Below are 54,155 nucleotides of genomic sequence, written 5' to 3'. Positions count from 1 at the left end.
TGTCAGTCTGCTGTGTGACAGTCCGTCTGTGTGTGTGTCAGTCTGCTGTGTGACAGTCGGTCTGTGTGTGTGTCAGTCTGCTGTGTGACAGTCCGTCTGTGTGTGTGACAGTCGGTCTGTGTGTGTGTCAGTCTGCTGTGTGACAGTCCGTCTGTGTGTGTGTCAGTGTGCTGTGTGTGTCAGTGTGACAGTCCGTCTGTGTGTGTCAGTCTGCTGTGTGACAGTCCATCTGTGTGTGTGTCAGTGTGCTGTGTGTGTCAGTGTGACAGTCCGTCTGTGTGTGTGTCAGTCTGCTTTGTGACAGTCCGTCTGTGTGTGTGTCAGTCTGCTGTGTGTGTCAGTGTGACAGTCCGTCTGTGTGTGTGTCAGTCTGCTGTGTGACAGTCCGTCTGTGTGTGTGTCAGTCTGCTGTGTGACAGTCGGTCTGTGTGTGTGACAGTCGGTCTGTGTGTGTGTCAGTCTGCTGTGTGACAGTCCGTCTGTGTGTGTGTGTCAGTCTGCTGTGTGACAGTCCGTCTGTGTGTGTGTCAGTCTGCTGTGTGACAGTCCGTCTGTGTGTGTGTGTCAGTCTGCTGTGTGACAGTCCGTCTGTGTGTGTGTCAGTCTGCTGTGTGTCAGTGTGACAGTCCGTCTGTGTGTGTGTGTCAGTCTGCTGTGTGACAGTCCGTCTGTGTGTGTGTCAGTCTGCTGTGTGACAGTCGGTCTGTGTGTGTGTCAGTGTGACAGTCCGTCTGTGTGTGTGTCAGTCTGCTGTGTGTGTCAGTGTGACAGTCCGTCTGTGTGTGTGTCAGTCTGCTGTGTGACAGTCCGTCTGTGTGTGTGTCAGTCTGCTGTGTGACAGTCGGTCTGTGTGTGTGTCAGTCTGCTGTGTGTCGGTGGACATGGACAATTACACGAGTAACCTCCACACCGCCCCACCAAACAGCACCAGCTCCCTCCTGGGCACTATTGCCACTGCCCTGGCCTTCGTTAGCGTGTCTTTAACGAGGTGCGGCAGTCCCTGGCAGGGCTGTGGCTGTTCCTGCCTGGGTCTGTGGTTGCTGAGCCGTTCTGTCTAATTATTCCAAACTCCTCATCCCGGGAATGTAAATAGCTGATCAAACAGGGCCTGTGATCCGTGTGGGGGGTGCGCCCCCCTGCCTGCTGTAGGTCCTGGGGAGGGGGAGGTGGTGCTGCTCTGTTTTGAACCCTCTGATTATGGGGCAGGGGGTAGCGGGGGTTGTTGTGTACAGCGCAACACCCCGAGTGTGTCGCTGTGCATTCCTGGGCTCAGCCACAGGCTCCGTGCAGGACCGTGCCACAGCCAGGCTCTTGGCGGCTGGCGCACGACTGCAGCCCAGCCATCGCGCCCCCCGAGCGACAGGCACTGAGCGCGAGAGCAGGGAAGCTGGAACACTTGCTGGCTTTGTCTCTCTGTTCCGCGTTCCAGTTTCAAATTCAATAACGTTTCTAGTTCAGAACATTTTATTGACATGATCCACATGAAAAAGTGTTCCCAAAACTCTCTCTCTACCCCTCTGTCCCCTCTCTCTGTCCCTCTATATCTCTCTGTCCCTCTCTGCCTCCCTGTCTCCTGTCCTGTCTGTCCGTCCCCCGTCCTCTCTCTCTCTGTGTCCTTCTGTCGCTCTCTGTCCACCTCACACACCTTCTCTCCCTCTTGTGTGTCTCTGTCCACACGTCCCCTGTCTGCCCTCTCTTCATGCCCTGGACAGCGGCTCAGGACAGAGGGACGGAGCGTTAGTGATGACACCTCCGTCTTTGACTCATCAGATCAGTGCTTCTGCGCCGCTGCTCTCAGAGCGTCTGAGTCCCTGTCCAGCCTCTGCACCTCTGGGAGCACCTCTGGGAGCGGAGGTGGGAGGGGGGCCTCACAGAGGGAGCAGAGCGAGCAGCGACACCAGGTCCTCCTCCATTTAGGAGCTCCGGCCTGTAGCAGAATGATGCCTTTTATTGTGTCCGTTAAACCATGGCCATATGGGCTCCAAAAGTTTCCTGACATGCAGTCGTTTGTGGTCTTTAATTATAAACAGACAATATTTCCAGGGGAGCCTGGAGAGGGAGGAGCCCGGCGAGGGGGTGGTGACAGTGGCAGTGGCGGCGGTGGTGGCACTGGGGTGGGAGAGATGCTTCCCCTGGTCCGCTCCAGCGCGGCTCCGCCACACCCCCCTGCCCTGTGCCGAGCCCTTCGCTGTGCCCTTCAAGCTCCCCTGTGTCTCTCCAGTCTCTCTGCTCTCCTTCCCCGGCCTGGTTACTTCCCCCTCTCTCTCCGCCAGGTTCCAGCAGGCCCAGTGCGCACCGTGTGACCCTGCGCTGCTGTGCCCGGTGCAGCTCAGCCCAGCTCAGCCCAGCGCCGCTGACTCTCCTAGGCGCTGAGGCTGATGAACTGCAGCTGATCTCCCCTCCCTGAGCCCCCAGGGCAGGAAAGAGTGGCTCTTCGGATTCATTCCACTCCCCAGGAATGCAGTCCCACAAAGACATCCGTCACTGAGCAGATCCTTATCAGGCCAGTATTAAACAAACCGAATCGCTGGGAGGAAAGGGGCTGAAGGAGTGACTGGAGCACCGAGGCACGGCAGAGAAGGTGACAAGCAAGAGGAGAATCAATCAATCAATCAATCCCCCATCCAGAGCTTTATTGATTCAGACTCTAACACAGACAGATCCTACAGCGGCCTTTCCTTCTTCCAGGCCTGGCCACCACACCGCAGCTTGGCGTGCCTTTTGCAATCCTCAGAACAGCGCAGGGAATGAAATGGCCATGAAGCCCTTTATCCCGGGTCCTGAGAAGATAGAAAAAGAGCAGGGGCTGAGCTCTACCGGGGGAAGGTCTGGGATTGGGATGCCAGTCTCCCTCGTGAACCCGATCTCGATCACTCTGCGCTCTAGTCTAGAGCAGAGACACACTGCTCCTCCTGTCTGCATCTCCTCTCCTGGCGGGGGTGCGGGAGCCCTCAGACGGCCGAGAGACAGAAGTCCTGCAGGTGGGCTGGGAGAGAAACGGTGGTCTTCTGAGTGGAGACAGGGAGAACGGACAGAAGGACCTGTGCTTTAAGCCAGATGTCCATCCAGTGCTAATCTTGACTAGTTGATCCAGCCGCTGTAATGTGGCTGAGATCTGGGCTGCTGTGAAAAGCAGAGTACCCAGGTGCCCCACAGGACCAGGCCTGGAAAATCCCACTTTCAGCGGGTCTGCCCAGTTCTGTTCCTCTTTACCCCAGTGTCCTCAGGTTTCAGATCTGGATGAGTGTACTTAGCAACCCCCCAAACCCCCAAACATGACCTATTTGAGTTTTCCTTTCTTAAATAATGTAAAACGTAATGTATAAAGTTTTATACCTAATTTGTTTTGTCAGGAGTATGTGAGGAGCATGTGAGAAGTACTGTATGTGAGTAGTATGCTAGAAGTATGTGAGAAGTACTCTCTGTTACGAGTATGTCAGGAGTAAGTGAGTAGTATGTTAGGAGTATGTGAGGAGCATGTGAGAAGTACTGTATGTCAGGAGTATGTGAATAGTATAGTAGGAGTATGTGAGGAGCATTTGAGAAGTATTATATGTTAGGAGTATGTGAGTAGTATGCTAGAAGTATGTGAGAAGTACTCTCTGTTACGAGTATGTCAGGAGTAAGTGAGTAGTATGTTAGGAGTATGTGAGAAGCATGTGAGAAGTACTGTATGTCAGGAGTATGTGAATAGTATAGTAGGAGTATGTGAGGAGCATTTGAGAAGTATTATATGTTAGGAGTATGTGAGTAGTATGCTAGAAGTATGTGAGAAGTACTCTCTGTTAGGAGTATGTCAGGAGTAAGTGAGTAGCATGTTAGGAGTATGTGAGGAGCATGTGATAAGTACTGTATGTTAGGAGTATGTCAGGAGTAAGTGAGTAGTGTGTGAGGAGCACGTCAGGAGTACTGGGGGTGCAGGTTAAGCTGGCAGTCAGGTACTCATCTTCTAGTCATTCTGCTCTGTCTCGCTCCTCCTGTGGAAAATGAGAGCAGTGCAGCATGGGAAGCTACACAACTAATACGTTTAGGAGCTCTTTGGGTTTTGCACACACAGCATAATATTTACTGTATTTAAAATGTGACCCAGGTTCATAAATAAATCTTCTAGGAAGGATCTGTTTTGCATACACAGCTGAGTTTCTCTCCGCAGTAATATTGCTCAAACCAGCCCAAAGCTATTATAGACAGTAAATGAAATCCTGCAGTGAAGACACCACCAAGGAGTCCCACTTGCAGAACTTTTTTCCCTGTTCAGCGATGACAAGTGTCCGGAACTGTGGTCTGACTTTCGTCCATGTCGGGGGTGTCAAAGGAAGCTCCCACAATGCCTAGCGGCTCTATCTCCTCACTCCCTTAATTGCTTTGATTATGTGACTTATTGGAGAAAGTGATTGATTTCTACAGTAAGTACTACTCCTTACATAAATGATGTGTCAGTATTGTGAACAATACAAGTATGTCAAAATGAAGCAATATCAAATGGCCTCAAAAAATGAGTTTTTTATCAGAAACCATTTGAAACCTTGTGTTGGCATGAATATGTGAACTACAAGAATACAAGCCTGTGGCCTTACAAGCACCTGAATTTTTAAACAGTGGGGGAAATTAAGTTTTCATTTACTTTTCACTGACACAATTATAGCTGTGAAGGACTGAGGTCTTTCTAATAAGCAACGTACGGTATGTGCAATCCATCCATATTTTAAAACATGGGCATTTGTAAAAGTGATTTATAGCCATATATTCTGAATCTATATGTTCTGGTCTAATAATAAAGTACTGTATGCACTGTAAATACCTAAAGTAGATTTTCAAAGTTGATAACTTGCAAGAACTTGGCATCTTCCTTAGGTTGCATGACACCTTTCCTGTTTTTGTCTGATATTTGAAATTTAAGGTAAGCTTTTAGACTCTTTAAGTTGAAATGTGCAACGTTCAGTTGCTTTTAAAAACGTCTTTTAAAAGCAGATCTAGACTCATTCAATTAGATTGGTAATATGTTGAGAGATTAGATGGACTATAATCCTACAAATTACTGGATTTAATGAACCAATGTTAAACCCTGATCCAGCGAGGAGAAGCTATTACAGCAAGATGTCCCATACAGTCCAGAAGAGAGAGCAGTGCTGAGAGAGATGATTTTCTACCCAAAATGAAAAATGACAGAAAAAGACAAAATACTGTTGGTCAACGTCTGCTTTTATTATTGAATGCATTTCAGTTTAAACAACAACAACAATGAATGCATTTCAGTTTAAACAACAATGAAAAAAAAAACAATCTAAGAGCCTAACAATGCACATAAGTTAAAAATTAATTATCACTTAGTGATAACAAAGATGAGATTGATTTACATGGAGAAAGAAAGGACCATTCCAAACATATTAAATCCCCATTCACATTGTTGATAATTGATGATGATGATGTTCATTACAATTAAAAAAGATGCAATTTAATTGTCATCTCACGAAAGGAGGAGGAATATTGTGCTTTGTTGAGAGGCACTACAAGGAAATCAAAATTCTGCCCCTGGCCCTGCTCCTGCCCCAAAAACCAACTCCAACTTCTTAGATCTGCTGTGTGGACTGCATTGACCCAGCCTATTCAAAACAGGCCAGTCATGTTGTTGGAACTGGAAAAAACTATATTTTAACATTACAAATCAACACACAAGACACCCGAGTGGCAATCCTGATCAAAACTGTCACGAACCTTAAAAGGGCTCAGCTCAGTATTCATATACTGTATGTGATTGTCTGTGGTTCAGAGACATCAGGATTTTTCAGGTCCAGTGGTCAGATGGTCTCAATTTCCTCAAGTCCCCCATCAGCCATATCACCCTGCAACTCACAACAGCAGGTGTGAGCCTGGTCAGTACCTGGATGGGAGACCTCTTGGGAAAAACTAAGGTTGCTGCTGGAAGAGGTGTTAGGGGGGCCAGCAGGGGGCGCTCACCCTGCTGTCCATGTGGGTCCTAATGCCCCAGTGTAGTGATGGGGACACTATACTGTAAACAGGTGCCGTTCTTCGGATGAGACGTAAAACCGAGGTCCTGACTCTCTGTGGTCATTAAAAATCCCAGGGCGTTTCTCGAAAAGAGTAGGGGTGTCACCCCGGTGTCCTGGCCAAATTTCCCATTGGCCCTTACCCATCATGGCCTCCTAATAATCCCCATCTATGAATTGGCTTCATTACTCTGCTCTCCTCCCCACTGATAGCTGATGTGTGAGCGTTTTGGCGCACTATGGCTGCCGTCGCATCATCCAGGTGGATGCTGCACACTGGTGGTGGTGGAGGGGAGTCCCCATTACCTGTAAAGCGCTTTGAGTGGAGTGTCCAGAAAAGCGCTATATAAGTGTAAGCAATTATTATTATTATTATTATTATTATTATTATTATTATTATTATCACTTCCCACACTATTCTGTCCAACACTGCCTCACTCCCCATGTTATGCTGTCCAATCACCTGTGACCCCTCAACATTATTCTGTCCAATCACCTGTCACCCCTCCACATTATTCTGTCCAATCACCTGTCACCCCTCCACATTATTCTGTCCAATCACCTGTCACCCCTCCACATTATTCTGTCCAATCACCTGTCACCGGCCATGCCTTTCTGTCCAATCACCTGTCACCGGCCATGCCTTTCTGTCCAATCTCCTCTCACTAGACACACTATTCAGCCGCTGTTCCACCAAATTAGTGGAATTAACTGCATAATTGTAACATTTCTAACTTGGATCCGCGACGATTTGTAGCTAACTGTACCATTACTAAAGTGAATGTTTTGAGTAATCGACTGTAAAAGAAAAAAGAAAATCCTACATATGGGTAAATGAGGAGATACTTAGGTTAATTGTTTAATTGACTGTTTAGATTGGAACACAAACCAGAAGACACAAGGCCCTCCAGGAACCCTGAAATAAGGTGAAACAAGGACTGCTAAGTAACGTAATATCTGTTGTGCATAAATGCAGTTTTACTTTCTGTCTGTCATGATTATTTCAGTTTTAATAGTCATTGCAGTAGTCCAGACTCAGACAGCTCATCTGCAGGAGAGTCTAACGCAGGTCCTGGAGAGCCCCAGTCCAGTTAGGCTCAAAGGTCACCAGTTTCTAAAGATAGCGAACAACGGTAAACTACCGGTGAATCAAAGGATTCATCTGTTCAATTAAGAGGATTCTGGTTCCTGGTTCCTTGAAGAGTGCTAAGTTATCACTAAATTATTTAATCTAACGAATCAATTAATGATCGCAATGGAATCCTCAGAGGTCAGCTGGTGTTTAACGGTGACCTACAAAAGCCGCTGGACGGTCAAAACCTCCAGGACCGAATAAAGCAACAGGACATGAAGCCACAGGTGACTTGCCGGTCTCTGATTTGTAAATATAAATGCACCAATCAATTAACATTTCCAAGCCATTTGTGTTTTACCACACAGGATATATGATGGGAAATTGCTGCTCTCACACTGGAAGGAATCCAGGCTTAAAGCAAAGGCCCCTGTGAGTCACCGTGAGTAGTAATTAATTTTTCTGCACGGTAGATTAGGCTGACAGTCTGGACAGATCTTTGGGGAACGCGTTCACTCCCTGCGGGACCCTGACTCTGATGGACATATGGGTGATCGGGCTCCTTTTGATTGATGAGGCTGGCCTGTAAATGCATCGCAACCATTAAAAATAAATACAAAAAACCCCCAGCTAGAACCAAATGCAGCTGTGGTGGAGTGATCGCTGGACCGGTGGAGTGGCAGTGGGGTGGGGAGGGAATCCGGGGGCAGGAAAACCTGTGACCCCCGTGGGACAAGAGGGCAGCCCTCCTGGATTCCACACTGCCCTGGACGTCCGCAGCCCCTGGGGACCGAGCGGGGGTCTGGGGGTTTATACTCCCCGATGGCGCTGTGAAGGGGGCCACACCACGGCCACAGCCTCCTCCTGACTCGCCCGGCAACCCGCCACAGACCCCCCGATGACCGGCACAAGCGGAAAACCGGGACCCTACCCATACAGACATAGTGATGACCACAGGAGTGCTGCCCCCCTGTCCTGAGGAACGAGAGCAGCAGGGAGGCAGGACCAGGACCGAGAATAATTCCCTCTGCGCTGGGAATACCCCTATTCCCGTCTCCAACGATCGCTGCACGGACAGCTCCAGCTTCCACCGGAGAAGCTGCGACTGCTGGAGTGCCCTCACAGGCATTTCCCCAGAGCCGGGATTCTAGTTATTGTTGTTATTTATCACAAAACTTTCCTGGCAGAAGAGGAAGCTGCAGCGCAGGTCAGGCGGGGTGGGGAACATGCCCTCAGTGCTGAGCGGATCTCGTTATTGGCTCAGTTGACATGTTTAATATCTTTCCAAGGCGTTCTGGAGCTGATTGGAGAGACGCATGCAGCGTGAGGCATGCAGCTTCTATAACCTTTTCAAGACTGGAAAGAAACTTTGGCTGTTTTAGACAAATCAGGCAAAGGAGAGCTCAGGCAGAATGAAGACTAAGCACGATGCGCCCTTCCGGGAACTGAACTGGACATCCCTGCACTGGACTGACCCCTTAACCTCTGACCCCTCCTCTGGCTCTTTCCATTCACTGGCAAGTTTTCTTAACAACCCACTGACTCTTGTACCACCAGGGCTACAAACTCTGATTACTGTTTATCTAGAGGCCTTCTTTGACCCACATGACTACTGGACTTAAATGGTCAGAATGACCCTATATTCCAAGTATATAGTGACTGATGAATCAGTGAGACCTTAAAATACTGCAGCTGTCCAGGACCAGGACTGCACAACCCTGTTTTCAACATTTCTATCTTGGAAAGAAGGATTAATCACAGCTGTAAATTAATCCAGGTGACTTTGGGGAACTGTGCTGTTTTCCTTGTTTTACTCTGTGCAGTACCGGAGACGAAGCGATCCCTTGCTCAGCCAGTGCCTCAGTTACTGCGTTAACACTGCGCTGTGGAATTGACCCCCTGCTGGAGGACAAAGACATGCCCTGGGAGAGAATAGAAGGCTACATTTATCCTTTCCCACGTGGGAAGAAACTGATTCCTGCATAAACATGAGAAAATGAATTGCTCATCAGCACGGGAGACCGATTATGCCTGACGCGATCCCTGGTCTCCTCAAGATCACGAGGTGGGTTTGGAAAAGTCCAGGATGGGATGCCACACTGGAAGAAGAGGCCCTGAATAATCCCCCTGCTAGTCAGGGTGTCTCCAAAGGCCTCCCGTTTCCCCACAATGCCTCTCTGATTCCCCATTCTTCACAGCGCTTGCTCGTGCCTCGCCGTGCTCCCCCAGAGCTGCAGAAAGCTTCAGAACCGAGCCCCTTAAAGAGGGGGCATCAGCGCTCATCAGAGCAGTTTGTCTGCTGAGTGGTGGGCACCACTGGGGGGGGGTCAGGGGTGACCGCGAAGCTGCAGTTGTAATGAAGGGACTCGCGGGTCTCGCTGATGTGAATTTTGAGTGGCAGGTGTAAGTGCAGTTTGCGGGAGGCCAGCTGTGCAGGTAATGGGAGGTTTGGCTGTCTGAGAACAACAGTGGGGGAGCTTTCGGAGAATGAGAAGACAGGCAGGGCGCTCCTGCTATTCTCTTTGCCAGATGATACCACTTTCCCCTCAATAACTCTCTCTAAGTATTTCCAAACTCCCTTGGGGCTCGTCACAGGTAGGCATTCCACACCTGATAGGAAGAGGCACTGCACCCAGAACCAATGGAGAAATGTAAAAGTCCAATGCATGCATACTGCTCGATCTTGTGAGTTCACAAGACTGGAAACCAGCATGGTCAAATGATGGCAGGATCATGGGCAAAACCACACTCTGTTCCAGTGAGAAGTTAATGTAGATAATGATAATGAAAGCATGGGCTTTCAAACACGAAATGTAGCTTTTCAGAATTTCACGGAGAAAAGTGTCCTGAAGAGACCAGCGGGCTATTTCATTATTACACACCAGAGAGCAGTAGACCTGTCTGGACCAGCCTGTCTCTGGGAATATTCACATTAAACAAGAACACACGTACCACCTGCACACTGGACTCACAAGAGGTCACTCACTGCACCGTGTGACCACAGTATCCTCCAGCCTGCAGTGCCATAGCGCTTGCACAGCTGCACAACTGCACAGCTGCATATACATGGAAAGTCCATTCCAAGCTGAAGCCCTAGGAGCCAGGATATTAGCAGCAGTAGCTCCAGCAATAACATCCTACAGAGCACAGGCCCCCGTTCCTCTTCATCAGAGCTGTGCAGGAGCACCACAGGGATCGGCTCAGAACTAAGGCGCAGGTCCTCATGAGAAATAGACAAAAGTTGTTTCAAACCACATCCAGTGCCCAGGAAACAGGCTCCTTGGTAGGGCAGGATAGTATGAAGTACAAGACCAAAAGATAATTATTGTGCATGAAGCGAGATCTCCTTCATTTTAACATCTTTAAATAAAAAATGGACTGAGCTGTCTGGTGAAATAACCCCAACAGACACGGCTACCGGACCAACACAGAGATCGAGATTGATATCCCTGATGGAGTGACTCCGTCAGGCACAGCTACTGGACCAACACAAAGATCGAGATCGATATCCCTGATGGAGTGACTCCGTCAGGCACAGCTACTGGACTAACACAGGGATCGAGATCGATATCCCTGATGGAGTGACTCCGTCAGGCACAGCTACTGGACCAACACAGAGATCGAGATCGATATCCCTGATGGAGTGACTCCGTCAGGCACAGCTACTGGATCAACACAGGGATCGAGATCGATATCCCTGATGGAGTGACTCCGACAGGCACAGCTACTGGATCAACACAGGGATCGAGATCAATATCCCTGATGGAGTGACTCCGACAGGCACAGCTACTGGATCAACACAGGGATCGAGATCGATATCCCTGATGGAGTGACTCCGACAGGCACAACTACTGGATCAACACAGGGATCGAGATCGATATCCCTGATGGAGTGACTCCGACAGGCACAGCTACTGGACCAACACAGGGATCGAGATCGATATCCCTGATGGAGTGACTCCGACAGGCACAGCTACTGGATCAACACAGGGATCGAGATCGATATCCCTGATGGAGTGACTGACAGGCACAGCTACTGGATCAACACAGAGATCGAGATCGATATCCCTGAAGGAGTGACTCCGACAGGCACAACTACTGGATCAACACAGAGATTGAGATCAATATCCCTGATGGAGTGACTCCGACAGGCACAACTACTGGATCAACACAGAGATCGAGATCAATATCCCTGATGGAGTGACTCCGACAGGCACAACTACTGGATCAACACAGAGATCGAGATCAATATCCCTGATGGAGTGACTCCGACAGGCACAGCTACTGGACCAACACAGAGATCGAGATCGATATCCCTGATGGAGTGACTCCGACAGGCACAACTACAGGACCAACACAGGGATCGAGATCGACATCCCTGATGGAGTGACTCCGACAGGCACAGCTACTGGATCAACACAGGGATCGAGATCAATATCCCTGATGGAGTGACTCCGACAGGCACAGCTACTGGACCAACACAGAGATCGAGATCGATATCCCTGATGGAGTGACTCCGACAGGCACAACTACAGGACCAACACAGGGATCGAGATCGACATCCCTGATGGAGTGACTCCGACAGGCACAGCTACTGGATCAACACAGGGATTGAGATCAATATCCCTGATGGAGTGACTCCGACAGGCACAGCTACTGGACCAACACAGAGATCGAGATCGATATCCCTGATGGAGTGACTCCGACAGGCACAACTACAGGACCAACACAGGGATCGAGATCGACATCCCTGATGGAGTGACTCCGACAGGCACAGCTACTGGATCAACACAGGGATCGAGATCAATATCCCTGATGGAGTGACTCCGACAGGCACAGCTACTGGATGGACACAGGGATCGAGATCGATATCCCTGATGGAGTGACTCCGACAGGCACAGCTACTGGATCAACACAGGGATCGAGATCGATATCCCTGATGGAGTGACTCCGACAGGCACAGCTACTGGATGGACACAGGGATCGAGATTGAGGCTAATAGAGTACCTGTTATGGCCATAGCAACTGGAATGACACAGAGATTGCTACAGTCTCCAGGCCAGTAAACAAACTTCCAGTTATATTTATTTTTATTATTTAGAAAGAGAAAAGAGACCCATCTCTTTTAACAGGCTTGGCAAAGTATTGTCAAGTTCAAGTTGCATTTTTTGGATAAATCTTTCATCTTCTAAATAGCAACCGGTGCATTCTGTTCTCTTTGGAAAGATAGATGAAATTTGTTGGAATGAATATACAGAATATTAGTCTTTTTTTTCAGTAACAATCCTTTTCAGCCTTTCCTTCTGGCAGTGGTGATTGAGTTTTTTCTTAAAATACCTCATTTATGTCCAGCAAAACCACCAGACACCAGACAGGAAGCCACTGGGACACATCGAAATAAAAATAACATCATCAACGACAATAATAATAAAAACGACGACAATAATAATAAAAATAATAATAATAATCGAGGATAAAGACGGAAATAAATAGGGATCAGGAGCGAAGTGCGGACAGTGGGGGGGGGTCAGGGATTCTGCACTGACCTCGCTTCCAGCCTTGCAGGGGAGGCCTGATCCTGGGTGCAGCTGTGGCCTCTGCTCGCTGCCTCTGAGCAGAGCATGCTGTCTCTCCTGCACAACCACACAGGCAGTGCGAAGCAGAGAACTTTTCTGTGTTTACTAAACTGGGTCACGTCAGGAGGAGGAGGAAACCCCACATGTACCCTGACTGGGCTTGTAAGGAAAGCTGCTCTACGTGCCTCACTAAGGAGGCTCACCCCCTCCCAGTCTGCAGAGCCAAACCGCTGGCTTGTACAAGTTCTCCTGTCCTGCGATGCACGGTTACTGTACTGGTCCCCCTTCACTGGCTCCAGTTTTTCATGTGTCTTGTTTCTTTTCCTGGATGTATTTTGTTTAATTTGTTAAGTGGCAGAGAGCAGACAGAGCCAAATGTGGATCACAGTAAGAGAGAGAGAGAAAGAATGCTTTGGCAAAATGCGCACAACCTTGTCATGCCAGTAAAGCTATATTGGACTCTAAAATGGTGAACATGAAAGAGAGGTCTTTGTCTCACTGTGCCCACATTTGGGCTGGAGAAGGGAGGGAGAAAGAGAGGGGGACGGGAGGGTTTTCCGGGGAAGCAGAGCTGTAGCTGTAGGGTGCAGACAGGGAGGCCAGAGGCAAGGAGCGAGGCACGGGGCAGGGAGCAGGATCTGGGGCAGTAAGGGAGGACTGGGGTGGGGCAGAGCATGAGGCCCGGGGCAGGCCCGGGGCAGGGAGCTGGACATGAGGCCAGGAGTGAGGCCTGGGGCCGGGAGTGAGGCCCAGGGCAGGGAGCTGGACATGAGGCCTGGGGCAGGGAGCTGGACATAAGGCCGGGAGTGAGGCCCATGGCAGGGAGCTGGACATGAAGCAGGGAGTGAGTCCTGGGGCCGGGAGTGAGGCCCAGGGCAGGGAGCTGGACATGAAGCTTGGGGCAGGGAGCTGGACATGAGGCCAGGAGTGAGGCCTGGGGCAGTAAGTGAGGCCTGGGGCAGGGAGCTGGACATGAGGCCAGGAGTAAGGCCTGGGGCTGGGAGTGAGGCCCAGGGCAGGGAGCTGGACATGAGGCCCGGGGCAGGGAGCTGGACATGAGGCCGGGAGTGAGGCCCAGGGCAGGGAGCTGGACATGAAGATTGGGGCAGGGAGCTGGACATGAGGCCAGGAGTGAGGCCTGGGGCCGGGAGTGAGGCCCGGGGCAGGGAGCTGGACATGAGGCCTGGGGCAGGGAGCTGGACATGAAGCTGGGAGTGAGGCCTGGGGCCGGGAGTGAGGCCCGGGGCAGGGAGCTGGACATGAGGCCTGGGGCAGTGAGCTGGACATGAAGCTGGGAGTGAGGCCCGGGGCAGGGAGTGAGGCCCGGGGCAGGGAGCTGGACATGAGGCCTGGGGCAGTGAGCTGGACATGAAGCTGGGAGTGAGGCCCGGGGCAGGGAGTGAGGCCCGGGGCAGGGAGCTGGACATGAGGCCTGGGGCAGGGAGCTGGACATGAAGCTGGGAGTGAGGCCTGGGGCCGGGAGTGAGGCCCGGGGCAGGGAGCTGGACATGAAGCTGGGAGTGAGGCCTGGGGCCGGGAGTGAGGCCCGGGGCAGGGAGCTGCCAGGTGAGATGCTGCCTCATGGATGAGAATGGTAGTGAAGTAAGGAAGTAAAGGGGTAGCACATTACTGGGGTACTGTTGCATTGGTGTACTGGTCACAATGACCAGTCGCTATGACTGGAGTCTTCAGAGAGCAATGGAGCAGCAGTAATATCAAAGATATCAAAGTCATATATTTTTTCATTGTTCCTTAGAGTTTTTAAAACAATAATTTTTGGGGGAAGGAAAGTGAAGCTCAGAAACATTGAGGTGCTTCTTCACTGGGAAAACAGCAGCACCCAAAAGAGGGCCGATGTCTTGGAGCAGAAGTAGGAAGCAGCCGCCTCTCAATGTCTTGCACGATCAGTGTTCCTTTAAAACAGGAGAATATCTCTGCCTCGATGAAGTCTTCTTTTGCTAGTATAAGACTGACAGCTATTTCCTCTCACCCCTCTAGCTGTGAAAGGAAAAGAATAGAGGGCTCCTAAATTATGATTGGCTGTGCTGACTTCCTGCCCACACTGAGATCCTGGCTTCTCCTGGACAGTTACGTCCCAGGTGACCCTCAAAAGCTGGGATAGCCAATCAGAGGCTGGTGTGAAATGGGCGGGCCGGACCCTTGGTTTGGCGACAGCTGCCACAGAGATTGACTCCTCCTTGCAGAAAGGGCGGGAGCTGCAGAGGATAGGAGATGCTGATTGGCTCGTGTCATGTCAGACATACCCCCCCAGCCTGCATCATTGTGCATCTCCATCTCCGAATCTGTGGAATGCTTGATTTTTCCCTCAGCCCCTCTCCCTCCTGCCTCTCCGTGTAACTCTGCTATTTCTGTTGCAGCTGCTCTCTCTCTCTCATACACTCTGACTTGTTCCCTGTCGTATTTTCCATGTGGCTCATCCCTATCTTTAAGCGTCTGAGGTATCATGTTGGTGTGGCTGCCCTTTTCTCGGTCAATGCAGGGCAGGATGCTCAGCCTCCGTGTTTACTCTCTGTCTGTGTATGAGCTGCTGTTTGGACTCCCAGCACCCCCTCCCCATCCCTCTCGTTCTCTTAGCTTCTGGGACTGGGGTGCAGTCCCCCCCTCCCCCCTGTGTGTCGAAGGTGTGGGGTATTATCTCTGCTGCTCCGTGGTGTCCCGGGGACTGGGGGAGGTGTTGCAGGGGGGCAGGGAGTTGGGGCGTGCTGGAGGGGGGTGTCCCTTGTCCTTGGCGTCGTCGGGCGCGGTGTCCAGGCTGTACACGTCCTCGGGCCCGTCCTCACTGGACTCGGTGTCCTCGGAGCCGGACAGCAGCTCCTCATCGCGGTACTCCGAGACGTCCACGCCCCCCGCGCCCGCGTGCTCCTTCAGCTTGCCGTGGTGCTTGACGTGGTAGCGCTGGTTCTGAAAGAACTTGATGATCGTGTGCTTGGGCAGGTCCAGCTGGGCCGACAGCGTGTGGATGGCCTCCTGGTCGGGGTACAGGCCCACGTCGTGGATGAAGCTCTGCAGGATGCCCAGCGCTTCCAGCGAGATCTTGGTGCGCGACCGTGGCTTCTTGCTCCCGCTGCCCGCGCCCCCGGCTCCTCCTCCGCCGCCGACCATGCCCCCCTCCTCCCCAGCGCTTGGCAACGCCGCCTGCACGGGGTCCTCGCGCATCGGGGAGGTGTCCTTCATGGGCTGGGAGGGCTGCCTGTGCAGCGCCTGCACAGAAAGACAAGGACACAGAGCCGTCAGCGCGCCTGGCTCGGGCCTTCACAGTGCAGACCGGATCCACACGAACAATGGGGAAGCCTGAGCAGCTGAACCAAAATCACATACATGGGCGATTATTCACGGAGCGTGTCAAGCCAGTTTTTTTTTGGTGAAGGCCGTTAAAAAAAAACCCTCTGGATCCTAATAAATTTAAAAGGCGCGTTTAAACAAGATACATTTGCAGCTCAGATGATTTGGAAAGATTTATGCAGCAGTTTAAAACTGCGGTGCGTGTGTGTGTGTGTGTCAGAGAAATCTTGGTGTAAGGGTAACACATCATGACTCATTTGCTCATTGATCTTTACTGCTAATTCTTCATCAAGAACACAGACCAGCCCAGAAAAGGAAAGATTATCCATCCCAGACCGCCACACATCTCGCACTGGGAGAGCAGTTGGCAAAGGCAAGTTTAAAGTCACACACGTCCCGCTTGAACTCTGCTTGTTTTATTCAATCGCACCAGTTGGCAGGGCCGCGGGGCGCTGGCCTGAGGCGCTAACAGTCTAAAGCACCTCCATGGCAGAGGCCCGTCCAGGAGCGAGGGAAGGAGAGCAGCACCGCTGTCACTGGTCAACTAGGTGCAGAGACTGGGCTCGCCAAGAAAAACCTATAATGAGCGTGAACCGCAATGTTAAAATCCGCCAATTTGAAGAAGGGAGAGGGGGGGTTTCGGAGGGGCCGGAGGAGGACGGAGAGAGGGAGAGGAGGAGTGAGAGTCCTGCTGGAAGGTGCGACATCTCCCAGCCAGCTATCAGGACTGAGTGAGCTGAGCTGGTTTATTACCAGGGTGGAGTGCTCAATGCCTAAGCTCTGGTATGCTAAACTATAAATCTGTGGTACATTAAAATTAAAGGACCCACATAAAGATAATAGTAATTCTTTTTTTCCTTCAATAATAACAGGGTATTTTTCAAATAATATTGAGGTCAGGCCAGACCATGAAATATTTCTAATTTCTCTTCTGGGGGCTGGTAAGGCTAGCACCAGCAGGAAATGTGTAGGCTTGTCTTTTTTCCCTCTCCCTCTCTCCATCTCTGTCTCTGCTTATTATCTTTTTTTATGTCTTTGAGAAACAAACAGCAGTCTGGAGGAACAGGGGCTTGCGTGAGAGAGGGAAGAGGGAGAGAGGGCAAGAGAGGGAAAGAAAGAGAGAGGGAGAGAAGGAAGACAGGGAAGGAAAGAGAGAGGGAGAGAGGTTGGGAGAAGGAGGAATCGGCTCAAGTTCGATGCCTCCTGATCGCGGCCCCCTTCTGTGTCCTTGTGGCCTTTGATGTTTCTCCCGCTGTCCTCTGGGGAACCTGGGGACCTCACACACAGCCCGTGGATCCCCCAAAACGCAATAAAAAAATCAAGTGAAAAGGCTCTGGAGGCTTTCCTCTCCAGAAGGATTTTCTGCAGATCAGGATAGTAGGACAGATCGACTAAATGTGTGCTCTGGGAGCGAAGTGTGCTCTCCTCTTGATTCCAAAGAGAGTTGGAGAAAGGTGGGCAAGAGGAGCAGAACACCACTGGGAGGTTTCGTGCACGTGGTGCGTGACGCGGCTCGTCCCCAGAGCGACACTAGCAAGTCCATCGACCTCGGAGCAACGTGTGGGGCACGCTTTTCCCCTGATGAGGAACAGAGCTTCGGAGTGGGGCTGTCTCCGCGCCGGTCCGGGAGCGGACTGGAGGTGGGGGTCCGGCAGCTTCGTGAGCTTCTGGGGGTCTGGACGGGCCTCGCCAGGTGGCTCCGTCTGTCTCCGAGGGCTGCCAGGCTGCAGCGCAGACGCCACGCCAAGCCCATTGCGCTTGTGGTGTGCTGCAAGCCATGCCTATTAACTTTTCGTAAAATGAGATTTTAGCATAAATTGAGGATGACGTGATTATGAGACATAGCTCCCAACTTCTGCCTCGGTACTGCTGTACTTGTGTGTCCATGTGTTCTTTTTAAATTCATGGCTTGCAGCGCGGGGATGAGGACATCAGTAGTGTGCAGCACTGCGGGCAGAGCCAGCCAGGCTGAGCTGGGTTTCTTAGAGACGCTTCAGAATATTTTCTCTAATGCTGATTTTGATGAATCAAAATTGAGGCTCTTCAGAGAAACCTATATTGTTCCGCAGAGTTTTTCCGTACTGTAAATCCTACATTTTCAGCATTCCGGCTCCAGTGTAAAAAAAAAACGGATGCGGAACAGAAACGTGTCTCGTTGTTCGGTGGCTCCGCTGCTGGAGGGGGAGGTGAGGGTGAGGGAGAGACACCATTAACGCGCTGATAAATACGTAATGATGTGGAATACATTTTTCTGGTTCCGCGTCACTTCATCTCCAATGTAAATCTGAGCCTCTGCAGCGCTCTGCTCTTCGGGCTTCCGAAATGCTGGGGAGCAGAGGGTCCCAGCTTGGTGTCCCTCTGGTCGGGCGCAGAGACGGAGCGCGTTCCTTGTGCAGCTTTTACTGGAAAACTCCCAGGTCTCAATGCACAGAGGAGGGGCCCGGCGCACTGAACACCAGCACTCAACACATCCGATTGAGCAAACAATGACGAAATTATTCATTAGATCTGGGGTGGTTCAGAGGGAAAAATTAGCAAAGAACCGCACTCTTGGAGGCGCAGAACTAAAAAAAAAAAAGACATAAATATAAAAAATAATAATAAATAAGTAAAACATTTTTACAGTGCTAGGTCACTCATGAAGAAATGCAATTTGCTTTCCGCATGTACATCCATATGGCCCATCACTAATTAACACCAGGCATCGGCCCAGCGCTGCTCTGCTCTCCAGGAGCGGCTGTGCTCAGATTGGTATTACCCACGTGTTACCCACTGACCTGAACACTGCTGCACGCACAGCCTGAGTATCGCTACCCACACACAGAGCTGCCACCCTCTGCATCCCGGTACACCCCAGCGCAGAAGATCACACTGTCCCCAGAAACAGAGCTCTGAAGCCGGACTCTCATATTCCGATCCACCACAACTGAGACTGCAAGACCAGCTTTCAGGTCAAAAAGGGGTGAATCCCGCACAGCTTCGATTAGGATCAGCAAGATCAGGCATTAGAAGGTTTCGATGAGTCACGTGATCTCGCTTGGTCACAGAGTGTCCGAAATGAGATAAGCATGCCTTAAGGGCCACTGCTCTCTGTGTCTTAGAGCGAGGAAACAATCAGAGCAGTCTCTGTCCCACAGCTACAATAAAGCAAGGCAGTTCTGACAACCTGAACTACCTTGCCCTTTTAACTCTCAGTCCAGAAAGACTGGCTTCCAATACCTCTCTTTGCAGACATTGCAACTTAGACATTGGACGCCCCACACCTTTTAAGAACAAAGTGATAGATATAGGACAAAAAGGGAACACTTTGGAAGAAGAGTCACCTGTAAGCCAGGTGTTACAGATGAATGACATTCTATCCTTCGATCTGTTTATCCCAAGTCCCTTCATCCTACAGCGGGGCATGGTGAGCCTGAGCCTGACCTGGCAGGCTGTCAGAGTCTGGGGCTGCACCCTGTACGGGCACAAGGAGGAACTGCCCTGAGAGGACAGCCACCCCGTCTCAGGACACACACAAACAGGGACACAGTTCAGAGACAACATTCACCTGGAGGGTGAACAGAAACCGTACCACCCAGAGGAAACCCATGTATACACAAGAGAGACATGCAAACTCCACACAAAAGACACTTCAGCCTGTAACCAAACTCCGGATGCATGAGCTGTGAATGACATATTGCCAATTAACAAGTGACGGACAACAGCAGTGTTCAGTAATAAAGTGTGAACTGGCCAGCACTGTTCAGGAATAAAGTGTGGACTGGTCAGCACTGTTCCAGTAGTGAATTGTGGACTGGCCAGCAGTGTTCAGTAATAAAGTGTGGACCGGTCAGCTGTGTTCCAGTAGTAAAGTGTGAACTGGCCAGCAGTGTTCAGTAATAAAGTGTGGACTGGTCAGCACTGTTCCAGTAGTAAAGTGTGGACTGGCCAGCAGTGTTCAGTAATAAAGTGGTAATAGGTACCTTAAGGGGTTGTCCTATTCTGAAGTGTTACCAATACAAAATATCCACAGTTAATGATAAAACACAAACTGTCTCTGCTGCCTAGATGAGCAGGCACAGGGTTAAGTTCTGATTTTTTCCCACATAAAAATCTTCCTGTGAGCTTTCTAAAAAAATACCACAACCCGAATCCCACAGGATTCCTTTCACACAACAAAATAAAAGTGTTAGGAGTTGTGTAGTACAGTCTAGTGGCAGGAATCTTTTTCGAGTCGAGGAGTCTGTAGGAGTCATGCTCCGTTCTGCCGCATCAGAAGGCCCCTGCCCATCGGAGAGCAGCATGAGCGAGGGCCCCATGCGGGCTGAGGGCCCGCTGGAAGGACCTGAGCATGTATTGCAGTGTGGACGTGTGCGTCTCTGTGACAGTGTACCGCCTCGTGCTGTGTGTGCCGAGGCAGCTGGGAGCCATGTGTGTGCTGTGGTGGCAGGCCGGCTGGAGCCTGGGGGGGGGGGGGTATGAGCAGGGGAGGGGTTCTGATCAATGGGAAGGAAAGAGGGGTATTCCCAGGGAGAAACACAAGTGAGGTGGAAGTGGTGGGGGGGGAGGCAGTGAACCTCCATGTTCGCTTGCTACAGTAGCTGAGCTGAATTACACGGGCCTGTGGCAAGTGACACACATACTGTAGCCACTCAGAGACGGGGTGGGTTTGCCGGCTCAGTGAAGCCGAGTTGCGTGCCTGGCCCCCTAAACCTCCGGCAACAAACAGGTTCAGGGCTCGGCTCAGACGAGGTCAGCAGCTGCCCTGCACTGCTCAGCTTCTCAAATAATAAACCCCTATTCCTCATCTCTCTTTCCATCAGTCCACTCAATTTCTTCCACACTCTTAGCCTAGAGTTAACTTAACTCTTGTTAATTTTCCTTTCCAGACCTTTCGTGCCATTCCCATCTCTCTCCCGTGTCTCGGCGACTAGCTACCCCCATCCTTCCTCCTCCTCCTCCTCCTCTCTGTCCCTGTCTGGGGCTGTGCGTCTCTGAGTGCAGTGGGTGCTGGGACACCCTGAGACTTTATTTTTAGCTCCTTTATGTCCTTCACAGCCCCAGTCTAGGCTCCGTGTCAGAGGAACAGAAGAATGTGTTAATGGGGTGACCGCAGTTTCCTTCCTAAGATGCTTATTTATTAAAAACATAAAAAAGAAAAAAAGAAAGCTTAAGGAAAGAGAGAGAGAGAAACCGGGGCTGGGATGTTTGGCTGATGTCCCAGTAATTATGGCTAGGCTGTGTCGCCTGCTGTACGAGAGGCGTTTTCGCAGTGGCAGTGAAACATGGGATTTGGCTCCATGCTGTAGACAGGGTTGGGGCTCTGTGCACTGCAGCCTATGGGGTCTGGACACCCCACCGAGGGACAGAGAGGAGTGCTGGTGACCCCATAACTATTCTTTTTTCTTTTTTTCAAGTGGTGTATAGCTGTTTGATATGCAGATGCATTTCAGCCGTTGCACTCCCAGGCCGGGACTGGCAGGACAGGGGACCTCTAGGGCCAGTCTGCTACACCTGGCAGCTTGTCACCTGAGACAGAAGGCACTGGCTCGACGACGGCAGGAATAAGGCTACAGCCCTGGCACCTGGCTCCCACCGAAAGGTGCCCCTCACTTAATCTTTTCCAAGTGTGTACAGGAGGGTTTGGAAATGCCCCTGTTACGTGTGTGGGCTCTATTAGAGGAGTAGAGGTCTTCTAGGGTGAACCTCACTGCTGTGCATGCGTGCTTAAAGGGTCTGTTTGCTTCACTAAATTCCTTAATTATTTATATTAAGTTCTTTATTGTCTCTCTAAGTCACACTGTACTAGAAGCCCAGGGTGGCATTGCTAGCCTTGGTAGCTTATTTCATTGTGAGAACCCACCGACATATCTAGTGTCTATATACACATTGGGGTAGAATTGAGGTGCTCACTGAGTCACGGGGCCGATTAATGTCCTAGAAAAGAGAGGTTGTTAAATGTCTTAAGTGCAATGTAAAGCACATCTAGAGGGGGAGCTGTGGTACAGTGTGTACAGCATGAATTCTGCTTGTACAGTGTGGGAGAGGTATGTACATTACAGTATTCAGTGTGTACTGTACCTGAGCAGTATCAGGGAGGTGCAGTACAGTGTGTACTGTACCTGAGCAGTGTCAGGGAGTTGCAGTACAGTGTGCACAGTGTGAGTGTGTACTGTACCTGAGCAGTATCAGGGAGGTGCAGTACAGTGTGCACAGTGTGAGTGTGTACTGTACCTGAGCAGTGTCAGGGAGGTGCAGTACAGTGTGCACAGTGTGAGTGTGTACTGTACCTGAGCAGTATCAGGGAGGTGCAGTACAGTGTGCACAGTGTGAGTGTGTACTGTACCTGAGCAGTGTCAGGGAGGTGCAGTACAGTGTGTACTGTACCTGAGCAGTGTCAGGGAGGTGCAGTACAGTGTGCACAGTGTGAGTGTGTACTGTACCTGAGCAGTGTCAGGGAGGTGCAGTACAGTGTGCACAGTGTGAGTGTGTACTGTACCTGAGCAGTATCAGGGAGGTGCAGTACAGTGTGCACAGTGTGAGTGTGTACTGTACCTGAGCAGTGTCAGGGAGGTGCAGTACAGTGTGCACAGTGTGAGTGTGTACTGTACCTGAGCAGTGTCACAGAGGTGCAGTACAGTGTGCACAGTGTGAGTGTGTACTGTACCTGAGCAGTATCAGGGAGGTGCAGTACAGTGTGCACAGTGTGAGTGTGTACTGTACCTGAGCAGTGTCAGGGAGGTGCAGTACACTGTGCACAGTGTGAGTGTGTACTGTACCTGAGCAGTGTCACAGAGGTGCAGTACAGTGTGCACAGTGTGAGTGTGTACTGTACCTGAGCAGTGTCACAGAGGTGCAGTACAGAATGCACAGTGTGAGTGTGTACTGTACCTGAGCAGTATCAGGGAGGTGCAGTACAGTGTGCACAGTGTGAGTGTGTACTGTACCTGAGCAGTGTCAGGGAGGTGCAGTACAGTGTGCACAGTGTGAGTGTGTACTGTACCTGAGCAGTGTCACAGAGGTGCAGTACAGTGTGCACAGTGTGAGTGTGTACTGTACCTGAGCAGTGTCAGGGAGGTGCAGTACAGTGTGCACAGTGTGAGTGTGTACTGTACCTGAGCAGTATCAGGGAGGTGCAGTACAGTGTGCACAGTGTGAGTGTGTACTGTACCTGAGCAGTATCAGGGAGGTGCAGTACAGTGTGTACTGTACCTGAGCAGTGTCAGGGAGGTGCAGTACAGTGTGCACAGTGTGAGTGTGTACTGTACCTGAGCAGTGTCAGGGAGGTGCAGTACAGTGTGCACAGTGTGAGTGTGTACTGTACCTGAGCAGTATTAGGGAGGTGCAGTACAGTGTGTACAGTGTGAGTGTGTACTGTACCTGAGCAGTGTCAGGGAGGTGCAGTACAGTGTGCACAGTGTGAGTGTGTACTGTACCTGAGCAGTGTCAGGGAGGTGCAGTACAGTGTGCACAGTGTGAGTGTGTACTGTACCTGAGCAGTATCAGGGAGGTGCAGTACAGTGTGTACTGTACCTGAGCAGTGTCAGGGAGGTGCAGTACAGTGTGCACAGTGTGAGTGTGTACTGTACCTGAGCAGTGTCAGGGAGGTGCAGTACAGTGTGTACTGTACCTGAGCAGTGTCAGGGAGGTGCAGTACAGTGTGCACAGTGTGAGTGTGTACTGTACCTGAGCAGTGTCAGGGAGGTGCAGTACAGTGTGCACAGTGTGAGTGTGTACTGTACCTGAGCAGTATTAGGGAGGTGCAGTACAGTGTGTACAGTGTGAGTGTGTACTGTACCTGAGCAGTGTCAGGGAGGCGCAGTACAGTGTGCACAGTGTGAGTGTGTACTGTACCTGAGCAGTGTCAAGGAGGTGCAGTACAGTGTGTACAGTGTGAGTGTGTACTGTACCTGAGCAGTATCAGGGAGGTGCAGTACAGTGTGTACTGTACCTGAGCAGTGTCAGGGAGGTGCAGTACAGTGTGCACAGTGTGAGTGTGTACTGTACCTGAGCAGTGTCAGGGAGGTGCAGTACAGTGTGTACTGTACCTGAGCAGTATCAGGGAGGTGCAGTACAGGGTGTACTGTACCTGAGCAGTGTCAGGGAGGTGCAGTACAGTGTGCACAGTGTGAGTGTGTACTGTACCTGAGCAGTGTCAGGGAGGTGCAGTACAGTGTGCACAGTGTGAGTGTGTACTGTACCTGAGCAGTGTCAGGGAGGTGCAGTACAGTGTGTACTGTACCTGAGCAGTGTCAGGGAGGTGCAGTACAGTGTGTACTGTACCTGAGCAGTGTCAGGGAGGTGCAGTACAGTGTGCACAGTGTGAGTGTGTACTGTACCTGAGCAGTGTCAGGGAGGTGCAGTACAGTGTGTACTGTACCTGAGCAGTGTCAGGGAGGTGCAGTACAGTGTGCACAGTGTGAGTGTGTACTGTACCTGAGCAGTGTCAGGGAGGTGCAGTACAGTGTGTACTGTACCTGAGCAGTGTCAGGGAGGTGCAGTACAGTGTGCACAGTGTGAGTGTGTGCTGTACCTGAGCAGTGTCAGGGAGGTGCAGTACAGTGTGTACTGTACCTGAGCAGTGTCAGGGAGGTGCAGTACAGTGTGCACAGTGTGAGTGTGTACTGTACCTGAGCAGTGTCAGGGAGGTGCAGTACAGTGTGTACTGTACCTGAGCAGTGTCAGGGAGGTGCAGTACAGTGTGTACTGTACCTGAGCAGTGTCAGGGAGGTGCAGTACAGTGTGCACAGTGTGAGTGTGTACTGTACCTGAGCAGTGTCAGGGAGGTGCAGTACAGTGTGCACAGTGTGAGTGTGTACTGTACCTGAGCAGTGTCAGGGAGGTGCAGTACAGTGTGCAGCCTCTCGCTGTGGTGGTGTCGGGACTCCTCCTCATACACCAGGTCCCTGTCAGCCTGAGGCAGGCTTAGAAATCTGCGGATTGTGCAGAGATTCTCCCACAGTGTGCGGTTCTCCGGACTGGGGCTCTCCTTCCATCGCAGAAGCTCACACAACCAGCCCTGAAACAGGAGAAAGAGAGAGGGCGATGAGTCCTGAGAGAGAGGAAGGAAGGAAGTGACAGATGAGCCATCTGCACTGAGGGACTGAAAAAGACACAGAAGGGGACAGTCTGCATTGGGAGTGAGGAAGAGAGAGAGAGAGAGAGAGAGAGAGAGCCTTGGAGTATAGTGCCCTATTCAAACAGAATACACAGGTGATGGGACCCCATTGTGAAGTGTTGCTGCCCTGTTAGCCTGTCTTCAGGTGTGACTCCAACTCTCCAGTCTCATCTAAGTCCTCTCAGCTAAGACCTCTGTACAGTATGTGCAGGTAAGAAAGGAGAATGAGAGGGAGAGAGAGGAAGAAAGACAGCAGACAGGAAGAGGGAGAGTGAGAGAGAGTGAGAGAGAGAGAGGAGGAGCAAGGAAGAGACAGAGAAGGGGAAGATTTGATTATCTCCGCTAGAGTGGCCCAGGCTGTGACACCAGCTGTTGTGCATGCAGAGCGCGGTGTGTTAATAACCTGATCTACTCTCCTCCCTCCCCAGCCCCCCCAGCCCCTCCTCCTACTGTAGGGGGGCAGCCAGCTGCAGCAGCTGGGGTCGCTGAGCCGTGACCCCAACCCCGCGAGGGATCACCCCAATCTGGAGCTGAGTGCACACACAGCCGCGCAAGCACACACACGACCACTTCGCTACCACCGCTACCTCACACCACCTGCCTCCCTCCCTCCCTCCCAAACTCTCGTCTCTCTCTTACCCCACACTGCCTCCCTCTCCTGCCCTCCCTCTCTCTCAGCCTCCCAGATCATCTGTTCATAATAAATCCTATTACACAAACAAAAGCAGAACTTAAATCCCACAAATGTGTGAAATGCATCTTAAAAAAAGAGATGTTGTGGAGTAAGAACAGCTTGTGAGGTTACTGTCAGCTCACTACACCCTGATAAAAATATTGATTAGAACAACTACAACAACTGCCACAAGACCAATATCTATTCATTATATCATAGCAGTAGTTCTGTAATAAAATAGAAATCCTCCACAGAATCTTACTGTGCAAGCAAAAATGACTCATAATGCGTGCCTGATCTTTTCATTTTATAAACAGAACTCTGGTGTGGGGTATGGAATATATTTCCTCTCTTTGATGATATTCGGCAGTGTAAACTAGCCCCCCTTTGGTATTCAAACTCATTTTTATCTCCTGTTGCATCCTGGCTGATTGTATTGTTAATCTACGCCAGAGATGTGATCAAATAGAGAATTTCAGCAATGGGAACTCGCTCACAATCAGATAGGAAGTTTGAAAAACATGCCACTGTGCTGCTGTTATCTGTCGCTCCCTGTGCACCTTCCTCATAAACACTCATGTTTATTGTATTAATTTGGATGCGTGCATTCAGCCCGCACATGCACACACTTGTGTACAGCATATACACAAAGACACTCTTGGAAGAGACTTAGTGACAAGAGGACAGAGAGGAGTAGTCTAATCTGAACATGCAGTGTCTAGAAAAGGGAAGAGGTGGAAGAGTAAATCGTATTACAAAAATGCTCCACAGGCACAGGAATCTGGACAAAATGTAAATGTTTCGATGTGCATATGGCCTGACCGCATATACAGGTAAGGCAAAGTGCTCAATATGATGAGAATGCTTGAGGCCACATAATGTAGACGCCAAGGAGAAGACTTTGTTGTACTGTACACTGTTTTTCTAGCAATGAATGTGCCAAACTAGAGACCATACATGTGGGACACTTCAGCTTCCAAAACGCAGGTTGGAAAAGCGATTGCACATCTGACTGCATAATGGTATTTTTCAAATATATTTTAAACACAAAACAAAAATATATTTTTGAGCCTACAAGTAAAACTTACATTTTAAAAAAATGATTCTGCAGAAATTACAGTTTAAGAAATTACATTGAGGTCAAATAGATTTAGTTCAGTAGGGAATAGAATGTTAAAACATAATTTTGAAGTACAGTGTTTGAGGCAGAGAGCTCAGGGAAGGTTCAGTTCAGAAGTATGGAGGAAAAAAAGTAAGACATCGACAGTAGCAGAAAAGCACATTTGTAAAGCGTGTAAGGGCAGGCTATTATAAAGCAGCAGCAAACTGATGAAACAAAGCATATCAGAGAGTTTAAAAGTGACTTTTTTACAACCTATACAATAATATGACCACAGAAAGAACAATAATAAAAGGGTTGTCTAAAAGGTAGCAATGCATTACTAATCCAGACTGTGGTAAAGAAAGCCCACTTGTTGAATTTCCAGGTCAACACATTCCCAGTTCCCAGTTCCCAGTTCAACCAGTTGATACAGTGATACAGTAAGTGAATATGTAAAACAGACAAAGGAGCAGGCAGCAGGTAACCTCTGACCTGAGGTATACCTTTAAGTTGCTGGAGAAAATGGGGATCGCTCCTGGATAACCTGAATTCCTGCATTCTGGGAACCCCAGCCCATTGTTTATTCATTAACTGCCAAGCAGAAACTCTGCAACAGTGTGAGGCCTCTGACCCCTGGCTGACCTGGCTCTTGTTGGCGGCCACCTTGGCGAACAGCGCTTGTGAGACCTTGGCTCTCTTCATCTCTTGCTGGATCTCGTCATAGATGGCCGATGTGATGTTGACCAGGGACTCCACTTTGAGGGGCAGCTCAGGGCTTGGCCCTGGGGGCTTCGGCTGAGGCGGAGGGGAGAGAGACAGAGCACACAATGAAATAAGACAGATCTCAAACTGCATGCGCTTTGCTATTACTGACCAGAATCAGTAATGGATAGACAGAGAGGAGAACAGCTTGGCAGACATCAGCACACGATGTGATGGGCCATCGGCAGTTAATCGTGTGCAATGCTTTTCGAAGTGGATACTCAATTAAAACCTCATGCAGGCCTTTCAGGAAATGTGCCAGAGCATGAACAACAAGCCTTCATTTCAGTGGAATGTCATCCCTTCATGAGTTTCACACACACATACCTGCGATAGTCTGGACAATACAGTGGGTCTGCATGACTGTGGAGCAGAAGCCACTGGTGACTCTGCTGGACGCAAAGAATTTCTGGCTCGGCTTTAATTGTCCGTGGGCCATACAGAACTCTGATAGCTCTTATTGCATTCTACAAACAGTGGACCGCTTCACTTCCTGTTGCAGGGGTGCTGTCAATGTCAGACGAATGGTATACATACTACATGACTTCTGAGATGCCTGTCTTAAATAACTTGAATATCTGCCTCATGTTTTGAAGACGTAATGTCAAGCCACATCAATGGAAATGGAGCTCTGGCAGTAGGAGTCCAGGACCCATCCTGCACACTTGGCAGAGTGCCACCAGGTAAGGGTGCGAGTTCGCTCTGTGGGCAACTCCTGGAGCTCGACGGGCACCTGCGGGTTTGCCATGATGCCTGCACGATGCCTGCTCCACTTGGCACTAGCTCCCCTGGAAGGAGCCACATAGCCTGCCTGCCAAAAGACCAATGTCTCTGATATGCGGACATGTGAGAGAACCATGTCTGCAGGTCATCATTCTCCTGTGCAATACAGGAATGGAGCCATAAAGCTGAGTATTGCACAGCTGGCAACTCCAAACAGGGTAAACAGTAAAGTCAAATCTGTGAGGAAGGACTGTGATCTAGGGACCTGAGCTCCCGCGCAGTAATCTGTTCAAGCAGGGACACAACAGAAATACTGTCCAGGATATCATACCAGGATACCACACCCAAAGAAGGCTACACAGCCGAAATGTTGTGTTTCTTTTCTTTTCTTCTCTTTTCTTTTCAGATTCAATAAACCTTTACCTGCTCTTTTGCAGCCTATGCATGCTGATGCAGCTACCTGCTTGAACTTCCATGCATTATGATCTGAAATTCAAGAACATTGCTCTTGACTTGTCCATCTAATCATTTACCCACCGATGCATGTGCCTGCCTGTCCTGGAGTTTATAATCGAGCCTTCCATCTGTCTTTCTGCTTGCCTGTTTCTCGAGTTTTCCAGCTGTGATGGAGTGCACACACAGCCAGCACCCTAGGGAGCCTGTGTCTGAGAGCATGTCCCGGACGCAGAGACACATGCACGCAGAAGAGACACACTTGTGTTGTCCCGCAGACACACAGACAGACCTGGGCACGGGACAAGGGCCGTGCGGTGTACCTGTGTGAGCCTGGGGCCCCCGGGGCTGGGGGCGGAGGAGGGGGGCAGCCCCGAGGGGGGGTTCATGCTGCGCTCCCGCTCCTCCTGGTAGATGCGGTCCCTCTCCGCCTCCGGCAGGTTCAGGAAGTTCTGCATGGCCTTCAGGTTCACCAGCAGGGACTGGGAGGCCGAGCGGGGGTCCTCTTCCTTCCTCAGGATCTCTGAGAGCAGGCCCTGGCACACACAGACACACGCGCGGTGAGGGAGAGCAGCTCACTGGCGCAGGCCCTGAGGCGCTGGGCTTCCAGACTTTGCGAAGGGGCCTGCTCTGTGAGCAATCTGCAGACTACAGAGTACTTGCACACACAGAGAGCGTCTCTGGCTAGAACACAAAACCCGTCCGTCCGACTGTGTGTCAGGAGACCAGTTTGTGGGAGAGTGGCTCGTGTGAGCGCTGGCCCCTCGAGGAAGGAGAGGTAGTGAGTGCACGAGGAGCGGGGAATGTGCCGTGACGCCCACAGCGTGTCACACAGCCAGCCCCTGCCATGCACATCGCCTTCCACCCGCTACAGCTCACGCTCGGTTGGCATCTAATGAGGCGGAATTTATACTTGCAGAATCTCAATACGCCAGGTGTGCATGCTGCTGTGTGTCTGCGTGCGCGCAAGGCTGTGTGAGCGCACGCACGTGTGTCGCAGAGCCTGCTGCAATCCCGCACTGGCTGTGTGTCCCGGGACAGGACTGGCTCCAGGATGAGAGGCATGTGCCACATGCCTGGCCGCTGTCCCTCTTCTTGCCCAATCAACGCCATCAGCTCACTCTCCCTGACACTTAGACACCCATCCCCTCAAACACAGGCCCAGGAGCTCTGGAGCAGCAGGATCACTGCAGTTGTGTGCCTTCTGCTGCAGAGCTCTACAGTGCTTCACTGCACAAACACTATCTGTCCGTCCTGAGCTCTTCTAGCATGCTACGCTGCTCTGCGCTAACGTGCTGTGGAGCAGAATTGTGCACTACGCTAACGCAAAGCAAGTTGCACTTACATACAAATACAAATTTAGATTTCTTTAAATACTGGACAAAATAACTTTTGCACAGTACTCAATGTCCTGTACTGCAGGGCTCTACAAGGCTGCTTAATTACAGTCTGAGCTTCATGTCTAATTTCCCCCCCCCAAACAGCTCGGCACACAGGCGTGCTGCATATTTCATGAGCTTGTCCTTAATTCCCCATCAGTGTGAGCAGTCCCATCACTGGCCTACTAGAGCGCCAAGGCTCGCTCGCAGAGCCAGGCAGCGGGGTATAAGGAGGGCCCTCCGGGTCCACTGGGACTCTCCCGGGCGGAGCAGAGGGGCCCCACTCTCACTGCCTCCTACCCTCTGCCCACTGATCAGACAGCACACACCCCCCCCCCCCCCCCCCCCCGGCACAGCTGCTGCCTTTCAGTGGAAAGGACCCACACACTCTGCTCCGCATGGCAGAGCTGGATACGTTACCTCCCTGTGATCCCACCCACAGAGCCCCGCCAAATGAAAATGAGCAGCTCTGACACAGCAGCGTGGCTCTGGTTTTTATTTCACTTCTTAAGTGCTTAGGTTAATTCAAGAGTTTGTCATATACAGAACAGCTGGGGGAACTAAATCTCTTCAGTCTAGAACAAAGGTGACCGAGATGAGATTTTATTCCAGAATCGTCACCCTCTATTGCACTATTGCACTCTCAGCATGGAAACAAGGACACAAGAGTCACAGCTGGAAACTCAAAGGAAACAGTCCGACCTCCATGAGGTTTGGGTGTTTGGAACACCTTTCTTGCCAGGTGGTTTAATCCTTCCTTATGCTCTCAGGGTGTACAATTTGATTGAACTGTTCACTGGATTAAAGCTGTTTTTCTCAACGTTTTCTGGTCTAAAGCTTGGGGTCAGATGGGGTCAGAACAGTTTTTGTTTTTCCATCTTTTCTACATTATGTAAAATTATGGAATAAGAGCTACAAAACTAGATAAACGCTAAAAGCGTTCTAGTGGGTAGTCATGTAGCGAATGGATTTGGAATGAATTGATTCTCTGATCAACTTGTCTTGTTTCCTTGAACATACAACATTGTCAATCAAGACTGATCCAAGACTGTGATTTGATTGACTGCAGCAGTGATGACTTTTTATGCAGAAGACTGTCAAATTGAAATCCACAGATGAGATGTAATCAAGGACCAAGTATTATAGATAGCACACTCAGAAAAAAAGTTCAAAGAAGAACCATCAGAGTCATTCCCAGTCTCACAGAGATCACCTTCCTGCACAGAGCAGACCCACAAGAGAACCTGATACAGGAGTTCAGAATCCTCACTGTTAGAAACGCATGCAGGACTGGAGATGGAAGGGAGGCACTCCTTCACACAGAGAAGAGGATTGGTTTCTGCAATCAGCTTCTTGAAATCAAATGAGCAAAATGGCTGAAAGGTCTTCTCTCCTCCTCTACCCAACCTTTGTTCTTAAATTAGCATGAACAGTGTCCGAGCGCCAGTTTCACAACTGCCCTCTTGAGTTACAAAGTGACAGTTACCTGGTGTGTGACATTTATGCATCTGAGGCTCATGCTAATAAAAATGCTTACAATGGCTGTGTTTGAACATCCCTGGTACATCATTAACTGGGGACCTGTTAAAGGTTGTTTGCATAGCTGTAGCAGAGCAGTGATTTCTTAAATATGTTGAGGGCAGAATGAACAGGGTTTTGTTTGACAACTTCTTCACATCCACGGTGAAGTATTTTAAAGCCCGAGCACTTCAGAAAACAGTTTAAAAAGAAAAGATGTAGCAAAGAAGTCAAAATGTCAGCTGGGTGTAGTAGTCTAAGATAAGCAACCAGGGCACAACACATATGTGGCACAACACCAAAAACAAAGCAGCAGCAGGTTGGACTTGTCCTTATGCAGCTACACATGCAGCCTACACACCTGTAATGTGGAAAAACTAAATGGTATTTCTCTGTTTCTTGGTATTTGTCCCAGGTGGGTGACAAGTTCTACCTACGCGGGTGCAGTGCTGTTCTCGGGAAGGTGCTGTCATACCTGTGCAGCTGTAGTGTAGGATCACGACAGGTGTAGTTCTGTACCTGTGTAAGTGCAGTGGTGCAGCTGGCAATGTCCAGTGTTTTGCCTGGGCAGATACAGTGTTGTGCCTGTCCCTGTGGATTGTTGTGTCTGTACATGTGTAGTGTTGTGCCTGTCCCTGTGCCTTGTTGTGTCTGTACATGTGCAGTGTTGTGCCTGTGTCTCTGCAGTGTTACGCCTGTGTCTGTACAGTGTTATGCCTGTGTCTGAGCAGGGTTATGCCTGTGTCTGTGCAGGGTTATGTCTGTGTCTGTACAGTGTTATGCCTGTGTCTGAGCAGGGTTATACCTGTGTCTGTGCAGTGTTGTGCCTGTGTCTGTGCAGGGTTATGCCTGTGTCTGTGCACTGTTATGCCTGTGTCTGTACAGTGTTATGCCTGTGTCTGTGCAGGGTTATGCCTGTGTCTGTGCACTGTTATGCCTGTGTCTGTACAGTGTTATGCCTGTGTCTGAGCAGGGTTATGCCTGTGTCTGTGCAGTGTTATGACTGTGTCTGTACAGTGTTATGCCTGTGTCTGAGCAGGGTTATGCCTGTGTCTGTGCACTGTTATGCCTGTGTCTGTACAGTGTTATGCCTGTGTCTGTGCAGGGTTATGCCTGTGTCTGTGCAGGGTTATGCCTGTGTCTGTACAGTGTTATGACTGCGTCTGTACAGTGTTATGCCCGTGTCTGAGCAGGGTTATGCCTGTGTCTGTGCAGGGTTATGCCTGTGTCTGTGCAGTGTTATGCCTGTGTCTGTACAGTGTTATGCCTGTGTCTGTGCAGGGTTATGCCTGTGTCTGTGCAGGGTTATGCCTGTGTCTGAGCAGGGTTATGACTGTCTGTACAGTGTTATGCCTGTGTCTGTGCAGTGTTATGCCTGTGTCTGTGCAGGGTTATGCCTGTGTCTGTGCAGTGTTATGACTGTGTCTATACAGTGTTATGACTGTGTCTGTACAGTGTTATGCCTGTGTCTGTGCAGTGTTATGCCTGTGTCTGTGCAGGGTTATGCCTGTGTCTGTACAGTTTTATGCCTGTGTCTGTGCAGTGTTATGCCTGTGTCTGTACAGTGTTATGCCTGTGTCTGTGCAGTGTTATGACTGTGTCTGTGCAGGGTTATGGCTGTGTCTGAGCAGGGTTATGCCTGTTTCTGTATAGTGTTATCCCTGTGTCTGTGCAGGGTAATGCCTGTGTCTGTGCAGTGTTATGACTGTGTCTGTACAGTGTTATGCCTGTGTCTGTGCAGGGTTATGACTGTGTCTGTACAGTGTTATCCCTGTGTCTGTGCAGGGTTATGCCTGTGTCTGTGCAGTGTTATGACTGTGTCTGTACAGTGTTATGCCTGTGTCTGTGCAGGGTTATGCCTGTGTCTGTGCAGTGTTATGCCTGTGTCTGTGCAGTGTTATGCCTGTGTCTGTACAGTGTTATGCCTGTGTCTGTGCAGTGTTATGCCTGTGTATGTACAGTGTTATGCCTGTGTCTGTGCAGTGTTATGCCTGTGTCTGTAAAGTGTTATGCCTGTGTCTGTGCAGGGTTATGCCTGTGCAGTGCAATGCCCGTGCATGCGCAGTTCTGTACCTGTGTGCGGTTGAAGGCCACGCGGGCGAACACAGCCTGGGAGACGCTGGCCCTCTTCAGCTCATCGCGGACCTGCTGGTAGATGTCGGGGGAGACCTCTGTGGGGGCTGGGCTGGCACCAGGCTCGCTGGGCTTCGAGGGCCGGGGCAGGGGAGGGTGGTTCAGGAACTGCTGGTTGATGGCCTGGGGGTGCTGGTGTGCCAGGAGCCGGCTGACCGCTAGCTGCTGGTTGATGAGGTGCGCCATGGCCAGCTGCTGCCGTACCAGCTGGGGGCTGAGCTGAGGTGACAGCAGCCCTCCTGGCGTCAGCAGTGGCTGTAGGGCGGCTGGCGGCGGCACCTGGGCGCGCAGGGGGGGGCTGTGATGGAGCTGGTTGTGGGGGGACAGTTGCTGTTGCTGTTGCTGGGATTGCTGCTGCTGCTGCTGCTGGGACTGTTGTGTCGGGGTCTGAGGCTCCCCAGTTCCTCCGGCCCCCTTGACCAGGGCTCCCCCACCGGCCCCCAGTGACCCAAGCTGTGCCAGGCCTGACAGGTGTGGGGGGCGCTGCCCCAGGACGCAGAAATCAGCCAGGCTGTCCCGTTCCACTGCGAGAGGAAAGAGAGATGGTTGAGGAGAAAAAAAGTGAGGGAGAGTGTCACACTGTCCCTCCACAACTGAACTCTATTCAGCAAGCCAATGACGAAGCACTAAGAAACCAGATATTCTAACATTTCCTCGGAATGGCGATTGGGAGGGGCTGAAATCTCACCTTTGATCTCTGAGTTCTCCCGTCCAGACCACATCTTCTCCAGATAATCCCCTGAGGAGAGGAGAGGAGAGGGTGAGACAAGGGAAGGAGCAGCAGGCACACGCGCAGAGCACCGCAGAGTCTGGGACATGAGTGCAGTGTTTGCGAGGACTTCTCAGTGACACTCATTATCTTCTAATTTGCCTTTCCCACTGGACCGAAATCCGGAGTGGTGAAATCAGACGACATCGTCCCGGCTGAAATGACTTAAATACTGCGTGTTCGATTTGGAAGACTCAAAACTTTTTTTTTTTTTTGAAAGTGAGGATGTTGCCTCTTCGTTTCTGCAGTTACTAACTGGAGAGCTGCACTGAGGGGTTTCGATGCAGCTACGGGGCTTGATAAAGGGGGGGGGGGGTGATGGACTGGGGTCTCCCAGATTGTTCGTGGCCACGCAAACATAAAAAATGACCCTGCGGCCACGGCGGCCACAGCTGCATCGCGGCCATCAGCGGTTAGCTCCACACACAGGGGAAGGGTGCGCTGTGTACCACACAGGCGGAGCGTCCAGGCCAGTGATTCAGGAGTTTTATCAGCACGGCGGAGGCTGACACGTGGGACAGCCAATGAGGTTGCACCAGTTGAGCCCTGCAGTTGCGTGCTCCAATGACACGCCTCCCCCCCCCCCTCCCCATCAGCCCTCACATCTGGCCCTGCGCGGCTGACAGCGCGGCGGGGAGGCCTGTTTTCGAAAGGCACAGACCAGAACTAATACTGGCGCTCTGTAACCCGACGCTGCCTGTCAGAGCGCCGGGCTTTTATTCTGTTTGGGGTTTCTGTACTGACTTTGATCTGCTCTGCTGCGCAATTGCTCCATTTTTTTTTGGGAAAAGAAATAATTTCGAAGTCAAAAAAAAAAGAGAAAAGGCACATTCTTCAGCAGGCCAGCCTATATATGGCCGCGTGTAACAGGACCCCCGAGTTAAACTGGGGAAAGCACTGGTTTTGATTAGGGAGAGGAGCGTTTAGTTCCCACTGCTATATTAAGGGAGACATTAGCGGATAATGCAAACCAGGCCTATCTGGGCCCTGGCTGTCCTGTCTGCAGATCCCTCTCTCTCTCAGAGCATCCCAGCCCCCCTCAGCTTCACGGGTCACCTCAGGAGAAGCAGTTAGCAGAGATGCCGTTAGGCCAGTAATGCAGGTCACTCAATCTGTCTGGTTGCCTCCGTTCAGCAGCCTCACCTTTGATCTTCTTGTACTTCTTGTACCATCGGCCAAACTCCTGGCACTTGGTGGAGGACACATTGGCGTAGTAGGTGCTGTTCACGATGGAGGAGATCATACTCTGGGCAGAAGGAGAGAGCAGGAGTTGTGTGTCAAAGAGAGGTACTGCAGAGCGAGGAGGACATCCTGATGATTAATTCCCACGATAAACTAGAACTCTACAGCTCTTACTACAGAGAACACGTGCTGGCTAAACCAAAACATCAGTGTTGTTCAATCACAGTGTTTACAAGTTGCCTATTGAAATAGGATGGTACAGAGCACAGTAGAGACAGAGAGAAGTCCAGCTGTGTGCCCCAGTGCCACAGCAGAGACAGAGAGAAGTCCAGCTGTGTGCCCCAGTGCCACAGCAGAGACAGAGAGAAGTCCAGCTGTGTGCCCCAGTGCCACAACAGAGACAGAGAGAAGTCCAGCTGTGTGTCCCAGTGCCACAGCAGAGACAGAGAGAGGTCCAGCTGTGTGTCCCAGTGCCACAGCAGAGACAGAGAGAAGTCCAGCTGTGTGTCCCAGTGCCACAGCAGAGACAGAGAGAAGTCCAGCTGTGTGTCCCAGTGCCACAGCAGAGAGATACAGACTGGGACACGGTTCTTCCTGCCCCGTGAAAAACACAGATAGCTGAGAGAGTGATGCACCCTCACACTGGCAGACAGGTCAGAGGGCATCGTGCCCCAGAGAAACCAAAGTCTTTCCAGCGAAAAGCGAGAAAAGAAGGAATTTTATTAGCTATTAATACCAAACCACCCTTTTCAATCAAACGGCTCCTTTGATTTTTCTGCTATTCCTACAGCATTTATCGCAGCACCCTTTCAACCAGTAACCTTAATCAAGCCCTTACAAATGAGCCTGAGAAAGCAAAAGGCAAATGCTAGACCGTTGAATGAGAGGAGACCCCTGCAGAGAGACTGCGAGATTGAGGGAGGGGGGGGAGAGACAAGCGGTGACAGAAAACGAAGATCACTGGTAAATGAAAGGGTGGACCACAGGAGGTGCTCTCTCCCCTGGGTTCTGTCTGCCCAAGAGGGATCTGTTATTACACTGACTAGATGCCTCTCTGCCTATCTCTCTTCAATTCAATTCAATTCAATTCAATTCAAGGTGCTTTATTGGCATGACCGATGGGTACAATCAAGTGTTGCCAAAGCAAATAAAATAATGAAATTCACATGAAACAAAACAAAAAATAAAAGTAATATAAAATCTACAGACATATTACAGACATTTACAACAAAGACATATTATAAAATATTTACATATAATGTAGACAGAAGGGAGCATTACTGGGAGACACGCTCACTGTTCCTCAGGCTGTGACAGGAGATCACATACTGGGCTGCCAGTTCCACTGAGTTCCCTCCTCCCTCTGCCAGTACCTCCCCCACTCCCTGCACCCTCCTTCTCAGAAGCCAGGTGTCCGATTTCTCTGAATTGCTCGTGATGACTCTGATTGTACCAGGTGCTGACTACGTACTGAACCTATACTGCAGCTCGCACGTGTGCAGGCGCTCGTTCACAGAGGCGTGCAAGCCGACATGCAGACATTCTGAGAGGCAAGTGCACACTGGCGGACACACACAGAGCACTCCTGCTGACAGCGCAGGCACAGTCAGTCTCAGAGAGGGGAGGCCTAATTGTCTGGGTGCAACTTCAGGAAGCAGTCAATTTATACCCTGTGGAGAGATCTTCCAGGAGAGGAAGTGCACTCCATCTATCAGCTGCCTACATTCCAGTCCCCCAAGACTTACTGGCCAGGCACAAATCAAAATCACTGGTTCTTATCAGAGTCCTGGTGTTGTTTTTGAATTGCCTGTTGGATTCAGTTTTATAATGCTCTTAGTTTATTCTGTATTTTCTATTCAGTTTTACCAGTACCCTGTGTAACATCATTCTGTTTGCACTGGTCTCTTGGTGTTAATGTGGGTTCTGCTGTCTTGGTCCTGGTCCAGGTCTTTTAATACAGTAAAGCTTGAAGAGCTGGGAGATTCCAGCAAGTACAGCTAAGTCAATGAGCTGCTCTTGGTTGTTAAGTGTAATGTTGGAATGGAAAACCAGCGGACCTACTGTCATCTTCCCAGGAACGGCACTGGAGAGCTCCGATTTAAATACTTTGATAATTTTGGCAAATACCATGTTACACTTGTAAAACTCTCCCTTCACAGAAATCTGAAACTGAATCCTGAAGAACGTGTCAGAGCATCACTTCTTTCTACTCTCCAGCCCCCTGGCCTGAGAACCCTTTGTCTTCCACTCCCTTCCATTAATACTTTCTCCACGTTTTTGCTTCCCCAAAAACTGACAGCCACAGACACACACGCACACAAAGATGAACATAAGCTCTGAGAATCCCTAAATGTCTCCCTCCTCCGTGTCTCTGTGCGCTTCAGTAGAGGCACAGTAGGTAAAGTTAACTGTCAGTGAGGGACAGAGCTGCAGCACAGAGCAGACCTCACATGCCACAGCAGTGCAAGAATGAGAGAGACCGCATTTGGGATTCCTGGGAGACACTGAGCACTGTCCCACACAAGTGATATATTAACCCCCAGGGGAGGGGTCACCGTGGGCTCTGCACATATGGTGCGACATTACTCACAGAGCCTACGAGCTTCAGTGTTGCACTGATTTGATATTGTAGCTTAACCTTCTGGCTGCTCCACTTTCTCCATTTGATTATGATTGCTTAATTTATTTTTTAAATGAAGAACATACTTATACACATGCACTCACTGCACTGTCACGCTACACTGACACACAAGCACTCACTGCACTGTCACATTACACTGACACACAAGCACTCACTGTACTGTCACAATACACTGATACACATGAACCCTCTGTCTCACTACACTGATACACATGCAATCTCTGTCTCACGACACTGATACACTTACAATCTCTGTCTCACTACACTGATACACATGCATTAGCTGGCACACTACACTGATACACAAGCACTCACTGCACTGTCACACTACACTTATACACATGCACTCTGTTTCACTACACTGATACACATGTCTACACTGCAGTAAAACACTACACTGATGCAACTGGATTCACTGCAGTGACACACTACACTGATACACATGTCTACACTGCAGTGACACACTACACTGATACACATGGTTTCACTGCAGTGACACAGTACACCGAAGCACATGGATTCACTGCAGTGACACACTACACTGATGCACACGGATTCACTGTCTCACTACACTGGTACACGTTGCGAAAGCACAGCCCTGGTAGGTACCACATTCCCCAGATTCGTCTGGGGAATGAGCTGCTGTTCTGCCACCTGACCAGTTGCAGGAAGACATCTGGCCAGGTGGATCTTTTAAAAAGCAGAAAGAGGAAGCTTCCAGGGTCACTCAGTCAGCAGAATGATGTGTATTTCCTGAAGGACTGAAGAACTGAACTTGGACCAGAGGAACTGTGTGAGCTTCTGGGAATGAAATTAAACAAACTCACAGTTTTTTTGGAAACTTTGTGAAGAGTCTTGAAGAGAGACTGTGTCTGAGAATTGTTTGTTTTTGTGGCTGTTTAGCTGCTCGGCTGTGTTAGACAGGGACTGCATGAAGAAGTTTAGGTAGGAGCTCGATGAAGAGCTTAGGCTTTTGTTTTTTTATTTGGCTATGGTGTTTTGAGTTTCACTGCACTGTAAATAAAAGGCACTTTTAAACAGGGTGATTGTTTTAACCTCACAGCTGTATGTTTGTGTTTCTGTGGGCCTGGACCCGCCTGTCTAAGAGATCACGTTTATGACACACCCATGAGTACGTCACAACATGCATTCACTGCACTGCCGTCCTACCTACACACATGCATTCAGTGCAACACTACATGTGCACTATAAACATGCATTCACTGTTACGCTACAGTACACACATTCGTTCACTGCACTGTCACACTACAACGAGAGTATACACAGGCGTTCACTATCACACTCCACTTATACAGATGCACTCACTGTCACCAAACTATTATACACATGCACTCACAGTACTGCTGCGCGTACATTCCCTGCACTGCCACGCTGGAAACCCTAATATTAACGCCAGGTTAGTGTGTGGGTTAATGCACATCAGGACTACAGGACCCTAAAATAAACGATGCCCTGGGTTCTGCCAGGATGCTAAGAGTCCGCCTGTGAACAGAATGCGTTTGCTCATGCCGCACCTGAGACAGCGGGCACTCCTTGGCCAGTGTGCTCTGGTTCATCTCCTTCAGCAGCTCCTTCAGGGCGTTGCGCACAGTGGCATGGTTCCACTGCTCGGCTGGCAGGTCTTCCAGCTTGGCACAGCTGCAACACAACACCAGTCACTCCCTGTCCCTGGTACCCTCACCCTCCCCACCATACCCCAGTTTACACTCCTGCTTCCCCATGAGCAGCAACGACTTGCTGCTTCCAGTTTGCACTTCCTGACTTACTCCCAGATCCCTTGATCCCCCTGTTCTATCTCCTTATTCTCCCCAGCCTGAGCCTGCGGCACGCTCCCCGCTTGGTGCCCCTACAGTCCCATACCCGTCCCTCGCCCCCACCCTGCCCCCCTCGGCCTGCTGGCCGCTGACCTCTGCAGCTGGATGCGGAGGGTGACCATGTGGTAGACGTCCAGCAGCATGTCAGCCACAGTGGCCTCAGGGGCATCAGTCAGGTAGTGGATGGGAAGAGGGTTCCAGCGCCCCACCTTGATGATGCCTGCGGGGAATCAGAGAGAGAAGGACAGAACACGTCACCTCCGTGCAGCAACATCAGCACCATTACATTCAGGCTGTCCCATCATACAGGTCCCTGTAAAATAATTCCAGTGCCATGCAACAGGACTGAACCGTACTATTAGGGTGAACAACCACAACTCCTGGGTTAGGATAATCTACAGAGTGTCCCAGTCCCAGTCATATAGAATTCTTTAAAAAATTTTGCCTACCATTCATAAATCCATTTGTGGTTCAGGACTTTTAGAATTGCAGGATATATTGGTGACATTTACCCCTGCTTGAAGCTGAGGACTGGAACTCTGAACTCCTAGTAAAATTAAAATTAATATATATCAATGGGACATGCCCCTACCCGTGCAGCCCCTCATCAGCAAATGCACAGATATGAATCCTTTAGCACAAATTATAATAATATGTATTCTTGAGCTGAACTAATTGTTAGGATAGTGGCTGCTGTTCGCATTTGTATTGCAAAGCCCCTGGGTAGCCTTGCATACCCATATTTCTCTCCACAAAGACTCCGCTCCCACCTCTAGCTCCCGGGAACTGAGACTGGGATTGTTAAGGTACAGTGGCTGGTCTGTAGACGAGGGCATTACAAAGGCACAGGAGATTCCCTCGTACCATTTTGCAATGTATTTCTTCACTGACTTGGATGCTGTACTGTATTTATTATGGATACCAAACACCTTGGAGAAAGCCAGTAACACTCAGTGTCCTGTGCAGGCTGGAGAGATCCCAGTCTTCTCTGCTTTCTGCAGAAACTGCACGAGGAGCACCAACTTTCTGCACCCAATCTCTGCTCTCAGCCTGAAGCTAAAAGACTACAAACAACTGGCTGTTAACCTGCACTAATTTACTCCTTATCACAGGGAAGAGCCTCTCCCTTTGAAACCTGACACACAGACTGAGACTTGCTGCTATTAACCATAAATAAGAGACCCAGTGATAGCGCTTTATAGCAGGAGAGATGTCCAAAGAACAATTGCACCCTTGAACAAAGACAGACAGTTCAAGGTTTAGTGCTACGTCACCATCAATTAATTGATGCTAGTAAATAGCTTAATAATTGCATAATAAATGCTTCCATAAAACCCTTCCTTGTCAGAACTAGCAATGGAATTTGCTGAGCAATGAGCAGTCGGGGATGACTGTGCACAGACTGAAAGTTGCTAGAAAGGAGAGAGATCTGCCAATCTGTCAGGATCCTAAATCCTCCTTCAGGTCTTCCCCTCTTCTATAAGAAGAGAACATTGTGCTTCAGCAGTGCTCCCCTCACTGTGGAATAACCCCAGTCCAATACTGTTACTGTGGGAAACAACCCAACTCAAGAGCTCGGGCAATCCACAGGCTATATGTCCTTAGTGCCGATCTCTATGGATCAGCCTTGCCACGCTTGTAGACAACACTGTGAATGGCTAGGGTAAAGAACCACTTGAAAGTGATGTGAGCCTAGCAGTCTAGCAAAATCAGCAGACACGTGTCCACTTTCTGGCCCATCTCATCTTCTCAAGTGTACAGACTAACCCCGACGCTTTGATTGAGCAGAGATAGTCAAGATTCCTCCCATTCTAAAACAAGCACACTTCACATAAAGTAGCAGGCAGGTCCGTATTCCAGCAGAGCTTGTCCTAGTTTAAGTTGAAGTTAAGGTACCTTGATCAATGAACAACAGCAGAGTCTGCTGCAGGGACTTGAACCACACTTACCCACCATGCTACAAATGTAAAAATAACATCATGCACAAAACTGAGAGGGCACAAACACCCTCCTACTGCAGGTCATCCAGGAGGCTGCCATCCAGTGGGAAATCCAGACAATTCCACTATTGTTTGGGGGAGTTCTTATTTAAAACACTGAGGAGGTTCTGGAAATAGTCTCTCGGCATCTTCATTGTTGAAGTGGGACTGTCTGGTTCCCACGATGGATGTGCTGCCTGTCTGTGTGGTTGGAAGAGCCTCTGGCAGACAGGCTGAACTGCTAAAGGCAGATCACACAGTATAATACTGAACAAATGTTTAACCAGCTGAACGCCACCATTCAGATAATACGGCAGAGGGTTCAGTCATTGACACTTGTTCCACAGACTCCCCTTGAAATCGGGAGATTACAGAGTAGCAAAAAACGTGGCTGGCACCCTCTGCCCCCCAGTCCTGACTGCTTTTTACATATTCTTTAGGAGCAACCCCAAGGGCTTCTATAACACCCACTATTGTCCCCTCAGCTCAACATGCTGTGAAAGGTGTGAGTCTCACAGACCCTACATGGAGTGGCTTCGTGCAGTGCTGACGGCTCTGCACAGCAGCGCAATTAAATCAGTAACTCTGACGAGGAAAGCTGAAGGCAGCCCTCTTCCCTGGACTCTCCTGCTTTACTGGGAAGGGGGAGAACGAAGAGTGCACCTGGATAAACACCCAGATACCTGTGCAGCCCTCACCAGCCAGATCTGACCCTGCAGCTCGCGGATCAACACAGACTCTCCCAGACAGCAGCCAGCAGGGGACGGCAGATGTGAGAAAGAGCAAAAAAATGCCATAATGGGAGAAACCGGGTGGTACAAACTCTGCTTTTAAAGATCTGAATCTCATTGTGCGAATTATTTCGTCAGAATGGCATTTTTGAATTTGTATACAGAGCATTCCCTGGCATTGCATGTCCCCTCTGAGACAGGAGACTGGAACTATGAAGCTAAACAACACTAATCACATTACGAGCCGCTAAATCAAACGCAGGCTGGCTGGGGATTCTGTTTCACCCTTTTCAAAGAGAGACCTTCAGGATCTCAAGATCCCCGCTGGAGAAATCAGAAGAGATGCACAAACATCGGGCACCCGGGACTCCCAGTACCTTTAACTTGGTGCGTGTGCATGACAAGCAGTGCATGCTTGTTAAAACGACACACCTGCAGACAGGTAAGCAATACCTCTACAGCCTTCCATCCTGTGTGATGAGCAGGGGCAGCTCCCATCTCCAGGAAGCTCTGAGCAGGGTATTACGGTAAACATGAACCCACTCGGGTAATGCAATTGCATGGTTCACATGTGATGGAATGTGAAATATTTCTAAGACTATTTGACTTTAAATGTCTCTTGTGCCAAAAGCACAAATCAATTTAAGAGAAATTGACTTCAGTGAGACTCTTTTCACTGCACACAAGAAGCAGCATGCTAACAGGCACACTCACTGCTCTGACAGGTCCTTCTGCCTGTGTCACTCGAGTACCAGAATTAGTTAAACCGATTGTTTCTTCATGCATTGCTATTGGCTGTGTCTAACAATGGTGATGCCATCAGTGATAATTTATTATTTACGCAATATATAATAATGGTGCGCCAACTAAGCGCTGCTTACTTTTAGAGCTAACCAGAGAGATAAAACAATCTTTGCACTCGCTTTGCCATCTTCAGTTATATGTCAAACTTGAACTTCGCAAGCCGGCCTAGATTTTAAAATGGTTTATGTAGGCGTGAGCCCCTAGAGACAGGGAGTCTCTGGAATTGTGTGTTTGCATGTCTTCTGAGGTCCAGTGTTATGTGTCAGTGTGAGCTGGCTGGTGGTTAGTAAGTGAGTGCGGGTGTTTTGACAGGGTGAGGTGTCTGTTTCCTCCCATCACAGAGCAGCAACCGTGAATCACCATCAGCCGGGAACATGCTTATTCCGGACACCTTTTCAAGCTAGCACACCCCTGCACGCTGCCGAAACACCGAAAGGGACAAGTATCGACCTCAGGGTTCCTACCAGCAGCATAGCTCTGTAGCAGTGCCCTCTGCCCACTGTGCTCACTGCCCCGGTCTTCTCCACCGAAGACTCCCTGTGAGGAAGCATTTCCCTCTCGCTGTGGTTGCACAGCCCTCTCCCCTGGGGCGTCTTCCTTCTCCTCCTTGTTGGAGAGCAGAAGCTGTTGCGCAATATTAAACACGCAGTCCCCGGCTGGCCAGCCACACTGCCACCAACCCAGAGCCTGCCTGCCCGTTCTCTGGCTTAGAAAAAGCCCATTCAATAAATCAGTGGAGCAATGCCGATAAGCAAACATGCAAATACCATCTTTATATAGATAGATAATCTACCACTAATGCCTGTTAGAAATACTCTAGTGTAAGGGTAATTAAAGGCAACACTTGTGAGTATCCAATACACCCCTTACTTGCCCTGTGACAATGTCATGGAACTTGTACACTATAAAGGCAGGGAGTGGATACAGACACACCTCATCCCCCCTCCAAGTGAAAGACACCTCCCTGCCCTGGGCTCCCTCTATTGTCTTAACGAAGACCGAAGACAGACTGCTGAGCCCAATGTGTGCACGTGGCACGTTTGAAACTCTCCTGGTCTCCGAAACCTCCCTGGAGTGTTTCTGAATTGATCTCCCAAATGACAGAGAGCTCCATCAGTCGCCTCTCGCTGCCGAGCCAGAACGACACCTCCCAGAGACGTTTACAGGCGAGACAGAATTAAAAAGCAGCACGGACAGGGATCAAAGCAGCACACAATTCCCTTCCAGAACAGAGACGTATAAATAATAAACACAGATCTATGCACACTTACAGACCGTTTCTTATTTTAAAAAGGACAATGCCCAGTGTTGCCTTGATGTCAAACATATGGCAACAACAATGCACACTCAAGAAAATTATTACCAGTGTTAATTGTCTTAAGACTAAAAATATATATCTGTACATATGCTTCTATAAAAGCCTTTAGACCCTTATAATTGAAATAAACAATATCTCCCAGTTAATTATTGGCTGGGTTAATTAAAGAAAGGCTGAGCCGCTTTGGGGAGAGTTTAAAAATACCGCTGGGATGCAGTTATGCAGGACACAATTCAAACAGGGAAAAAATAGCAGGGACTCTGTATAATTTTGGTTGTAAACCACAGAGGAAAAATGTATAATTTAAGCCAGAAATTATTCATTTAACATAAATGCTTATTTTAAAAAACAAAAAGTATTCATTTCATAAGAATGGAGGGGCCGTGGGTGTAGCGGGGCAGTTTTATGTGTGTGTTTACAGGACGGAGCAGGAATGCAGGCAGGGGGCGAGCTCTCTTTTCTGCTCTTCGATTTTCGGCGGCCAGCTCCTCGCTTGCACCTTTGTGCGTCGGGATTCGGAGGCGCCTTGCGAGTCCTAGGCGTTTCTTTTTGTTCCCCACCCCCACCCCCCTTTTTGAAAACGCCGCCGTGCCTTCCGAGTTTCGCGGTGCGCGTACAGACGAGGACTCTCCTACACGGGGAGCCCCGTCCGCTGTTCTCAACCCCGACCCCTCTAGCGCAGAGCTCCTGGGGCGGCGCTGCCATTGCCACCAGTTTGCCAGGCGTGCCCCCTGGAGGCTCAGATGCCTCTGTCAGGAGAACAGCAGCCACAGCCTTGAGCGATACCCTCAACAACTTTGGCTTTGGAAGAGCAGGTCTCCAATGTTTACCTTCCTGTAAATTAATAATCTGAGTGCCGATGCATGAGTCTCTACAGTCTGTTATATATTCTTTATTAGCATTGCAGCACTTACTTTTTAAACTTCCTGGGCCCAGTTTTCCACGACAGGTGAACTGCTCACGTAATTCATTTACTCTGCGGGCGGCTAGCTAGACCCCAGACTAAAGGACAGTGCTCTTCACACAGCCTGGAGTCCCGGAACCACTGACCGAGTAACTGATTTCAGACTCTTTTGGGGGGCTCCCTCTCTGGCACGGCCTTGTTTCAGTTTGGATTTATGCTGGGGACCTGCCCAGGAATACTGAGCACACTCAGTGGGATTTCACTCTGCTCCCAGATCACTCGCGCTGTCTCCAGAACCCGAGAGTCTTTCTGGGGACTGGTGTAGCGCCAGCCGCAGAGTGAGGGGAAGATCTTCTCCCCACTCTCCTCCTTTCTCCCTCCCTTCCAGCCCCTCCCTCTGTCTCACCTTGGGCCTGGGCTGCAGAGCTGTGGGAGTACCCCAGCGCCAGCAGGGCGGTCTCGACCAGCTGGGTGAACAGCACGTCCTTGCGCACCAGCACGAACTCGGCGTGCTCCTCTCGGCCCTCCATCTCCCCGGCGCTGTCCGCCTGCTCCACCACGCAGAACACGGGGATCATCAGGCCTGCCCAGAGAGCCAGGGAGGGAAAGAAGAGGGGTGTTAGCTACGGGTCACAACTTGCACTGTCCGGTCTTCCCCAGCCAGGGGCCTGTTTTTACCAGGCATGGCTGTGCCTCTGCTGTGTTCTGTTTGGACTGAAGACCTGAGGAAGGAGAGAGACAGCTTGATAAACAGTAGCACACTGATAATGCTACAGTAACAGAGAGCAGAGGAGTGAAGAAAGAGAGGAGACAAGGGAGGCAGGGTGACAGACGAGACTGCATACCACAGTGTATCATGCTGCGATATGTGTAATAGCAAACAACACAGTGCCTAAGACCTGACTGCTTAGATTCTGTTCACCACAGAAAGATAAACGAGCCAGAGGCACCCAGCTACACATGGGACTCAGGGCTGTCAAGAATCCAAAACTCACAGGGTCATCTTTAGACCAGAAGAAAGCCTGCTGGGTCTTCCTGGCTCACTGAACTGCTGCTAATGATAAGGTGTGGGCAGCCAATATGGCCGCACCGTCCCGGGACTCCTGAGTCACCCCTCTGACTGCGTCTCTTTCCCAGCCGGTCTGCCCTACAGAGCAAGTTCATTGAGTGTCTTCTCACTGCAGACACAGTCCAGCTCCTTGGCGCCGCTGCCCGGAGGAAGGACACTACTGACGTCTACCGGGCATGACCTCCTGCTCAGCAGGAAGTAACAAGAGGGAGCAGGCCCTGTCTGTCATCGTCAAACCCCCCAGCATTCACACAGCCACTCCTGCTCACCTCAATGCGGACGCAGCCCAGCCACAGAGCAGCCCGCGCCAGCTCCAGGGCCTCAGGGCCTTCTGCTTTCAATTCCACCCTGAGATCTTAATTACCTAATCGTTCTAATTCTTTGCTTCATTAGCCCAGTTTAACCTTTCTCTGCCCCACGCCTGATGTGGCTGGCCCCGTCCCCCCCAGGACCCAAATTGAGGACCCCAGAGGGGCCAAGGGGGCAGAGGGGCCACAGCTCTGGACGGCAGGACCACGCCGGACACAATGGCAAGCAAGGGTATAAAAAACAGGAAAGGAAAGAAGGATTGATGCCGTCATTAAAGGGGGTTAATTAACGTTTTACGAAACCAGACCACTGAACTGTCTGTTTTAATAAGTAATGGTTTTGTTGTCATAAAAAAAATCCGGCTAATGTACAAAATCTAAATAGAAATGACACTAGACAATCGGTGAATCTAGCGGTCAGCTAGCCAGGACCTTGCAGAAATGCTGTGCTGTAGTGAACACCATCCCAACACTGAGCTCCAGGTCTGCTCCATGGCACAGAGCCCCTGGGGACCGCAGGAAGGCACTGCTCGAAGGTCTCCGAGCACAAACAGAACAGAAATCAGCTGAACCCAACAAAACCCAAACAGAGGAGTCTGCTCGGAGCAACCAGCTCTCAAGCACTTACACGCCCTTGAAAGCAAAGACAAGAAATGTAAACGTTCCAAGAAAACATGTTGAAAAATATGGATACTAAACCATATGATTTAGGACACCACGGTCCTGTCCGAGCTGTCAGAACAATATCTGATGGACAGGTGAACTTTATTAGAATGTTACCGTAGAATGCTATAATTTTGAAATGACAGAGTTTTCCACTTTCAAGAAACTAAACCAAGTCCGCTGATGGAGCATAATAACAAATGGATAGATATTAGAGGAATGAGTATTAATGAACTCTTGCCATCGCACTTTCTACATATATAAAGTGAAAGTCAGCAGCCACAAACAGCTGGTACTGCCTTATCGGGGCCCATCAGCATAACACCGCTAACTTCAGCCAGAGAAATAGACATTTTTCACAACTGTGGTGGCTTTTCTTGAATAAGAGCTAATTAATCTTAATTCATAGCAACTGCATTCTCTTAAAAAAGACACCAAAAAGCATGTTCCTTTTCAGACAGATACCGTGCGTGAGTGCGTATGCATGGGCACATTTCTGGCATCCAGTGGATATAAATGCAGTAAATGGTCTGATCCACCGATTTGAATAACAAAACCCTGCAGGTCTGTGGCCTGTCTGTTGTCAGGGTTTATTGCAGTGCAGACCTGAGAGACCTGCAACAGTTTGGATTACCTAGTACTCACACATCATCACAATGAACTAACCACAGAACACACTGCTCCTTTCCCTCAGCTCTAACCACTAGCCCACACTGCCTCCCTCTCTCTCTCCCAGTGCCTCAGCTCTAACCACTAGCCCACACTGCCTCCCTCTCTCTCTCCCAGTGCCTCAGCTCTAACCACTAGCCCACACTGCCTCCCTCTCTCTCTCCCAGTGCCTCAGCTCTAAGCATGCTGCTGAGGGATGGTGTGATGTGCTGTTGTAATGGTGTGGCACAGTATAGTACAGTGCCATTTGGTGTACATCTCTGTAAACAGCTCACATTCTTGATATCCCCCTGTTTAGAAAGGGTGCTTTGTTCTGCAGCCTTCTGTCGACTTTCAATTAGTTTTAGTCCTTAAAAAAACCATAGAAGAGCAAAATATTACGAGTCCGGCACCAATAATAAAAACAGAATGAAATGAACAGAGAGCCCCCGCCTCCCTGTTTTAATCAGTCAATTCCTATATTTCTGTTTCCTCCCCATTAATCATCCCTCTCCCAGTTCAGAGCAGTGTTATGGAGTGAATTACAGACTGGAGGCCTGTGCCAATTCAAGTAAGTGAATTTCCCCCAACAGGGAAATATAACTGTCAACACGAGCCGCTCTCAGCAGCTCGCTCTCTCGTTTCTCACCACCCTCTGCTCTCTCTCGCTCCCTCTCCCCCGCCGGTGGTCTGCGCCCCACTGTCCCCCCACTCTCCCCGGCTTTGTCTCCCTCTCTTTCCTCTCTGTCATTCTCTCTCTCTCGCGCCCTTTCTTCCCTTGCCGCCCCCCTCTCTCTCCGTTCTGGTCTGCCCATTGCTCACATGAACATTTATATCTTATGACACGAGTCCTCGTTCCTGCGTGTAATTATCCCGGGCTGGCCAGGTGTGCAGACGGGCTGCGTGTAGGAGTGCCCTCCCATAGCCTGCTTCTGATTACCTTTAACGCTGGGCTGAGCTGCGCGAAAAAACATTTTTTATGGAGAACTCATTGATCAGAGGATAGTCGCTTGATTGGGGTGGTAAGGGAGATATGAAAGCACGGGGCACGCGAGATGAATTCCTTTCACGATTTCCAGTCCTGGTGCTGAGAACTTGCAACCCGCACTGCGCACCCGGCAGCCCCGTGCATAACATCCAGTGCCAACAGGACGGGACAGCTTCCAGTTTTATCAGCTCCTTCAATCCCTGAGATTGAAAGATCTCGTTCATCTTGTCTAATTCAGTCACAAACTGAGCACCCAGGTGGGATGGGAGCCAGAACCGCCAGTGGCTGTGTCTGATTCACATTGTGAGGCAGACCCTTTGCAGGCCTGCTAATCCGTGCTCATCACAGAACTGACCACGCTGGACCTGCTCCTGTGTGCACTCAGGACAGGGCTGCACCCTTGTCGAGAGCTCAAAATCCATTGCTGTCTGTCCGATATATTCATATCTATATTAATAAGATCCAATATCTTTATTGATAGGATAATAACAGTAGGACATCTTGATATCTGTCAACATTCCCCTCACCCACAGGTGGCTCTTATCACACAGCCGCCTCTACGAGGGCTGCAGGAGGGCTGGCAGTGTGTGGTCTGCTCCCCACTGCTCCGCGCGGCCGCCCAGCGGCTGTAAAGACACAGGGAGTTTCCTCAACCTCAAAGGCAGCTCCCGTGAATGCAGTCAGTCCACACGCGCTGCCTGCAGGCCTGCCGGAGCTGGGATCTGCTGCTTAATCCCCTGTCCGGCACACCAGCGCTCACTCTGCACACAGCGGGCACGCGGGGATCAGCACACCGCGGGCAGGGACAAGAGAGGACCCCCCTTTCCCCAGGTTTTTTCCTTAGAGGTCAGTCATTCAGCTGACAGTCATTCAGCTGTAGCACTACACTGTACTACACTATACTACACTGTATGACACTGAAATGTACTGAATTACTAAGAACGGCAATGAATGCTTTTGCATCCTACTGGACAGGCTGAAGGAAGTTGTGCATGCCAAGGCCCCCCCCACCCCTGTCCCCCGATGAGCCTTACCTCCGAGTGGGCGTAGTGTGGCCCCATTGTGCCGGGTGCGTGGTCCTGGGGGGCTCCCGTTCTGCTCCAGCCGCCCCATCTTTCCTGGCGGGGGGCCGCTGAGGTCTGGGCTGCTGCCCCTGCGCTCTGGACTGTCCCGCAGGCGGGGGCTCTCACTGCGGCGCTCCATCCCCCGCCACCCAGCAGGGGGTGCTGCCACCAGAGAGTAGGGGCCTGCCGGGAGAGAAGGGGAGAGGGTGAGGGGCCGCGGCACGCCGCGGGCAGGAGCCAGGCAGCAGCAGCAGCAGCAGCAGCAGCAGCAGCAGCACAGGCCCGAGGCTCACTCTCCCGCCAGCCTGCTGGCCGAACGAGAAGGAGGAAGAGGTGTTCAGCCCAGGGAGCCTCACACCCCACCAGGACGCAGAGCCTGGCCAGGCGCCGGAGAGGGAGGAGCACAAGACATGGGGATGTGGACAGCATGCGTCCACGCGTGTGCATGACATAGAGTGTGTGTGCGGCTGTGGTTGGAGACAAGCGCAAATACCGTGCTTAGGAAAGCCTTAAATAGCCCATCCCCTATTCCCGCGTCTGCTGAGAAGGGAAAGATGTTTTCAAGCAGTTTCTCTTGATTCGTTCTCGCCTAGGTGTAGTTCAGAAAGGTTTCCAGGTGTCCTCATTCAGACCAAGGGGGGGGAAGTAATGTCTACTCGTGCGCTGGCCACTGAGCCACAGAGAGAGAAAGCTCTGCTTCCCGGACAGCTCCCTGTTTGTTTTCACAAGCCAGCTATTGAGAGCAGATTCACTTCTCAACAATAATATTTTCAAACTGCGGTCTCCCCTCTGTTGCTGTTGACATTAAAAGACTTTTTCGTGTTATTTTGAAGTTAAAGAACAGCAACTATAAAAAAAAAATTCTCCTTGGGCCCACAGCGCTTCTTTTCTCTTTTTTTAAAAATTTTTAACAACAATTGAAGAAATGAAAAACATTACAGCCGGTGCTTGATGAAAAGTTTAATAATGGGCTGCAGATGAACTGGCTCAACACGTGTGAATTAAGGCAGGGCTGGAAGTTTCTGAGGGGTGCTGGCCCTCGCAGACACACTGCCGCCCTGGAACTGATATTGACCATGGGGGTGGTGATTATTACGACGAGGAAGATGGGACGGGAATTACTGCCAGGCCCGGGGGACAGTGAACGATGGGTGGGGGAAGCTATCTATCAGATTGTGAGCTCACGCACCCCACAATCCCACTCACTCGCACTCATCAATAAGATACTGTACATCTAAAAGCTTGTAAGAGCAGCACCACTTGGCTCTTACAAGCCATGATCTATATTATAATCGTCAATCCCCAGATTTTTACATTACACAGATCAGAAGGTGGGCTAGTGTGTGGCTGATTGCATCTCTGGTTCTGGTGACGTCAGAACATCAGACAAGAACTGATGATGGGTCTAGGGACCTCAGCGTACAGGAGCAGGTGACTTGACCGGACTCTGCACCACACAGAAGGTGTCTGGCCTCTTAATGAGGTACCAGCGAGAGGGAAGCCGTGGTTGTAATTAAACAGGGCAATCTGTTAGCAGGACTTAGCTCCCACCCACACAGTAATGACCACGGCCAGCAGCAGTGACTCTCAGGGAAACTGAACACTGAGAGCCACAGGGAGAAACAGCGCGATAGTCGCACTTTAGCACACTGCATCCTGAGCTGAGACCTCCAACATCATCCTGATGCTGTGGTTTGATTGCCAGCTCAGTAGGCAAACACATGGGCAGCCCTATTCTTTTCCAGTAGAAAACTAAAAGGAGAATTTGGCATCCAATATTTTAGCTTCTGTCTTCCTCAGGGCATTGTGCTAACACTTGTTCCTTTTAAGGTCATTCACGTCGCAGTGTTTTTATATTGTTTTAATTGAACCAAACCCAGATATAATTTGGGAGAGAAGTGTAGCGTGCATGTGTAACTAATACTTATAAATCTTAATAACTTCGACTAGACGCAGTTTTTCAGAGACAAAGAGAGTCTGCTTTTAATAAACACGTTTGCACGGCATTTAGAGATCCCAGGCCGTGAATTAGTGGGCTGTGTTTTCCCCTCTGCAATAATAAAGCCATTAATAGCTATAAATGAGTCCCAGGCGTGCCTTGGGAATCCTCTGCTCTCTCACAGGCTTGTCGCCCAGCACATCAGCCACTGCGCGCTCACTTCACATCTGTCTCTGCTACACAGGACCTCACTTTGTCATCCGATACAGAAGAGCAGAACCGGGCCCTGGAGCGCGGGCCCACTCCCAGGTAGATTTGCCGCAGAAATGGACAGGCTGGGTTCTGGCCTAAACGGCTTCGCTCTCCTGCCAGGTGGTGGACAGTCTCCTTCTTGGAGCTAAGGTTAGGATTTGTCTAGATTCTACCAATCTGAAACTATGGGCATCCTCCCAGACTCTGCAATTAGCTAAATGAATATGAAAAGTAGCAGAATAAAACAAATACCAAATAGCTCAATAAAAGGATATTGGTATCTGGGGAGGAGCTGAATGCTCTTCTTACTAATTAAATGATCACTCAAAAGGAGCTGTCTCAAAAATGACTAAAGTTGCACACTGTTCAGACTTAACATCTTTTTGCTGCCCATACAAACTGCCACATGCTTTTATCAGCCTTACCTAACAGGAGAAACCTCTCTAATCACTCATTCATTATTGGAAAGCTGCATATTCCTGGTAAGGAGCTGTCTGGACAAGGGCAAGGTTAAGGTCCTTTGAGGCCCCAGAGAGCCCCAGAGAGCCTGAGCCTTTCCTGGTTCTTGCAGTGCTGGGAGATCAGAGAGTATAAATCTCTGTAAGGATGGGGCCATATAGTCCCTCCCAGTGCTGCGACCTCCTTATGCAGTCTGGCTATCTGAAACAATCTAGGTCCAGCACTTTGGGAAGGATCGAAAGTTGGGTCTTGAGCTCACAATCTTCTGGCAGTGGGAACAGAGCCTTTAACACTACTAGTGCTTAGACACACATAGTTCTGCATCACTAAACTGTCCTGCAGTACCACACAGTGAAGCATCACTGCAGAGTTCTGGATCACCATGTTAACCAAGACTGGCAGTGGGGAGAGCAATGTGTTGCATCCCATGGCTTCAGTCTGTAATATTAATTCCTTTGGAGGCCATTCCATTAATTGTGGCTGCTGGCAATAGATGTTGTATCAGATGTTATAACACGTTTGTATTTCTTACATTTTTACACTTGTTCTTTGCTGAAGATCAAATCTATCCAATAGGATCTCCAACAATACCAGTCCCTGTCTGCATGCATTAAGCTGGCAGCCCCTGCCCCTGCACTCTCCCACACTCCTTCAGCCTGTGTCCAGCTCAGCACAAGGCACCTCTCTACCTCCGGCACCCAGATCTACCCCTGGAAATAGATTTTACACAGGTCCTTGGGTCTGGGCATTCTTTTCAGCAGCCGTCTACCGAGTGAACCTCAGCACGCTCAAATTCGCTCGCCC

At 50.1% G+C, this 54,155-nt stretch overlaps 1 protein-coding gene and 1 long non-coding RNA gene across 2 annotated transcripts; both read right to left on the bottom strand.

The window, feature by feature from the left end:
• Window positions 1–5,184: 5,184 nt before the first annotated feature.
• Window positions 5,185–8,880, bottom strand: LOC148822302 (uncharacterized). Its single transcript, XR_016093906.1, has 2 exons — window positions 6,636–8,880; window positions 5,185–6,537 (listed from the first exon to the last, which is right to left on the bottom strand). It is a non-coding gene; the product is annotated as an uncharacterized LOC148822302 (long non-coding RNA).
• A 6,402-nt stretch (window positions 8,881–15,282) lies between these two features.
• Window positions 15,283–50,840, bottom strand: satb2 (SATB homeobox 2). Its single transcript, XM_088930601.1, has 11 exons — window positions 50,672–50,840; window positions 46,368–46,544; window positions 40,319–40,445; window positions 39,926–40,049; window positions 35,711–35,813; window positions 34,487–34,537; window positions 33,739–34,322; window positions 29,092–29,304; window positions 27,473–27,625; window positions 24,762–24,956; window positions 15,283–15,877 (listed from the first exon to the last, which is right to left on the bottom strand). The coding sequence occupies exons 1-11, from the start codon at window positions 50,838–50,840 to the stop codon at window positions 15,308–15,310; spliced, it is 2,466 nt and encodes an 821-aa protein (XP_088786727.1). The 3' UTR covers window positions 15,283–15,307.
• Window positions 50,841–54,155: the final 3,315 nt, after the last annotated feature.

Source organism: Atractosteus spatula, chromosome 13 (genome assembly GCF_055471065.1).
Source record: "Atractosteus spatula isolate fAtrSpa1 chromosome 13, fAtrSpa1.hap1, whole genome shotgun sequence".
NCBI classification, from domain to species: Eukaryota; Metazoa; Chordata; class Actinopteri; order Semionotiformes; family Lepisosteidae; genus Atractosteus; species Atractosteus spatula.
This window is presented reverse-complemented; position numbering and strand designations above follow the sequence as displayed.

Bases quoted from the DNA above. Each gene is read 5' to 3' on its own strand.
- satb2 (XM_088930601.1), bottom strand. From the start codon at position 50,840: ATGGAGCGCCGCAGTGAGAGCCCCCGCCTGCGGGACAGTCCAGAGCGC. The intron at 40,446-46,367 runs GTGAGACAGAGG...GATTCCCCGCAG, and splicing joins CTCTGCAGCCCAGGCCCAAG to GCATCATCAAGGTGGGGCGC. The intron at 34,323-34,486 runs GTGAGATTTCAG...TTCCTCTCGCAG, and splicing joins GGAGAACTCAGAGATCAAAG to TGGAACGGGACAGCCTGGCT.